Source organism: Triticum dicoccoides, chromosome 6A, assembly GCF_002162155.2.
Source record: "Triticum dicoccoides isolate Atlit2015 ecotype Zavitan chromosome 6A, WEW_v2.0, whole genome shotgun sequence".
NCBI classification, from domain to species: domain Eukaryota; kingdom Viridiplantae; phylum Streptophyta; class Magnoliopsida; order Poales; family Poaceae; genus Triticum; species Triticum dicoccoides.
The window spans coordinates 589,123,315-589,194,856 of NC_041390.1; the positions used below are offsets into that span (position 1 = coordinate 589,123,315).

Sequence of the window (71,542 nt, forward strand, 5' to 3'; positions counted from 1 at the left end):
ATCTCAGCGTTCCATCCTTCTTTTTGGCAAATAAAATTGGTGATCCCCAAGGTGAGGAGCTGGCTCGAATGTATCCTTTTTCCAGTAATTCCTTTATTTGTTTCTTCAACTTGATCAACTCGGATGGTGCCATTCTGTATGGTTTCTTGTATATGGGGGTGGTTCCTGGTGCTAGCTCAATGCGGAATTCTATTTCTCGGTCTGGTGGCATGCCTGGTAGTTCTTCAGGGAATACATCTGGAAATTCACACACTACTGGAACCTCGTTTAGCTCAGAAACGTCCACCTTATTCAATCTCGGTTGCTGGGGTATTTTTCCTTCCTTGGCTGATACTCTTATTGTCTTCCCTTGGTGGTGTGTGAGAATTACGGTCCTGTTGAAACAGTCAATAAAACCCTTATTGGTGGTTAGCCAATCCATCCCTAGGATGACATCCAGTCCTTTATTTTCCAACACAATAAGATTTGCGTGAAACTCCAATCCTTCGAACTCAATGACCACATTCTGACAGTAATTCTGAGTAACTTGCTGAATCCTAGGGGACTTGATGATCATGGATTTCTCCAAGGGAAGCATCGAAAAATTATTTTGCAAAGCAAAACTTTTCGAAATGAAAGAGTGAGAAGCTCCAGAATCAAACAAAACCATTGCAGGTATTGTGTTGACAGGAAACGTACCGAGTACGATATCCGGAGCATTTTGTGCCTCCTCTTTGGTTAGGTGATTCAGATGACCCTTCCTGTGGTTATTGTTGGGATTGAAATTGTTTGCTTGGGCGCGGAATTGTTGCCGCCGTTGTTCGGCTTTGGGGTTGAATTCCTTGGCTTGGGGCACTGTTTGGCATAGTGCCCTTCTTCTCCACAAGCGTAACAAGTAACGCCGGGGCGATAGGTGAATTCCTTGTCCCTTGCATGAAAATTCTTGATTGGGCGTGAGATATTGGATGAGGATTTGTGTGTCCCACCCTTTTGAAAATCTGTCCTGCTTCGGTGATTGCGAGCATGGTTAGTCTGGTCCCTTTTTCGCTTGCGGATGTCTTCCAGACTGCGTCTCTCATTTTCCAGAGTAATGGCTTTGTCCACCAGTGTTTTAAAATCAGGAAAGGTGTGCACGACCAGTTGGCATTTAAGCGCGGGCGCCAGACCGTCAAGGAATTTCTCCATCTTCTTGATTTCAGTCATACGCTCTTCATTGGCGTAGCGGGACAATAGAGTAAATTGACTGTTGTAATCTGACACCGTCATGTTCCTTTGTTTGAGGTCATCAAACTCTCTCTTCTTGATTTTCATAATACTCTTAGGAATGTGTGCACCACGGAAACCTTCCTTGAAATCATCCCAGATTATGTCATTTTCGTTGGGATGCATGTGCAGAAAATTCTCCCACCACGATGCGGCTGCTCCTGTGAGATAGTGCGGAGCATACAATACCTTTTCGGGGTCTGAACATTTTGCAATAATTAATTTTATCTCCATATCTCGAAGCCAGTCCTCGGCTTCAAGAGGTTTGTTAGTGTGAGAAAATGTTTGAGGACGTGTCTTCTGTAGCTCAGATAACTTGGAATGCTGCTGATACTGTCCATGGTGATTTCCCATGTTGATGACTTGGTTCATCATTTCTCGATGTTGTTGCTGACTCTGCTCATAAAGGCGGCACATTTGTGAAAGTGCCGATTCACTGCCCTGTTGGCTTGACTGTCCCTGAGTGAACTCGTTGCTGGGTTGTGCATCATAATTTTCCTCTGGTGGAGTTGGCATGGAGCGAGTCCAAGGACGAGACATTTTTCACTCTGGGGATATATTTGTAAAACCCATAAGAAAAGCGGAAAGAGTCGCAAAAACAAATCCATAAATGCATAAAGCTGGCAAATACAATTAAATAACCAAGCTTACTTAAGAAAAACAAATCGACTTGCGCACGGAGAAGGACTGCTCATTACATATCTTACACGTGGGCGGTAATTATACAATACATCACTCAGTACATGCGTACATAATCCTGACATGTTATTTATGCTAGTGCACTTCTCCAGATCCTACATGATGCGCAAACAGGCTACTTCTCACAACTTATGTACATATCTTACAAAGCGGTACATTACATGGCAGCTAAGCGTACTCAGGCAGAGATGTTGACGACCTCCTTTGCCCTGCCTAGGGCGAGGCGTAGCGAGGTTGGGGACTCGACTTCCTCCTCGCTAATAGGCTCCATACGTGTAGTGTTGCGCAGAGTGGACGGAGCGGTTGCCAGGGGCGGAGCAACACGTACAGGAGTGGGCGCGAAGGGTGGTGCAGCGCGCGCTGGAGTGGGTGCAATGACTTGGTTGAATTCTTCGGTAGAAGGCAGGCGACGAGTAGGCGTATAAGATGCTGAGGACGAGACCAAAGTCAGTGGCGGTGCGATGGGTAGGAGCTCCCTCCTGTTGGCGGTACAGCCATGGACTAAGTCCATGCGGGTAGCTATGAAGTCGTCCACCAGGTTGTCGAAGGCTGCCTCCAGGGCCCGGAGATACTCAATGAGCATCTCAAAAGCCTCGTCTCGTTCTCCTCTGGGGCAGGAGTATGCGTAGTGACAGGTGTAAGGCACATGGCATGGAAGATAGCGGTAGCGACGAGTCTTCATCGCGGGAAGGACATCCCTGAGGCGAGCTATCGCCTCACGGGCTGCCATCTGCATAGCATGCCTCTCCGTAGGCATGGCTCTTCCCACGAACCGGAAGCGGCGTAACTCACCACGCCCTCCCTTGAACTGCACCGTGGCCTGGTGCATAGTCAGACTGGCGTTGACTCGGTGCTGGCAGAGTGTGAAGACTGGGCGCACAGATGGCCCCATCGTGACCTGAACGATGAAGGAAAGAAGCTTGACGAACCCATCGGGCACGTTGGCGAAGGTCTGAGACTCGCAGCTGTTGTCGGCCATCTACAAAAGTAGGCAAAAATTCTGCATGGTCAGATCATAAATTTATACTGACTGACAGAAAATGACTACAATCAAGAAAAATATGAAAAGGCTCAATCATGCTAATAACCAATTAGCGATTGCACCTAGTGGCTTCCTACAGTCAGCCTGGCTCTGGTACCAAGCTTGTCACGACCGGTTTTCCAATAAAAATATTTATTGAGAAACCAATCTTTTGAGTCCAGTATGAGAGAAATCCTCCTTACTGGTAGACAAATTCTTGATACAATAAGCCAGTAGCATAAAATATATTACAGGGTCGAACTACGGTTGCTCAACCAAATTATTACAAGCACGCCAATAAATATACATATTGGCGGACATGACACAGTGGTGTGGAGGCATACTACTGACTCGAGGATAGGGCGGTGGTGGAAAAACACAGCGGGGAGAGAGATACAAGTCTCTAAAACTGTCATCTCATCGAGCGTCGAGGTGAGGCTCGATGAATTTATTTGGTAGCGGAAGCGGATATAAAACAGTGACCAAATCCAGGGTCGCACGAGACTGACTGGGACTCCTCTAGGTGTCGGACTCGCTATCAAACTCTTCATCCATGAGATCACCTTCGTCAGCATCTGGCCAAATCAACAAGCCAGTGAGTACTTTGAAAGTACTCGCAAGACAGTTCGGACGTAAGATATAACAAATGCATGCATGAATGTGTCATGATTAATTCACCAATGCATATTTAAAAATTAGCATAACAAGGTAAGTAAAAGGGAAAACGGCGGTAGTCCGCCTGAAATCCCAACAAAACATAAATAAATACCGATCGGGTGTCTGAAGCGACGCCTCGAAAGGTGAATAAATAAATACAAGGAAATGATGCCACAGTCGGGCATCTTAGCGACACCACATAAAGGGCTTTAAAAGAAATACCACAGTCGGACGTCGGGGCGACATCACAGAAAGGGCTTTAAAAGAAATGCCACAGTCGGACGTCGGGGCGACATCACAGAAAAGGGCTTTAAAAGAAATGCCACAGTCGGACGTCGGGGCGACATCACAGAAAAGGGCTTTAAAAGAAATGCCACAGTCGGGCGTCTTAGCGACACCACATAAAGGGCTTGAAAAGAAAGTAAAATATAACAATGCCACAGTCGGACGTCTGAGCGACATCGCAGAAAGGGCTTTTATTCATAAGTAAATAATACTCATAATAAACATTTAATTCATGAGAATAAATGGGTTAGTCCATCCACAGGAATAATCATTTAACCGGACTTAGCACTCATGCGATTCACCGGAGTCTCTGTCATCAAAACTGACATTTGATCAGGATAAGATAATATCGATCTAAGACATGGAATAGATGATTTGGAGAAATATATGACTCTGCAGAGTTTGTACAAATTTTTTTTCCACAGCCAACGGATTTCCGTAGTCACGAAGGACTAGTTCCGTTTACGGTATTTCGGAAGAAAACACAGCTAACCAGTACACACCCATCCTACCTCTCGATGCTAGGAATCACCCTAGACATCGTCCAAGAAAAACTTTTGAGACGGGGAGATCGCAATCTCGAATGGCATGGGATCAAATTTATATACGCGCGCTCTAAGGGGTGCCACCCTCTCGGTCCCAACCGGAAACACCCATGCCCCCTGACCGGATGACTGGCTTTAATCCAGGGCCATGGAACCATCATCACGGCCTCTCCTTTTGGTGTGTACCAGAAAAGCGGTTTGCAACTTACTAAACCATATTCCTTGCGGAAAACATGTGGTAGTACAGGGAAGGAAATGAGAGGAACTGGACCGATACGGTTTGACACTGAAGTCACATAGTCTGGCATAAGACTGGCATGCTACAACACTGCCATCTTACCCATCCTCATGCCAACACATGGCCATTCATACTCACATCCATCCACTTATGGATCATCGAGCTCACTTACCTCAATATTGCATAAAATAACGTTCATCGATATGCTTCTCAACATGCCATGAAACTAACTAAATGCAAAACATGCCAAGACACTCATCATATCAAAAGTTCAAACATGCTTGCCTGGTTCAGAGTAGTCGGAGCCTAGCTCGGTGAAGTTCGCGGCTCCGTCACCTCCTTCGGTATCTACGGTATAAAGAAAATATATGCGCTATCGTAAATACCAAGGAGTGCACAAAAAGTATTCCAAATATTTTTCAAATAAATCTGATAAAAAACTAGACAAAATTTTAAAGAGAACAGAAAAAGAATCAATCAAAAATACCTTTCTGCTTAAAAAGTTATAAAGGTTTTTGTCCAGGGACTCATCTGTAATGAAACAGAAAGTTCCCAGGGGCTAGCTTATAAAAACAGAAAAAAATTCCAGTGTTGAATACGCCAGCCCAGAGGGAAAAGCGCATTTTGCCCGAAGGCGCTTCCAGAAAACGATTCAATAGAGTGGGCAGAGAGGCTGACGGTGGGGTCCCACTCGTCAGGTTTAAACTTTCAAATGGGGGGGGGGACGAAGCTCGTCGGCGCCCGAGAGCCGCGGTGGTCGCTGGCGGCGATCCACGGCGAGGCAGGGGGATCGGAGGGTACCTCCGTGTTCAGGGCACCCTTCCGCGTCGGTTGGTGGTGGTGGTGGTCGCCGGCGAGTACCACGTCGACGGCGAGCTTTGCTCCGGTGGACGGCGGCTCGGGTGGTCGAGGGACTCGTCGGAGAGGGCTGCAGAGATCAAATTGAGGAGGGGGTTAGGCTTCTGGTAGCTAGAGGGGGTAACGGACGGAGTTTGGGCGCCGGAGATGGCCTCACCGGAGCGAATCGTGGTGGAGGCCGAGGCGGATCGGGGCGGCCGGAGTTGGGAGAGGAGACCTCCTCGAGGTCCTCCTAGTGGCCTGGCGGGGCGTTGGTGAGGTGTGGTGATGATGCGTGCACGAGGGTGAGCTCGGGGGCCCTTTATATAGGCGGCCCGAGGCGGTTGCCGTGAACGGGGGTCTCCGGTGATGATTACGGCGGCACAGGGCTTGGTCGGGGTAATTAGGACGTTGGGCGTCATCGTGGAGGTCCACGGTTCCGTTTTGGTGCTAATCGAGCTGGAGTTTGGTGCTTTGGGGGTGAGTTCGACAAAACGGGGCGGCGCGGGCCCGTCGGCGGCAGGGAGCGCGTCCCGTGCTTGCCGGCCACGGTGGCGGTGCCACGGGCGTGCGCTGGCACGCATGAGGCCACGCGGAAAGCAGAGGGGCGATGGGCGGCGCGGAACGGTGTTGAGCCGCCGTTCTTGTCCCCTGTCGGCTGTAACGGGGTCTCGGCCGCCGCAAGACACGCCGGCGCGGGCGGCCAGGGGCGCCACCGACGTCGGGAAGACGCCAAGCGCGCGTGCGGGATGCTCCAGACAGGAGGAAGAGGCGGCGAGGAACGTGCCAAGGGCACTGTGGGCATGTGACTGAACCTCTTTCGAAGATCGACACTGAACTCTGAATCTTTCTGAATTTTGAACAGCAACAGTGCATGCAAGGTGTTCGACAAAATGAATTTGGCCTCTGGTGATTTTTCCTTGAGCTGATTTTTGGTGGAGTGGCTTCTCATTGCTCCAGTAGGCTGCCTGATTTTTGGTGAAATTTTTGGAGAAGTGTAGATATGAATTTCACCAAATTTGGCAAATCTGGTCCAAACTTGCAGAGACTGAATTTTGAAAAATTTGAAAAGAGAAGGAGTGGATCAAGATGGTTCTGGGTTGTGGGTACAAAGGACTATCCAGGAGAGTTGGTTTGAGGTCAAAACTCAAATGCAAAAGGGTACTTGCTTTGAAAATCACTCAGGCTCCAAATAATTTTTAGAAATGATTTGAGGGGAAAAATAATTAGAATGAAATCCAAAACTTGCTTGGATTAGCTGGGACAGAGAACTTAGGTTGATCACAAGGAGGAGGGGAGGTTTTGGAGGGGCTTTACCACATGGGCAAAATACAAAGTCATGGGTGGTTTTCAAGATATGAAAATCCCAAGTTTTTCATAGAGTTTCTTTTTAAAAGAAAAAGATTAAACTCCCAAGATAAATTTGAGAGGGAACCAACAGAGAAGAAGTTTCAAAAGATCAAACACCAAAGTTTGAAAAAAAAATCCTTGCCAAAGCAAAGGAAGTTTTTAAGAGGAAGGTTTTCTGGAAAAAAAAAATTTAAATGGCCTCTTTTCAAAGACCACAAGGTTTTGCTGAAAACCAAAATAAAAATTTTGGAGTGTCACAGGCGGCTCCACTCTATCCCATCCGATTACTGCGGCCTCCCCCGTCCCGCGCACTTCCCAAAATTTGGATCCCACGAAATCTGCGGGCAGCGGAACAACTTGTCAGACCAAAGGTCTCCTCCGCACCGTCACTCGGAGCCTTTCAAGTAAAGAAACTCACTCGACAAAAACCTAAGAATGGATCAAGGCGACTGGAAAGGAAGTCGCTGCCATCGCTCAGGTTCATTGATCCGAAACAAGAAATGCTCATGGCATGAAAAATGAGTCGGAGAAGTGCTCAATCCCTTTCCCACTCAAACCTCGATCCATTCGGGGGCTAATGATGAAGCTATGTACCTAGGGTAGGGGCATGGACCAGTCCAAACTGACCTACCCAAGGACATCTCCAAAAGAAATCATCTTTCAATCGACTTGGTGGTGTTCCACTCGACAGACTCAAAGATACTCGACCAAGAAGCAACCACTCGACCAAGACCAAGCCACTTGACAGTCGGGAGACCTAAAGGCACTCCGCATGCTAACGGTCGGTTATTAAGTAGCTTTTATGGTCATCATAGCACTTTATTACTAGCGTTACCAGTAACGCCCTGCCTTAATGTACATTGAACCCTTTGTAACGTGGGCTGGCTGGGGTCCTGGCGCACGCTATATAAGCCACCCCCCTCCTCCGATACAAGGGTTCGCACCCCTGTAATTCATACACGCATAATCCAGTCGACCGCCTCCGGGCTCCGAGACGTAGGGCTATTACTTCCTCCGAGAAGGGCATGAACTCGTAAACCTTGCGTGCTTACAACTTCTCCATAGCTAAGATCTTGCCTCTCCATACTTACCCCCCTACACTACTGTCAGACTTAGAACCACGACAGGCTCGGATTCCCAATTCATCCGTTTCTCCGGGGGCTTCTGGAGTTCTATGGCCTCCAGCTGCACAATCTTACGCCTGCCTCCCTGTTGCATATCGCGGGATTCATAGCCCTTTGCGAGTTATTTTTGGGCTGTGAGGCTCATTTCGCTCTGTGGAAGAAGCTGTTCTGCCTTGTGCCCCGTTCCAAGAAGGGATCAATATATCAAGTGGGCGGAGCCGAAGTGTGGCGTATCGCCGGGACCGGATACCTGTCCGGGACCCCGAAGAAGACGTTCGAAGACTGGCCTTCAGAATGGTTTTATATAGAAGATGTCCCCCTTCCGGACCCTATTCGGATCGGCCTTCCTGAGTTTGACAACGCCCCTTTGAAGAAGCGTCGAAGCTGGCGTCCACGGAGCTCCCTGGAGGAAGACGACAGGGACATTCTTTATCTGATGATCCGGATAAGTTCTTTAGCTCGATCCGGATTGACCATGATCGGGGTCATGGATATATGCATTATGCGGGGGGTGTAGCCACTCCAGTACAGAGGCCACCCCATGTGGGATTTCAACGGGGAGGATGACGCCCCCCGCCACGGCCGCAAAGGGCCGGGATCGGCTGCTGATCTAATAAAGATCTTGTCCACTTTGTACAAGGAAGAAGAGGAGGAATTCCTCCGTGTCAACCCGCAGGGCGGATTCTCCATGTACAATCCTCCGAGCTGGGTAAGCGGAGATTTTTTTCTCGCCCATCCGTTTTGTATTCCCGTAGTTTAAGTATTCATTCTAGCGATTTCATCGCAGGAGCTGCGCCAGGCAGTAAAGGAGATAAACAACCCTCCTCCACAGCCCGAGGACCCTGGATGGTCCCTTGACCCGGCCTCCCAGGAGGATCCGGACATATCCGTGGAGCTGATCGATGGGGTATTTTACCAAGGGAGTAATGACAATACCTTGGTGGCCATTACGGCCGATTACCCTGGGCTAGTTCCAGCCTCACAGGTGACTGAGACCGAAGTCCCAGCACTTAAAAAGGGATCTGTCCTTGTGCTCTTTTTTATTGCCGTATAACAGCTGTGTTTTGCAGTGGAGGTCCTCGGGGAAGAAGGCCGAGCCTGTGGCAACTAGCCAACAAGGGGCCGCTAGGCCAGGCAGGCTAAAAAGATCCGCATTCCATATTGAGGCACCGGCGCAGCGGTATGGCGCGCCGTCTTTATTGCAATACATTATTTACAGAGGCATATTAACGCCCATGCCTTCTTTTCAGGAAAAATAGCGCTCGCCGGACTATACCCGAAGAGGCTACCAACCGCGCCTCCACAAGCCAGGCTCCAAGGCCGGACTCAGGGGTGGGAACGAGTACAAGGCGTGCACCGGGTGCTCCTCCGACAGAGGATACAAATAGACTGTCCGCCACCCATTCCATGGTGGAAAGTGCCATGAACCATAGGCGTCGCCGGACTGTTCTTCGTGACGCTTGTTTCTCCCAAGAGGCTTTGGATGCCTTCAACTCGGGAGATGCGCACCTCCGTGCTGCTCAAAATGGTCTAGTAAGAGCCACGGAGCAGTATGTAAAAGACATATGGGTGAGAAAATTTGATGATTATATATATCAGTAGCTCCTGAGACTTGAAACAGTTAGGATAACTGATTTAAGGATCATTTGTTATGTAGGTTCTTACAGAAAAGATACTCAACTGTCCCAGGAGCTGGAAGAGTGCAAAGCCCAACTTCAGGCCGCACTGTCCGCCACAGGGGAGCCCAAAGAGACCCCCGCTGGTAACATATCCATCAAATGATAAGTATCACATTAGAGTGCGGCTTTATATGCAAATCTGACGATAAAATTGCAGATGACGCTGGAGCGAATCCGGATAAGCAGCAGCTCATACGCCAGCTAAAGGCTGGTGAGAGTGTGCTAACGAGGGTGAGGCAGGAGAAGAATGATCTCCAAGATGCCAATACCAAGCTGGGCGTGGAACTAAAAGATGTTCGTGCCCAATTGTCGGATTCTGTTAAGGAGAATCGGCGGCTTCGACGCGGCATATTTAGTAAGTGCTTGAACGAACTTTGAAAAAGAGTTCGGCGAGGAAGCTGGCTGACAGAGTTATGTCTTGTAGGTATGCTAACAAGACGTCCTGCCAAGGAGATGCCTGGTTCAACGGGTGATCTTCTTCCCGAGCTTGCACAGTTGCACGAACGAGTTCGGCAGGTGATGCAAGGCGTCGCCCAGGCCTTGTGGCCATCCGTCTCCACACCCGCAGGCCTTGGAGAGCTTGCAGAAAAGCTGAAGGGAGCACAACGGCGCTTCTGATTATGGAAGGTGTCGGCCTGCCGTCAGGGTGCCAGGGAAGCCTGGGCAATGGTGAAGACACGGTACACGAAGGCTGACCCGAACCACATGGCCAAAGTCAGACCTGTGGGGCCTAATGGCAAGGAGATCCCTGTGAGTTTAGTGTACGGCCAAGTAGAATTGGCCGCAAAGTATTCCCAATAGGACTGTAGACTAGACAGCCTATTGGATGGCATTGAAGAGGAATTCGACCAGTCAAATTGACTATGTAATTTTAAAGTGACATGTCTGATGCCTTCTAGCCGGATTGTGGATTGTTTGTCGTGGCGGACCTTTTCGCTTCAACCTCGGGACCCGACAGTCCGGAGTGTATCCGAATACCCTATTGGTCATGTAAGAACCGGGGCATGCGTGGAGACCAGGCATAGGGGTCATTAGTGCTTTATCAGACAAGTACCCAACTAGTTATGTTATATTACATGGGTAGTAAGAAACATCTTCCAGAGAGAATAGTTCCATTAAGGGTTCCTTTCCCTGGGTAGGCATGCCCTAAAGTGCATGTCCGGCCTGCGACGAGAAGCGCAGAAAAAACATCTGGGGGCAGATATGGATAATAAATAAAAGTCATCTTTTGTTCACCGACCGAATATTCTCTTAAGAACGCTAGCTTTCGGCTCCACCCAGTCTGAGGTACACATCCGGCTGACCCGGCGGTAACAATCGCAGAGGTGCTCCCCTTATGCCCTAGCCGAATTAACGGGAACCTAGGGCATAAATACAAGAGCCAGGCAACCCAGCTTGGCCAAAACTTAAGTCATATCGATGCATATAATGGTGAAAAAAGGTACATGCAGAAGTATAACGCATGTGTTGGGCGTGATGCCCAGGTAAATAATTTAAGCTTCTGTGAAAGAAGCCCCCAGGTGTAGAGAGTGCGGCTAGCACATCTGTAATGTACAAGTGAGGCACAAGGTGACCCTTGAAGGCCTAGAGGAATAAAAGAAAGAAAGGGAAACAAGACAGATGACGCATATGCAGAAAATGGACAAAGGGAGGGGACTAACAAAAAGTCCGGTGCTAGGCATAGAATCTTTGGAGCCTGGCTGCATTCCATGGGTTCGGCTCGAGTCGACTAGTCGATGCATCCCGCAGTCGGTATGCTCGGCCGGTCAGAACTTGGTCGATGATGAAGGGACCTTCCCATTTGGGCTCTAGCTTGTTCTTCTTCTTATCCGGCAGCCGGAGAACTAGTTCGCCAACGTTATAAGTTTTGGCTCGTACTTCTCTGCTTTGGTATCGGCGAGCCTGTTGCTGGTAAAATGCGGAACGGGCTTTGGCTACGTCGCGCTCTTCCTCCAAGGTGTCCAGACTGTCCTGTCAATCGAGCTCGGCCTCTCTTTCTTCGTACATGCGCACTCGAGGTGAGTCATGAATTATGTCACAGGGCAGGACTGCCTCTGCGCCGTACACCATAAAAAATGGTGTGTATCCGGTACTATGATTCGGCGTGGTCCGCAGCCCCCAGAGTACGGAGTCGAGCTCCTCTACCCAGTGCGTGTCAGACTCTGTTAAGGAGCGCACTAGTCTGGGTTTAATGTCGCTCATTATAAGACCATTTGCTCGTTCGACTTGACCATTGGTTTGTGGGTGGTAGACTGAAGCATAATCGAGCTTGATGCCCATTTTGCTGGACCAGAGTTTTACCTCGTCGGCCATGAAGTTCGTGTCGTTATCAGTGATGATGCTGTGGGGGACGCCGTAGCGATGTACAACCCCGGATATGAAATCTATCACCGGTCCGGATTTGGCTGTTTTAACCAGTTTGGCCTCTATCCATTTGGTGAATTTATCTACCATGACCAATAAGTATTTTTTCTTGTGGGTTCCACCTTTAAGGGGTCCAACCATGTCAAGCCCCCAGACCGCGAAGGGCCATGTAATGGGGATTGTTCGGAAGGCGGTGGGTGGCATATGGCTTTGATTTGCAAAGAGCTGGCAACCGGCGCAACGCTGGACTAAGTCCTGTGCGTCTGCCCGGGCTGTTGGCCAATAGAATCCTGTATGGAAGGCCTTGCTCACAAGAGCCCGGGCTGCGGCGTGATGACCGCTGAGTCCGGCATGAATTTCTGCCAAAAAGTTTCATCCTTCCTCTTCGGAGATGCACCGTTGAAGGACTCCGGTAGAGCTTTTTTTGTACAATTCTCCCTCATGGACCCTGTAGGCCTTTGATCGCCGCACTATGCAGCGTGCCTCATTTTGGTCCTCCGGGAGTTCCTGTCTAGTTGAGTAGGCCAGGAATGGTTCTGTCCACGGGGCAATAATGGCCATTATTTCATGGGCTGATTGTGTTATTTCGGTGGCGGAGCCTCCGATTGTGTCAGAGAGTTTGGTATCGGGTATTTTGGCCGGGTTCGGACTGTTTGTTACCGGTGTCCCCTTCCCATGCTACGGATGGCTTGAAAAGCCTTTCCAGAAAAATGTTGGGAGGGACCGCGTCGCGTTTGGCGCCAATGCGGGCGAGGATATCCGCCGCCTGATTGTTTTCCCGAGCCACATGGTGAAATTCGAGCCCCTCAAACCGAGCTAACATTTTTAGGACGGCATTGCGATAAGCGGCCATTTTTGGATCCTTGGCATCAAAGTCTCCATTTATTTGGGATATCACGAGGTTTGAATCCCCGTGCACCTCTAGGCGTTGAATGCCCATGGATACTGCCATCCGGAGACCATGTAGAAGGGCCTCATATTTGGCTGCGTTGTTGGAGTCCGTATACATTATCCGTAGTACATATTGAATGGTGTCTCCTATTGGGGATGTCAAAACGACGCCAGCCCCCAGACCAGCCAACATTTTGGAGTCGTCGAAGTGCATGATCCAGTTTGAATATGTGCCGTACTCTTTAGGGAGTTCGGCTTCCGTCCATTCAGCGACGAAGTCAGCCAAAACTTGCAATTTAATAGCTCGCCGTGGCTTGTAAGTTATGTCGAACGGGAGGAGCTCAATGGCCCATTTGGCAATCCGGCCTGTCGCGTTGCGGTTGTTTATAATATCGTTAAGTGGTACTTCCGAGGCTACCGTTATCGAACACTCTTGAAAGTAGTGTCGCAGCTTCCGGGATGCCATGAATACCGCGTATGCTATCTTTTGATAATGCGGGTACCGTGATTTGCATGGAGTAAGGACAGTGGACACGTAGTAAACCGGCTTTTGAAGGGGAAATTTGTGTCCGTCCACTTCTCGCTCGACGACAAGCACTACGCTTACTACTTGATGAGTTGCCGCAATGTATAATAGCATTGGTTCACCAATGTTTGGCGTGGCCAGGACTGGGTTTGTTGCCAATATGGCCTTTATTTTGTTGAGTCCGGCCGTGGCGGCGTCCGTCCACTCGAAGTGTTTGGTGCGCCGGAGGAGGCGATAAAGGGGTAATGCCTTTTCTCCCAAGCGGTAGATAAAGCGGCTTAGAGCCGCCACGCATCCAGTTAATTTTTGTATTTGTTTGAGGTCTGTTGGGGTAGCCAACTGCGACAACGCTCAAATTTTGGCCGGATTAGCTTCAATACCTCTACTGGAGACAATGAATCCCAGGAGCTTTCCTGCTGGTACGCTGAAAACGCATTTTTCCGGATTGAGCTTGATGTCATATGTTCGGAGGTTGTCGAATGTGAGCTTCAAGTCGTCTACTAGAGTGTCGACATGCTTGGTTTTAACGACCATGTCATCCACGTATGCCTTCACTGTTTTGCCGATCTGGTTTGCCAGGCATGTCTAAATCATGCGCTGATATGTTGCACCGACGTTTTTTAGCCCGAAGGGCATTGTGTTGAAGCAGAATGGGCCGTATGGTGTGATGAATGCCGTTGCGGCTTGGTCTGGCTCTACCATTTTGATTTGATGGTAGCCGGAGTATGCGTCGAGGAAGCACAATGAATCGTGTCCTGCGGTAGCATCGATGATTTGATCGATGCGGGGGAGGGGGAAGGGATCCTTTGGGCAGGCCTTGTTAAGGTCCTTAAAATCGACGCACAAGTGCCAGGATTTGTCCTTCTTTGGTACCATCACCAGGTTTGCTAGCCAGTCCGGATGTTTTATGTCTCTGATGAATCCGGCCTCCAATAGCTTGGCTAGTTCCTCTCCCATGGCTTGTCTTTTAGGTTCGGAGAAACGTCGAAGAGCCTGCTTTACTGGCTTGAATCCTTTTAGGATATTTAGGCTGTGTTTAGCCAGCCTGCGTGGGATTCCTGGCATGTCTGAAGGGTGCCAGGCAAAAATGTCCCAGTTTTCGCGTAGGAACTCTCGCAGTGCGGCATCGACATCAGGGTTTAATTGTGCCCCGATGGAAGCTGTTTTTGTAGGGTCCGTTGGATGGACTTGGAATTTGACTATTTCATCCGCCGGCTTAAAGGAGGTGGACTTGGATCTTTTATCGAGTATCACGTCGTCCCTGTTCACCGTGGAGCGCAGCGTAGTTAGTTCTTCGGCCGCTAGGGCTTCGGATAGTGCCTCAAGGGCCAGTGCAGCTGTCCTATTTTCGGCGCGGGGTGCCATGTACGGATCACTAACAAGAGTGATGATTTCGTTGGGCCCAGGCATTTTGAGCTTCATGTACCCGTAATGGGGTATGACTTGGAAGATTGTAAACGCCTCCCTCCCTAATAGAGCGTGGTATCCCCTGCTGAACGGGGCCACTTGGAATGTAATTTCTTCGGACCTGTAATTATCCGGCGTGCCGAATACCACGTCTAGTGTGATTTTTCCGGCGCAGCGTGCTTCCCGACTGGGGATGATTCCTCTAAAGGTTGTGCTGCTTTGCTTAATGCGGCTCCAGTCTATTTCCATCTTTTGAAGAGTTTCCTCATAGATGAGGTTTAATCCGCCGCCGCCGTCCATGAGTACCTTGGTGAGTCGAAAGCCGTCCACGATTGGACTGAGGACCAGTGCGACTGGTACTCGGGCTGTTCGGAATTTAGGTTCGCCACTGGCATTGAAGGTAATAGCTGTGTCGCTCCAAGGATTTGTTTCTGCTATGTGGCAGATTTCGGACGTGCTGCGGAGTGTTCGCTTCCGTCTATTATTTGACGCAAAGGTCTCGAAGACCGTTAAGACCGTATTGTTGTCCTCGGGGTGGTGCTCTGTGGTTTTTGGGAGGAGTAAATCCTCACCACTTTTGGCCACCTGCCGGAGTATCCAGCATGCTCTAAGGCTGTGCGTTAGTATCGCATCCACTGTACTATGAATTTTGCAGGGTCCGTTGAGCCATCCCTCTAGTACGGTTCCTTGCCCCGTAGAGGGCTTTTGCTTTTTGGTAGTTAACCCAGGTGTATTGTGATAATGCACCCTTTTTATTTCGGACTGGGTTTGTATTCAGGGCCGGATTATCCCAAAATTTTATTTTGGTTTTCCAAGCGCTTTCCATCGCACAGTACTTTCGTACTATGGACACCAAGTCGGCAAAGCGTGTAATTTCGCGACGACTTATGGCGTTGAGGATTCCCTTGTCCGTGTAATTATTGCAGAAGAGTAAAATTGCGTCTTCCTCGCGGCAGTCCTTTATCCTGTTCTTGACCAGGAGGAATCTGGCCCAGTAATGGTGTACTGTTTCTTCGGGCTCTTGCCTAATTTGGGATAGATCGTGTATGTTTGGGTGGGTGGGTGGAATTGAATCCGAATCCTCACCCAATCTGAGGCTCAGTGGCCAAGGAGTTTCCGAACTCGAAATTTTGGATTCTTGGATGTTTTCCGGTGAATTTGGCCCGCTGCCTGATTATGGGTTCAGGCTTTGAGTGACATCCTCCCCTCAACGGGTATCTGGCTTGGAGGGATCGGGAATCCGGACATAGCTAGTCCTTAAGATGGATGAAGGGTTGCCGCATTGTTCTTCCACCACTGCAAAGTGATGGGTGACCTGGGGAGAGTTAATTTCTCTCAGATCGGTTTTAGGCCCAACCTGATCGTAGTTTGTAGCGACTCCTAGGGCGGCTATGCGATCCAAGAGCTCGTTCAGGGAAGAGAGCTCAATTGGATCTAACTGGTCGGCGAGTTCCGAGTTGACATGAAGATTGCTTTTGATGACCCGAGAAGTCATCGTCGGCGCAGCGGCCGAACATGCGATCATAAGAAAGCCACCTAGCCGGAGAGTTTGGCCGATAGCCAGAGCCCCCTCAGCGATAGTGACGTCTTTAAAGACGGGACGAGACATCCTTCCTTGTGGCGACGGCACAGCGGAACTCTCAATGAAAGCAGCAATGTTGGTGTCAAAACCGGCGGATCTCGGGTAGGGGGTCTGAACTGTGCGTCTAGGCCGGATGGTAACAGGAGGCAAGGGACACGAAGTTTTACCCAGGTCCGGGCCCTCTTGATGGAGGTAAAACCCTACATCATGCTTGATTAATATTGAAGATATGGGTGTTACAAGAGTAGATCTACCACGAGATCAGAGAGGCTAAACCCTAGAAGCTAGCCTATGATATGATTGTATGTTGTGATTGTTGTCCTACGGATTAAAACCCCTTGGTTTATATAGACACCGGAGAGGGTTAGGGTTACACAAGGTCGGTTACAAAGGAGGAGATATCCATATACGTATTGCCTAGCTTGCCTTCCACGCCAAGTAGAGTCCCATCCGGACACGAGACGAAGTCTTCAATCATGTATCTTCATAGTCTAACAGTCCGGCCAATGGAGATAGTCCGGCTATCCGGAGACCCCCTAATCCAGGACTCCCTCAGTAGCCCCCGAACCAGGCTTCAATGACGACGAGTCCGGTGCGCAATATTATCTTCGGCATTGCAAGGCGGGTTCCTCTTCAAATTCTGTGTACCTGTCAAAATAATGTCCGGTTCCTTGTGACGGTTTGTACTCCTTGGCTTCTACGCCCAATAATGGCCACTTTCCACGTGTCGAGAGAATGTGAAGAGCCAGGGTGTTTTCAAATTTACCCCTAGCTATGTAAATGAGCCGCCTATTTAAAAAGGCGAGGATTCAGATCCAAATCACATCATCCTCCCTTGTCGAGTCTTCATCAGAGCATGCTCGATAGAGATCCATTCCATCATGGCCAGTCAATGCAGCTCCTCCTCTCGCACCCTAGTTCCAAGCCTGGAGATTGGAGAGATGTTCCATCCCGCACACAGCAAATTGGTGATGCTTCAGTCTAAGGGATTTCTTCCCCCAGCGTACCTGGTCCCGGTTCGAGCCGGGCTTGCCACCTACAATGGCGGAGAGCAAGCGGAGAGCCGTCCCAATCCCTCCAAGGGAGAGCGGGTATGCCTTGTCCCTTACCTGGTAAGAGGGCTCGGATTCCCAATTCATCCGTTTCTCCGGGGGCTTCTGGAGTTCTATGGCCTCCAGCTGCACAATCTTACGCCTGCCTCCCTGCTGCATATCGCGGGATTCGTAGCCCTTTGCGAGTTATTTTTGGGCTGTGAGGCTCATTTCGCTCTGTGAAGAAGCTGTTCTACCTTGTGCCTCGTTCCAAGAAGGGATCAATATATCAAGTGGGCGGAGCCGAAGTGTGGCGTACCGCGGAACCGGATACCTATCCGGGACCCCGAAGAAGACGTCCGAAGACTGGCCTTCAGAATGGTTTTATATAGAAGATGTCCCCCTTCCGGACCCTATTCGGATCGGCCTTCCTGAGTTTGACAACGCCCCTTTGAAGAAGCGCCGGAGCTGGCGTCCATGGAGCTCCCTGGAGGAAGACGACAGGGACATTCTTTATCTGATGAGACGGATAAGTTCTTTAGCTCGATCCGGATTGACCATGATCGGGGTCATGGCTTTATGCGGGGGTGCAGCTGCTCCAGTACAGAGGCCACCCCATGTGGGATTTCAACGGGGAGGATGACGCCACCCGCCACGGCCGCAAAGGGTCGGGATCGGCTGCTGATCTAATAAAGATCTTGTCCACTTTGTACAAGGGAGAAGAGGAGGAATTCCTTCGTGTCAACCCACAGGGCAGATTCTCCATGTACAATCCTCCGAGCTGGGTAAGCGGAGATTTTTTTCTCGCCCATCCATTTCGTATTCCCGTAGTTTAAGTATTCATTCTAGCGCGCCAGACAGTAAAGGAGATAAACAACCCTCCTCCACAGCCCGAGGACCCTGGACGGTCCCTTGACCCGGCCTCCCAGGAGGATCCGGACATATCCGTGGAGCTGATCGACGGGGTATTTTACCAAGGGAGTAATGACAATACCTTGGTGACCATTACGGCCGATTACCCTGGGCTAGTTCCAGCCTCACAGGTGATTGAGACCGAAGTCCCAGCACTTAAAAAGGGATCCGTCCTTGTGCTCTTTTTTATTGCCGTATAACAGCCGTGTTTTGCAGGGGAGGTCCTCGGGGCAGAAGGCCGAGCCTGTGGCAACTAGCCAACAAGGGACCGCTAGGCCAGGCAGGCTAAAAATATCCGCAGTCCGGATTGAGGCACCGGCGCAGCGGTATGGCGCGCCGTCCTTATTGCAAGACATTATTTACAGAGGCATATTAACGCCCATGCCTTCTTTTCAGGAAAAAGAGCGCTCGCCGGACTATACCCGGAGAGGCTACCAACCGCGCCTCCACAAGCCAGGCTCAAGGCCAGACTCAGGGATGGGAACGAGTACAAGGCGTGCACCGGGTGCTCCTCCGACAGAGGATACGGATAGACTGTCCGCCACCCATTCCGAGGTGGAAAGTGCCATGAACCATAGGCATCGCCGGACTGTTCTTCGTGACGCTTGTTTCTTCCAAGAGGCTTTGGATGCCTTTAACTCGAGAGATGCGCACCGCCGTGCCGCTCAAAATGGTCTAGGCAGAGCCACGGAGCAATATGTAAAAGACATACGGGTGAGAAAATTTGATGATTATATATATCAGTAGCCCTTGAGACTTGAAACAGTTAGGATAACTGATTTAAGGATCATTTGTTATGTAGGTTCTTACAGAAAAGAATACTCAACTGTCCCAGGAGCTGGAAGAGTGCAAAGCCCAACTTCAGGCCGCACTGTCCGCCGCAGGGGAGCCCAAAGAAACCCCCGCTGGTAACATATCCATCAAATGATAAGTATCATATTAGAGTGCGGCTTTATATGCAAATCTGACTTGTTGTATACTATCGATCCCGTATGTAGTGTACCATGTATTATTGATGTACACCGGCTACCCTGCTGACCTGAAGATAAATTACCATGTAAAATTTTGGTCACCTATCATATGAGGAGCAAATAAATCTTTTCAGGTGTCATTTAACACTATTAAGGTTTAAAATGGACGAAAGTGTCATAAAGGACATAAAATTTAGAGACTGTGTTAGATAGGGAAGAAAAAGTTATTTGGTGTCAAATAGGGAAACAAATTTTAAAACAGTGTTATATAAGGAATTTTCTCTTTTTTGTTCAGGTAGTGTCTGACTGTCTAGACTGTCCAGCCGGGCATATTACCATGGAAAAAAAAAGAAGATGAGCCATATGAGCAAATGCGAGCTGGGCTGGCTAAGGCTCGGCTGATTTGGTGACCGAGCCGAGCCGAGACTCGAGGCGGCTCGCAACGAGCTCCGTTTTTCTCCCATCCCTCCCTCCTGACCTTTCTCTCCCCCGCATCTCCACTCCAACCGCATCGCACCTCCTCCCCTCTCTCTCTCCACCCAGTCAGTGCGCGGCGACGAGGGGGACCGCGACCGCCGGCGGCCGCGTCGACGAGGGGGACAGCCACTTCCGCCAGCGCCGGCGACCGCGCGCGGCGACGAGGGGAGCACGGCAGGCAGCGACCGGAACGCGACCGCGTCAACGAGAGATCTCGGCGACCCCGCGGAGGGCCGTGCCACCGTTGGGCTCCACTTCTCTTCGTTCCCGTCGACGTTTCGCTGACCGGCTTCCGCCCCACCGAAAGCCGAAGGTACGGGCCCGCATCTGCTCGATCTGCGTAGGCGCTGGTAGATCAGGTTGATTCGTGGCGATTGCACAATGCTAGGCGTGTTAATTCTGGACGTTGGCACTACGTCTGTGATTGACTTAGGTGGATCCGTCATAGTTTTGGTGTCAAGTACGACCTGTTCGTGGTTACTAGTTTTTTGGGGTTGCGCAGTGCGCACTCGATGTAGATGGTTCATTCATAGTTATCCTCCTTTCGTACTAGCTGTGCATGGTCGCTAGTTTCCCTGGGCTGCACAATTTATGTGAAGTGCTTGTGGAGTTGTGGTTCATGGTTACTGCCCCATGGCCCCTGATATATCCAAGTAAACCAAATTTCCCTTTATTTTCGGTAGTCAAGGCTGGCATTGAAAATGAGTGCTATTGCTTTGCTTGTCCCAGGAACTATCAGTGTTTGACATACGTTCATCATTTTCAATTGTTCTTGTATATGTTAATCATATGCTGATCATACTCTGTTCTCTATGTAAACATAGTCTGATCTACGTATAGACTGTACCTGATTTCACATAATAACTCGACTTCGTGCTCTAGCATTTGAACATAAATTAGGCAATGATTATACAGATTGCGGATCATTTTTTAATGCTTTTCGTATAACATGAAATGTTTATCTTATATAATTTTGAGGGAGAAGGTTCTTTTTTAGCAAAGGGTAATTTGGTGGCTGAGGCCTAAGAGCTGGATGTGCCTAACCTTTTGAACTTACTGCTTGTGTTCTGAAGGTGTTTGATATAGATCATCCAAAATTGAGCGCCCAGGATCTGGGAGTGACCTGCCCCAAGGTAGGGAGTTCGCTCCTTTTCTAGTAACGAAGAGGGCAAACTCTTATTCCATCATGATGGAAAGTGAAATGGAAAAAGGAAGACCGTATCAGGAGAAACCAAGAACTTTTTCCACTGTACGAAGTAAATCATCTATTCCGCTGGTATGGCCTATTGCTAAGCATTCTCCACCTTTTACACACCGAGCTTAGCAGTTACTAGGAGTATCAGTTTAGCTCACTTTCATCTTTCCATGTGTCTTTCTCCCACTTCGATTTTGCTGTGCGTAGTATATGCAATTGCATGGGAGGTGATAGCTCTTTTCTCCTTAATCTCTGTCAGTTTGAATGGTCCATATGTTTAATTTATCAAAATATCCACAGTATCATGTTTTGTATTCACCATTTTATTTTCTTACAACGTTACAAGTTGAAGTACACACCAACCCAAAATTCAACATGCCACACAATGCTGCATCATGACTACTCTTTCCTCTGTTTAACTTTATATTTATTACCATGTACTCCCTCCGTCCCAAAATTCTTGTCTTAGATTTGTCTAAATATGGATGTATCAAGTCAAGTTTTAGTATTAGATACATCCGTATCTAGACAAATTTAAGACAAGAATTTTGGGACGGAGGGAGTAGAATTTTCCCTCTCTTAAATGATGTAATTGCAGTAAACAAATGAGGTCTGCACTGTTTATTGCTGCTTGTAACTCAACAAAAAAGGTTATGTTGCTAAAAAAAGTCAAAAGTTCAATGTCTACACCACTGCTGCTTGTTTATTAGTCTCGAAGCTGTTGCAGGTTTTGAAATGATTCAACCCAGGTAGCTGTTTTCATCTAGATGTTATGTGCATTTTTAAATATAAATTTGGAAGTTCAATAAGTAAAACAAGTGTTTAAACATTTCCACTGATCGGTTGGTTGGATATACTTTGCCCTGTTACGAGCAATTTATTTGTGCCTCATTTAGTTGCTATTCTGACTGCTGCAGGTCTTCCGTGTGTTGATGAAGATAAATCCTCGTGCCCTGATAGTTCTTCTTCTGCTGGTTGTCTGTGGTGTGTTCTACTTAGGAGCCAGTACATCACCAATTATAGTCTTCGTGTTCTGTATATGCACTCTCAGTTTATTCTTCTCTCTCTACCTCACAAAGTGGGTTCTTGCCAAGGATGAAGGACCTCCAGAAATGTCCGAGGTATTGAAAATGCTTGTGTTCAGCTCGTGGAGGATATAGCAGCGCCATCATTTTCTTAATGTTCACTTCAAATTATTGGTTTGTTTGGCATGTTTCAATGTCTGCAAAGTGCTGTATAACACATTTTCTATCATCTCTTGCTTGACAGTTAACCATACCATCCTATGAGACTACTGGCCCATTTATTCTGCAATTTACATTTAAGGTTTAATGGTTTTGTTTTAGTCCATGTGTTGATATTTGATATGCTAGATCATGGATATGATTAGGACACACAGTGTAAAATGCTATTTGTATGTGTTGATTGGGGTTGCAGAATGCTATTTAGCTGCGGCATGTATCATTTTATGGTAGCTACACAGTTCAATGCAAATTGAGAACATATCCCATATCATAGCATTTTACCAAATTAACATATCACACAATCTAGCATGATCCTGTTTCAGGAGGTTATTATGGGTTTGGAAGTAAGTCATACACTCATACAAAATATCAGCTTGTTGTGCATTGGCTTTATGTTTTATTTTATTTAATGACATTCTTAAATGCACAAAGCAACACATGTACACTCTACACTGTTATGTTGTGACTACTCATGTTGCTAATAAGTAAGTGTAAGTTCTTCTCTGTAAATATTTTATTTGTACCTGTAAAATGGTCATGGACTGTCATGGTGTAGCTTACATCAACGTTGCCCCTTTTGGAAATCCTGATTTTCAGTATTTTATTTATTTATGCATCTACTTCCGTGAGTTCTGTATGTAAGGTTATCAAGGTTTTGATCTGTCATGTTGCATGTACTGCTCAGATATCTGATGCCATAAGGGATGGTGCTGAAGGATTTTTTAGGACACAGTATGGGGCTATTTCTAAAATGGCTTGCATCCTGGCACTTGTTATCCTGTTCATTTATCTCTTCCGCACTACCACCCCGCAGCAGGAGGCATCAGGCCTAGGAAGGTGATTTTGTACTGTTATTATGAAATCTTAGCTGTACCCATCTTTTGTTGTCTCATAAATTTCATCGCTACACAGGACAACATCTGCATATATTACAGTTATTGCCTTTCTCCTTGGAGCTGTGTGTTCTGGACTAGCTGGATATGTTGGGATGTGGGTCTCCGTACGTGCAAATGTTAGAGTTTCAAGTGCTGCTCGACGGTCTGCAAGGGAAGCATTGCAGGTTTTGTTTCACATCCTTGATACATTATCTTTCATGTTTTAATGTGTTTCCCCTGTATGGTGTAGTTTGAAATCATGACTGATTTCTCGAAACAGATTGCTGTCCGTGCAGGTGGTTTCTCGGCCATCGTTGTTGTTGGCATGGCTGTATTTGGTGTGGCATTACTCTATGCAACATTTTATGTTTGGCTTGGAGTAGATTCACCTGATTCGATGAAGGTTACAGACTGTAAGTTATTTCAAACATGATATATTCAATACCTGGGACAATAGAACTCTACTCGAATTGCCTGTTGAGCTATATGGTCTACTGTACATGGTCAAAATTGTTAAATTGGTTCATACATATTTTTTTCTTGTTAAACTGATGACCAATGATGAGTTCATAAAAGACAATTCTGTAGGAGTAATGTTGAGTAAGGAAAAGTACTTTGCTTCAAAGATTGTTAATGTGGTTTTTACATCATTTTTATTTGGCCTTTCACAACACCAAGATGCGACTTTGAACATTAAGCTAGTCCTTATATTATTAAGTAAAAGTAACTAATACTAGAAACATTTTTAACAGTAAATCTAGTTATTTAATCATCTCATGGCCAATTTATATACTCCCTCAGTTCCTAAATATTTGTCTTTCTAGAGATTTCAACAAGTGACTACATACGGAGCAAAATGAGTGAATCTACACTCTAAAATATGTCTATATACATCCGTATGTGGTAGTCCATTTGAAATCTCTAAAAAGACAAATATTAGGAACGGAGGGAGTAGTTTTGAACTTATGGTCAAACTTTTAAAAGAAAAGATGGGAACAATTATTTATTGGGAAGTACCACAATGTGATCAACACTGAAAGTTTGAGTGGATAAAATGACTCATTATATAAGATGTTCATGTTCTATAAAAAAAGTAACTTTAAGTCCTAAATTGACACTGGTAACTGATCCACTGCTGATATGCTTGTAGTTGCAAACTTGTATATGTGTTTTCAATTCAAAAGAACATAATTGCTGTTGCTGATTTCATGTGATTTTGTGTAGTGCCTCTTCTCCTTGTGGGGTACGGTTTTGGTGCGTCGTTTGTTGCCCTCTTTGCTCAGTTGGGTGGTGGCATATACACCAAAGCAGCTGATGTTGGAGCTGATCTTGTTGGAAAGGTTGAACAGGGAATACCAGAAGATGATCCTCGTAATCCTGCTGTCATTGCTGACTTGGTAATGGTGTTTCTTCAATAAAAAAATGTGGAATATTTTTTCTTCATGCTCTTAATTAAAACTTGTCTCATATTTTTCATGGAATATACCTAGACATAAGGGATGATATTCAATAATGATGAGCTCCATAAGTTTTATCAGAGATAAGCTGACCTTAACAGCTTGCATTCATTCTGAAACCTAAACAAATTATTGTTTCTGCAAGGGGTGGACTGGTCTTGTGGTCCAATGCGTTGTACAGTAGAATTCTGAAGTTCAGTAGATGCATTTCCTATGATCAAATATTTGTGCCTGTGCTGGAATGCAAGATTTGCTTGTTTCTAAAACTAATTATCAGATTGTTATTAGCCTATGTTTCTTTTATTGCTACTGTATATGCTAATAATAAGAAAACTTCACAGGTTGGTGACAATGTTGGAGATTGTGCTGCCCGTGGTGCCGATCTTTTTGAAAGCATAGCAGCAGAAATTATCAGTGCAATGATACTTGGTGCAACAATGGCACAACGCTGCAAAATTGAAGGCAAGGCTCTTTTGCTTGCCATGCTAGATCTCTGATTGGGATGTCGAGTGACATTTTTTTTTCCCTATGAATGTACTTTGGTCCATAAGAGCACTGTCCACAGGTAGTTGCTAATATGGATAATATAATAAATTAGCTTTAATCTAGGGACTATGTTGAGAAATAGTGTTGGCTGACTCTCGGTGCTTGGGATGTGCCTGGCTTTGAATAAAATTGATAACCACCTTTTTCTTTTGCGGGTCAACAATCCTTGTAATTGTGCTGGATTATAATCAACATTATTTACTGTTGCAGATCCCTCTGGCTTTATTCTGTTTCCTCTTGTTGTCCATTCTTTTGACCTAGTGGTGTCATCAGTTGGAATTCTCTCAATTAGGGGAACACGTGACTCTGGATTAATATCCCCTATTGAAGATCCCATGGCAATTATGCAGAAAGGCTATTCTATTACTATACTGCTTGCTGTTCTTACCTTTGGAGGGGTAAGTTTAGTTATTCATACTTCTCTTGTTTGACTATTGTAATATTTCTCTATGGACATATTTTATTACAAAAAATGATCCCAGGGGAAAAACATCAAACACGATCTGAACAAAGGAAAACATTTAGGGTGTCCCCAGTCCGGTAATCATGACCAATCCATTATTGGATGTAAATCAACCATATTCAAAAGGATAAATATTTGTGAACTATAAACCAGTTGAGCATTCAATATGTTTGTTTTGTCATGTGGGTAATAACTCTAGTTTACATTCCTTTTCCCTTGGAGTTGTTTTTCAACTACTTACATGTGTTATATTTGCAGTCTACTCGTTGGCTCCTGTACACTGAACAAGCACCTACTGCATGGTTCAATTTTGCCTTGTGTGGTTTGGTGGGCATCATCACAGCATATGCTTTTGTTTGGATTTCCAAGTATTATACAGATTATAAACATGAGCCCGTCCGCCTTTTAGCTCTTTCAAGTTCAACAGGACATGGAACTAATATTATTGCTGGAGTAAGTTTGGGAATGGAAGCAACAGCCTTACCAGTTCTAGTGATATCTGTAGCCATTATATCAGCATTTTGGTTGGGACGTACCTGTGGCTTGGTAGATGAGCTTGGCAATCCAACTGGTGGTCTTTTTGGGACAGCTGTAGCTACAATGGGAATGCTTAGTACTGCAGCATATGTTCTCACCATGGACATGTTTGGTCCTATAGCTGACAATGCCGGTGGTATTGTGGAGATGAGCCAGCAGGTACACTCGCAAATTTCTTCATGTATATAATATTCAAACATACATTTTACCTGTGCTAAGACGGTTTATGTTTTTGGTGTACATTTTCGAAGCATCTAAAATTGTAATGGCTATAAATAAATGTTAACATTTAATTAGTTATGTTTATACATGAGTTTGGACTATTTTTTTCTTTAATCATTGTAACACCGATCGAATAATTTCTGCAGCCTGAAAGTGTTAGGGAGATCACAGACATTCTAGATGCTGTGGGTAACACTACGAAAGCTACCACAAAGGGATTTGCTATAGGGTCAGCAGCACTGGCTTCCTTTCTCCTGTTCAGCGCATATATGGATGAAGTAGCTGCTTTTGCACAGTTGCCATTCAAAGAGGTATGTACTATTATCACCTCTATACATGTAATGTTGAGATTAGGTGCTTATGACACATGACTGGTTGTACACAATGGATTGCAGGTTGACATAGCAATTCCAGAGGTTTTTGTTGGTGGTTTACTAGGTTCGATGCTTATATTCCTGTTTAGTGGATGGGCTTGTTCAGCTGTTGGCAGAACTGCACAAGAAGTTGTTACTGAGGTCAGGAGGCAATTCATTGAGAGGCCTGGAATTATGGTGAGTACCTGTTTATGATTAAGTACTTGAGTTCTTATGCCTGGAAAAACTAATGCTAACTTACAAGATGATATAAACACAGGATTACAAAGAGAAGCCTGATTATGGTCGTTGTGTTGCAATTGTGGCCTCTGCATCCTTGAGGGAAATGATAAAGCCAGGGGCTTTAGCAATTTTGTCTCCCATGGCTGTTGGTGAGTTTTATGGGTCTGGGAGTAGTGGTGCTATGGTTCTGATATTTCATGCGTTTTGAAACTCAATTTATGATATTTGGTGTTGTTTTAAAATTTCATTTACATGATCTGTAGGCATCATCTTTCGGATTTTGGGCCATGCTACGGGGCAGCCTCTCCTTGGAGCTAAAGTCGTCGCCTCTATGCTCATGTTTGCGACCGTTACTGGTATCCTCATGGCACTCTTCCTGAACACTTCCGGCGGTGCCTGGGATAATGCTAAGAAGTACATCGAGACTGGTGCACTTGGTGGTAAAGGCAGTGAGGCTCACAAGGCTGCAATTACTGGCGATACGTAAGTTCCTCGTTTCTCAGTAATGTGCTGCTGCTTTTGGTTTCTTGAACTGAGTTTCTACTGTTGATCAACACATGCTAAACTGAATAACAATGTTCTTTTCCTATAATAAGTACGTATACACGTAATGTGACCTGGCATTGTTTTTGACTCATTCTTAACGATCATGCAACCCGAAGTAACATTTACGAGTATGTTATGCCGCAGGGTTGGAGATCCGTTCAAAGACACGGCGGGGCCTTCGATCCATGTTCTCATCAAGATGCTCGCCACGATCACACTGGTCATGGCCCCCATCTTCTTGTAATCATTGGTTGAGCTCGCCGTTAACCCTGCGGAGAAATATCTATGGTTCTTGTAGATGAGGCATTAACATGAATGGGATGTAATGATTCGCTTTTAGTTTATTTTGCCACATTGAGAGGAGAGGTTCAGTGCTGCCCATTTTGATGGTGCCCGTATTTTACAGTTGCTATTTGGACAAGTGATGCAAACGTTGGAGAATATATATGCTGTGACAGAGATTAGAATGGACATCAAAATTCATATGCTTTGTATGCAGAGATCTCTTAATTGTTTATCCTCCAAATTTACTGTCTTTCCAAATACGTTCTCCCAAAATAGCACGACCAGAGCACTAGATGCAATCGGATGAAGCAGTAACACTATCCAGATGCTGGATAATCATCTGTTAATTTTACAAACCAGCATTTTGGGTCGCAAAATTTGCCACACAAATCTTTGAGCTGTACAATGTGCGACTCAATCATGCTCTCGGTTTGAAATCTCAGTTTGAATCTACAGACGCCCCTCACCTGGCACTTGCAGTCATGAATGAAATCAAAAAGAAAGAAAAGAAGAATTTTTGTTCGAATCCGTTTCCGTCTTTTTTCGAGAGAGAGAAGAGAAATCCGTTTCCGTCTTGGGAACACGGGTTCTGGATATACTATCCGACCCGGGTTGCCTTCTTTCTTGGAGCGGGAACACGGGTTCTGGATATACGTATCCGGCCCGGGCTGCCTTCTTCTTGGAGCAGAAGTTGATTACTACTAGTAGTAGCCAAGCCAACAGAGGGCAGGCCCAGCGCACCCGAACCCGCAGTCTCGCCTCTCGCACACGCAGCCGAGCCAGACACCACCAGCGCAGCGCAGCGCCTCCCCTCCCTCTCGGCCTCGCGCCCGCCGCCCGCCGCCCGCCGGAGAGGACGCCATGGCGCCGGAGCCGGAGGACGACATCATGGCCGAGAAGAACCCGCGCCCTCTCGACGAGGACGACATCGCCCTCCTCAAGACCTACGTGAGTGCCGCCGCGACCCCGTCGGATCTCCCCCCTTCCCCTCGAATCTGCGTTTCCGTTTGGCGGCGATCTGGCCCCGGGCTGGGCGCGGCGCACGGGTTCGCGCCCGCGACCTGCCTAGTCTAGGGTTTCGGTCTGGGGAATCTGTCGTCGCCTTCTGTGAATTTGTCTGGGGAAGGCCCCTTCTGTGGATTTGTGATCTGGTCTCGGGCTGGGCGCGGCCGGGTTTGCGCTCGCGGTCAGCTTAGGGTTTTGGTTCCTGCTCTCTGGGGAACCTGGTCGTCGCCTTCTGGTGGATTCGTTTGGGCAGGCCCCGTGGCCTGTGCCCTGTTGGTGTTTCGCAGTTCTATGTGGGGTGGCTGTTGATTCCTCTAGGGCTTTGATGCGGGCGACGGGATGCTGTTTATTTTGTATTGTTTGCTCCTTCTCCGCGGCGGAATTGGGGTGTTTCTGCGAGATGTGGAGTGCTCTCTCTTTAGGGTTTCTGCTCAAGTTTGCTGATTCTGGCTGCTGCTGACACCTGACAGGGGCTTGGGCCATACTCCACGAGCATCAAGACGGCCGAGAAGGAGATCAAGGAACTGGCCAAGAGGATCAATGACCTATGTGGTGAGTAAGGACTTGGTAATCTGTTTGTTGGTTTGGCTCTAGAATTTGTTCCTGGGCTAGATAGAGATCAGTTGTCTGCACTTCGTTTTGTTGTTTCACACTTTCACCAGGCAGCTTTCATTCATATGATAAATATTGAGGCATGTACCTACTGAAGGTAGTGTTTGTAGTTAGTAATTATGGTAAGTTGTTCAGAATTTAAGGTGTATGACTGCAGTGTTTGTTTTGACAGACTCAACTAGTAAAGCATTTGTTTGATGATATGTGCATCTGACTCTTGCTCTTGCTTGCAATGTTCTTCCTGTTTGGTTTGTGTTTTAGAAATTTTGTTTTAGCGGATTCATGAACATTCAGAATGTGCGATTAACTTTTGAACTTCCATACAACTGTGCAGTTTATCTGGTTATTAAAATGTTAGGAGGGTAACATTTTTAGTTAGCTTGCCTGACCCATTATGCCCTTATATATTAAATCTCAGGGATAAAGGAGTCTGATACTGGGCTGGCTCCACCTAGCCAGTGGGATCTGGTGTCAGATAAGCAAATGATGCAAGAGGAGCAGCCATTACAAGTATGCTACTTGGCCTAATGTTTTCGTACTTCTTCCCAATTTTATAGTTGTGGTTTAGCATGCATAATTGTTTGGGTCTAAGTTACCTTCCTCATGCTGCAGGTAGCAAGGTGCACCAAGATTATAAACCCTAATACCGACGATGCCAAGTACATGATTAATGTAAAACAAATTGCAAAGGTATACCATGCTTATCCTATCTTATTATTTCAACCATATACACATTGATTCCCACCAGCCTCCTTATGCTTTATCTTTTGATCTTGCAGTTTGTGGTTGGATTGGGGGATAAAGTTTCGCCAACTGATATCGAGGAAGGGATGAGAGTCGGGTAGGTTACTACCTGTCTTTTGGTCTTACTGTATCATACATCTTTCATTCAGATCAACCTGAGTAATTCGCACCTGGTGATTTATGTATTTGATTTAAACCATGTTATAAGGCTGCAGCATATACTATACATGTAGGATGTGTTATATGCCATCATGTAAGCAGAGAAAAACTTTGTAAACTGAGGAGTGGAGCAGTGTTTGCTACTGTGACTATATCAGATGTTAATTTATCATACGTTTGTTCCCCTAGTGTATGAGTATCATTGATTGAAAGGCAATGATTATTAACTAAGAACATGCTGAATCTCTGAGGCAGTATCTTGTCATCATCTCCTTGGCCTAGGTATAAGTTCCTTCTGGTTGTTCATAGAATGCAGAAGGTGGGAGCACGGAACTTACTTCCCTACTTGATTTTTGGATCTTGCTAAACTAATACTGATTTTATGAATGCATTTTTTTGGATAAATCATCATTGATGCTACCCAGAATTGTTATCCTTTTCTGTGCTTGCACACAATCATTCTCACTGTGGAATTGTGATCTGATGCAGTGTCGATCGGAACAAGTATCAGATACAGATTCCATTGCCACCAAAGATTGATCCCAGCGTCACCATGATGACTGTTGAGGAAAAACCAGATGTCACGTATAATGATGTTGGCGGGTGCAAGGAGCAGATTGAAAAAATGCGTGAGGTATGTCAAAAAATTCCCTGTGATTCAGAACTTGTGCTTAATAAGTGAACCTGTGCATGCTAGTACATTCTAGTATTGGACCTGCTTTATTTACTGTTTTCTTAACAACTATTCACAGGTAGTCGAGCTCCCCATGCTTCACCCGGAAAAGTTTGTGAAGCTTGGTATCGACCCTCCGAAAGGTGTCCTTTGCTACGGTCCTCCTGGCACTGGCAAGACTCTTCTTGCTAGAGCTGTTGCTAATCGCACGGATGCTTGTTTCATCCGTGTAATTGGTAGTGAATTAGTTCAGAAGTATGTTGGTGAGGGCGCTCGGATGGTTAGGGAGTTATTTCAGGTATATCCAGCTCTGCAGATAACCTACAGGCTACAGGGTTTCATCTGGTTTATTCGTCTTGAATGTTCTGTCGTAGAAACAATCGTTTTGATTGAAAATATTATTGCTTGTCAGATGGCTCGGTCGAAGAAAGCATGCATCATATTCTTCGATGAAGTTGATGCAATTGGTGGTGCTCGTTTTGATGATGGAGCTGGGGGCGATAACGAAGTACAGCGTACTATGCTTGAAATCGTCAATCAGCTTGATGGTTTTGATGCTAGGGGGAATATCAAGGTTCTCATGGCCACCAACAGGTACTTGCCTTTCCTTTCATGCGCATTCTCATGTGGTCCAATATGGCATGATGCTCGCCTTACATTCTCAATATCCTACTTGTATGCTATTAATAGACGGGACTTGTGAATTAATTGCAGCTAAAATATCATGGCCACATGAATAGAGTCAAGAGGGTAACCATCTTTTCTTGTTTTTCAGGCCTGATACACTTGATCCTGCACTTCTGCGTCCTGGTCGTTTGGACAGAAAGGTGGAATTTGGGTTACCTGACTTGGAAGGCCGTACCCAGATATTCAAAATACATACGCGCACCATGAACTGTGAGCGTGATATACGCTTCGAGCTACTGGCGCGACTCTGCCCCAACGCCACTGGTGAGTACATGGGCTTTGCACTCTGAACAGTTTCTGTTTGATTTGATTCGACTGTTTCAGGCACCTTGGATCCAGCCTCTGAACAATTTGATCCGACTGTCTGATTTGTTGTTTCAGGCGCCGACATTAGGAGTGTCTGCACAGAAGCTGGCATGTACGCCATCCGCGCCCGCAGGAAGACTGTGACTGAAAAGGATTTCCTCGACTCGGTCAACAAGGTCATCAAGGGGTACCAGAAATTCAGCGCAACCCCAAAATACATGGTGTACAATTGAGCAAGCAGGCTTCCATTTGTTTCTGTGCATGTTCGCATCCATGCCGTAGCAGTAGTGCTTTGGTTTTCACATCCTTTCTGTGTGCCCGTGATGGTTGTAAGCAGCACGGTGGTGTTTCGGTTCATGTATGTCACTGTAATCTGGTAAACCCAGTGAAATCACTCTAGCTTTTCGTAAAGCTTCGTTGAAACACAGTTTTCAGCTTGTCCGCTAATCAGAATTAATTGCATACATTTTATTTGGAGATAAGTCTCTCTTGTTAGAACTTTGTATGTACACGCTGAACATATGGGTAATGCCCGTTGAGAACAAAACTAGTTCTGTACTAGTAGAACATACCCTCAGTCTGTGTAACTTCTTGGTTATCTTTCGTATGCTCAGTTTAATTGTTCATACAAGCTTCTCCAAAATCAATGATGATATATAGGTACAGGTAGCAACTCTTTTTTTAAATGTAAAAAACTGAACCAAAAATAACGGCGAAACAACTAGGGGTCGAACTTGTAGAACTTGGAGGGCTTGAGCCCGGCGGTGAAGTTGAAGTATCCGAGGGCGTGCGCCCAGCGCGGGTTGTCCTTGAGGCGGTGCACGGCGATGGTGTCGGGCACGAACTCGTGGGAGCACTGGTCCACGGGCACCGGCAGCGGGTAGTCGTACATGGCCGGCTTGGCGTTGAACCTGTTGCGCCCCTTCCCGCCCACCCTCAGCCACTCCCCGGTCATCCTGTCCTCCGGCCCGACCGTGCGCCCCCGGGTGACCTCGCCGGCGCCGGCCACCCACTGCACCAGGTCCCACGACAGCGCGTACCCCATCCCGGACATGTACCCCCTCCCGGGGTCCATGCTGTTGCACGGGATGGTGGCGCCGTAGTACATGTCCTCCCGCGGCATCGCCCCCAGCGACGTCACCAGCGCCGGCACCCGGATCAGGATGTCGTCGTCCGCCTTCATCACGTAGTCGTAGGGCGCGTCGGCGTAGAGCTCCGCCACGGCGGAGAAGAAGGTGTGCGTCTTGCCGCCGTTGAGGTTCTCCTCGCACCCGTCCAGCACGATCACGTCCCCGTGCGCCAGGATCTCCAGCGGGATCAGCACGCGCTGGTCGTCCTTGTAGAGCCGGCAGAAGACGAACCGCACGTCCACCTGCGCGGCGAGGGCGGGGTCGGCGGCGAGCTGCAGCCCGTACACCATGCGCAGCAGGTGGCGCCGCTCGTACACGTCGGCGCGCGTCAGGATGCCGATGAGGAGCCGGAAGTCCGGCTTCTTCCGGGCGTACGCGATGGCGGACGTGGACGACAGGTTGCCGGCGGCGGTGTAGGTGCCCGGCGGCGGGACGCAGGAGCTCATCAGCGACTGCAGCTCGAACTCCTTGGGGTACACGAAGAGGTAGATGAAGGCGAGGAGCAGGAGCGGGAGCAGGACGAGCGCCTTGCTGGACGTGGACAGACTCGGGAAGCCCACGGCGTGCTGCTGCTGCTTCCTCGCCGCCGTGGCGGCCGGGTGGTGCTCTCCTCCCCCTCCCCCTCCTCCTCCTCCGTGCTTCGCGGCGGCGGCGGCGGCCATGGACTTGAGGAAGTTGCTCGGCGCCGGCATTGATTATTGGTCGAAGAAGAAGAAGATGCTAAATGTATAGCAAGCTTGATAGCTTGGATGCAAATGAAGCTAGCTAGCTTCTCGTGTGATAGGAGTACGTGGGGGAGCTTGGGATGCACGGGACCGTATCACGCTTTGCGTAAAGGTTTGCCGAGCCCGGCATGCGAGGACGCCGGATATTTGGGGAAGCGCGGCATGGGGAGTCAACGCGCCTACTTCTTTTTTTGACGGTGTGATTTCTTTTTGTTTTCGAGAGAAACTTCTCATCTATTCATAATTACAGTACAAAGAACATCAGAGATAACAAAAAATAATAGCCCCTCCGTTTTTTTAGTCCGCATATAAGGTTTGATCAAAGTCAAGATTTATAGAGTTTGACCAACTTTATATTAAAAATATAAACATTCACAATATGAAATCAGTATTATCAGATGCACCATGAAACGTATTTTCATACTATATAGTTTTAGTATTGTAGATGTTCATATTTTTTTAATATAAATTTGGTCAAACTTTGTGTAGTTTGACTTTGACCAAATCTTATATGCGAAGTAAAAAACGAGGGAGTATCTAATAAGTTAATGAAAAATTATTTTAGCGTTTTACAAATGGAGCTAAGTTGTTAACCTGTGTGATAAAGCAGTGATCAAGTTGTCAATTAGCGACCAGTTGTCATGGTATGTCAAAGTATTTATCGAAGATCACAACCGCCCACTAGCTAAGAGTTGTGGTAAAAAAAAAACATCTGTTATCGAAATATAGACATACACCAAAGAGAATAATCAAACATCTTACAGAGCATAATACTACCTTGAGTAGGGTTAACGGTAATTTAGGAAGTCTTGTCTCCAAATCTATCCGATTGCATTTAACACACAAGCTCAAGCTTCGTATACAAAAGCTTTGTCTCAAAGATCCAAAACCCTAAAAATTTGCAACGACGATATGAAAATGATGTTTCCACATATGACGACTTGTATTAGACTAGGGGTAATTGGAATGCGGAGAATAGCCGCAAAACCTAGCCATGAACAACAGTAAGCTTATCTTGCACCTGATGGGGAGGACGACAACACCAACGAGCTCCGCACTAGCGGTGAAGAAGCAAACAAAGTGGAAGAAGAAAGGTCTGGCGCGTCCCATTTTCTAAATGTTCAGAATTTTCAGAAAGTGTCCGCTTTAAAAAATATTTATCAAACCTATATGCTACAGTAGCTCGCTCCTTCCAGACTCCCTGTGCTTTGTTCGAAAAAAAAAGGACAGGTCTACGCAGCGGCCGGCTGCTCCCTGGCTGTTCGGAGCGGCCGGCCTAATTTTTTTTATCCTCTAATCTAATTTGGTTCCCTAATTAGTACTTCTATATAACAAAATTTTATTTCATATTAGAAAAAGAACCACATAAACAGAAAAAAGAAAAGTGAATTATAAAACCATCTATGTGAACGCACTAATTCAAATTTCTAAATTTATGAAAAGCCATAATTTTTAAACCGCACGTAGAAATTAAGATCCATTTTCACTATTCGAACTCTCGCGGCGTGCTCTTCGAAACTAGATCTAATATGAGTATGTTTCGACGAAATATTTTTTGTGCAATTTTGACCCCGTTTTGTGCAACTGACTAGCCGTCGATGTGCAACTACCTGAGGGGATTGTGCAACTTTTCTCGTACACCGTGCATGTGCAGTTTTCCTCTATGATACCTCCACCCCCAAACCGCCTCCTTCTAGTGAGATGTGCAACTTCATTTGTTGCCTATGCCATACAGTTTTCACTAGTGGCACCACCCCAACTACTCTCTAACAGTGAAATATGCAATTTGGTCAGCTACCGCGGTACCCTGGCCAACTCCATGCCTGGTAGTCGCCGCGCGTGCACCCCCCACAACCGCGTTTGAGTGTTTTCACTGTTCGCTGCATCAGCCAACTATCTATCAGTGGATGTGCAACTTAGGATACTGCCACGGCCAACTGTCTAACAGTAATGTGCAACTTTTTCTTGTATCCCATGGATGTGTAGTTTTCGTGTTGGCACCTAGAGCAAACCACCCCTGCTAGTGAGACGTACAACTTTAGCGTCTTGTCTATATGCAAATTTTCACTATCCTCATGAATGTGGAGTTTTCATCATCAAACTATCCTGCCTGTGAGATGTGCAACTTCGTATGTTGGCCCGGCCAACTGCCTGACGGACTTGTGCAACTCCGTGTATTGCCTCCGCCAACTGAAACTGCATATCCACAACAAGGGAGGGGAAGGAGTTGCACATCAACTAATAAGCTGTTGGCGTGAACAACAGACTAAGTTGCACATAGCACTGGTAGGAGGGTGGGGCAGGGTGTGCAAAAGCATGAAAAACTACACATCCACGAGTAAGGATGAGAGTTGCACATCGACTACTAGGTTGTTGGCGGGGGCAGTAGACTAGTTGTACATTACGTTCTCATGGTTGGTAGGTTGCAATCTCATAGAAAATTGGATCATGCAGCTATAAAAACTAAGTTTATAAAAAAGTTGCACCATTCAGTACTAAAGTTGCATAATGCAGTACTAAAATTGCACGATATAGCACCAAAGTTGGCATCAATTTTTTTTCGTCAAAACATACTCATGGGGGATCTAGTTTCAAAGATTTCGCCGTGAGGAATCCAGCGGTGAAGACGGATCTGAATTTGGATTCACAGTTTGAAAGATATGACTTTTCAAAAATTTGAAAACCTAAAATAAGTGCACATGCACACCCATCAGACAAGGAATCTCCTGCTCACGTGAATGTCATTACTATCCGCCACGTCATGCATAAAGACAAAATTTTAGACCACAACACTGCATGCATGCATGTGTGAGAGTCCGGCCGCTTAGTTTCGCTAATTAATGCGTATGCACTTTTTAGAATTCAGGGAAAAAAAGACTCCCTTGTGCCATGGGCAGGCCCACCAAGATGCCCCATGTGCGGCAACCAGGATGCAAAGAGCGTCGAATAGGAGGCCCCACTAGCTCGCCACGGGCAGAACAAATTCGGCCGCGGTCTTGCGAGACACAAACACACGTCTCGCCTCAAGAACGCCCAAATGGGTCGGCTCACCGCGGGAGGTTATTATTATTATTATTATTATTATTATTACTACTACTACTGCTACTACTTATATTTCTCCTGAAATTTTTGGAACGTCCATCGTGATTTAAAAAAATGTTAATACCCTTGGACAAATGTAGGTGTCATTTTAAAAATGTTCAGACATTTTGAAAAAATCTTCGCGATTTTCTAAAAGTAAAATTAGTACAATTTAAAAAAACATTCTCGTAATTCAAAAAATCCATGTGACGTTTTTAAACTGCTCATGCGTTTCGAACAAATGTTTGTGAATTTTCTACAAAATACTTATACAAAGTAAAAATAATGTCCATGTAATTTAAAATAAAGATTTCTACCATTTAGAAAAATGAATCGCACCTGACATTTTAAAAATGTTCACGTGGTTAAAACATATGTTCATGACATTAAATAAATATTTATACAATGTAAAAATGTTTTGTTAGTTAAAAAATTTGTGCCATTAAAAATGTTGAACATGTGTTTAAATATACTCCATCTCACAGTAGAGTAGACGAGAAATGGCTCCCGCATTTGCCCGAAAGGAAAAAGAGAAATAGTAGCTCCCGCACTGTGGGGTATGGCTTGGGTAGAATTCATTTCTCCACACGACACATCACTCCTCCATCAAGCGCAGCACATGATCTACTTCCGGGCAGCTCCCGATGACATCCATCAGGAATTGCTGCGCCACATCATCGACGCCTCCCGGCGCTCCCTGCATCGCCACGTCGTGTTTCTCCTCCGCACCGCCCCCCTGCAGGCAGCTGTAGTACAGCTTCATGAGCTCGTTGATGGGGCTCTGGCTCTCCTCGGCGAGGACTCCAGCCTCGAGCCCGGGCACCACCGCAGCCAGGTCCCGGCTCCCGCCTCTTGGCCTGCGGCGGCACTTCCCGCCCGAGCTGCCGCTCGGGACGCCCTCGCACTTGCGCTTGTCATGCGGGCCACGCGCCACGTCTTCCGGGCCGTCCTCCAGCCCCTCGCCGTCGTCGTAGTCGTCGTCGAGGGGCGTGATCCGAAGCGAGCTCTTGAGCCGGCCGCTGAGCGCCTCCTCCTGCCGGAGCACCTTGGACCAGGTGTCGGACTCCTTGGCGCTCATCCTCTGCTGCAGCCGCTTGGACTGCCACACGAGCCTGCGCATCTGGTCGAAGCGCGGGCTCATGTGCTTGATCACCGCGCTCAGCAGGGACACCTTCCACGCCTTCTTCAGGTCGTGCGGCTTCCGGTACGGCGGCGCCCCCTGGTGGGCCTGCGTCTCGCCCTGCGTGCCCCACCACGGCTCCTTCCCCGTCGGCCACCACGGCGGCGCCAGGCCCCGCTCCAGGGGAAAGTTGCGCTGCGGCGGCTCGCAGTGCTGGAGGAGCGCCGAGAGCACCGAGCCCAGCGTGTTGTCCTGGATGCCCTGGAGGCGGTGGAGGTAGGAGGCAAGCCCCAGCGGGCTGCTGCTACCGGCGGCGGCGGAGGTGCCGGTGATGAGGGCCTTCGGCCCCCTGCGGTCGAAGACGACCTTGTCCTTCCACCAGCCGCGGAGGCTGTCGGAGGAGCCGGACGTGGGCTCGCCGGCCTCGTCGATCACGCCGTACACGAACCCGCGCGCGTTGCAGGACTGCATCATCTTCATCATGTGCCAGAGCACGCCGTCCTGCGCGCGCAGCATCGCCTTCCGCCGGCACCGCGCCTCGGGACCGTCCTCCTCCTGGTCCTCCAGCTGCCGCCGGGCCGGCGCACCGCTCCTGGCGCCGGCACGGCCCTCGAGCTTCATGAGGCGCATCTGGTCCTTCCACATGCGCTTCTTGAGGTTGGAGATCTCGACCGATTCAGAGGAGCCCGGCGGCTCTGCCTCGAAGTCGATTATCTCCTCTTGCTGCTCCACGTCCACCTCCAGCGCCTTGAGGCCACCGCCATGCGCGTCCACGCGCTCCATGGGCGACCCGGGAAATGGACTCCTCCATCGACTGTGGGTGCCCTGATCCATTGATACTGCACAGGTAACAAGTCTGTTTTAGTTCGGAGCTCGGCGACGAGCGGTCTATCATCCATGGCGAGGGAGGGAGTGAGTTGCACCGGCGGTTTATTTATGCGCGCTGTCAAGTGCAGAGTTTCAGAGGCCAGCAAGGACGCCGTGCGTGGGCGCGTGGCTGCTCAGGCAAGCCATGCACGTTCCCGACAAACCAACTCACTGACTCAGGCACGCACTTCTTTCTGCTAAAACAACAAGAGCATACACGTATACGACTACACATGCTCGGGCTTCATAGTCGAACTGGAAAAAATAAATCGAAATAAAGGATGACCCTGACCTATGTACACAATCATTTTATTATATTATTGGACACTACTCGTCAAAATAAATCCATGAATCAACTCAAAGGTCAAAGCAATGTTTTAAATAGCGGGTTATGAAAAATAGCGACGGGTCTATAATTAACTATGACGAAGCTATAACAGGCTATTTATAAAGGCCCATTTAGCGACACCCTGCTGAAAAAGCTATAAACTATGGGTCAAAGTCACCTTCCTAGCAACTATTGTCGTAACAACTACATACTTGATCATGTGTCCTGACCTCATATCAACACACATCAAATATTTGGATGGCTTCACTAGCCAGCCGAGAGCACCGATCGGTCTAACTAGACCCATTGCGCACACCGCATGCGCATGGAGCGATCAATACATTCACCTCGCCATGTCATACTGTCATCGACTACACTGCGACGCCAGGCAACGGCATCATCCTACGAACACCCATCCACACGCGCCCGCCGCGACCCATCTCCAGGCAGAAGAGCCTCACCATGTCGGCCATGGAGTGTCGACCACCGCCGCCACCAGGAAGCCCTAGCCGTTGGCCAAGGGTCGCCGGCCGCTGCCCTGCCTGCTGCCCACAGACGCACCACAACAGGTGTCCCTACCCCCTTCGGGGGATTCCGGCTACGATCCACCCACCCTAGCGCCTTGCGCACTGGGCTTGTCGCCACCGCGGACCTCGCCGGCGGCAGGGCGGCAGGAGAATGGACGAGGGGGATGCTGACGGCGCTAGGTTTTGGGGCCCCTAGCGTCGCCCAAGGGAGGCGACGGCCCCTAGCGTCGCCCAAGGGAGGCGACGCAAGGGGGTATGGCTTTGTTTGTTTTTTTCCTGCGGCGAACTGAAAAAATGAGTATGCTTTTGTCAAAACCTGCGGTACAGCATGGACGCACACGCAAAACTTAGGCATAGCTAGGCATGGTCTGTACATAGCGTGCGTACGTGTAACATGCGGCTACGACTTACGTGGTGGAAGTATACGGCGTATACGGCGTGCCCGTGACTCGGCCGGCGGTCAAGTTTGCTCTGTTTCCTCGCCACATTGCTAATGCTACCTCTTTCGGATTCCTTTTCACTGGAAGCACACGCTCGCCTTGCTGCGCCGTTTTTCCTCTTACCCTTTCTTCACTGGATGTTAATTGACCCTTTGGTTTTTGATTCTCTATTCGAAGGTTCATCAATGATGGTGTTCACTGGCGGAGGGCTCCAGTGGGCAGGGTATGGCGCCCGCCATACCTTGTTTTTTGGCCAAAAATTTTTTATGTCTACGTATCTATCACTTTTGTAGTGCCTAGACATCGGCTGAAGCATCGACCGCGGCCAGATGGGGCTCTGCATCGAGCGCCCACTAATGTATACCTAGAAAAACAGAAAGAAATGAACGCCCGCACACACCGACGCCGCGACGCGAACGCGACCAACTCCACCCACCCAGACGCGACCAAACCTAGCGCGACGGCGGCGGCTGGCCAGGTCGCGAGGTCCAGGCGGGCGCGACGACGGGGCAGTCGACGACGTCAGCGGGCTGGGGGCTTGGAGGGCTGCTGCACAGTGGCGCTTGCAGCGGCGGCTCCAGCGACGCGGGGGCTTCACCGGCGGCTTCAGCAGGCGACGGCCACAGTCGGGGTCGGGGATTTTTCTGGTAATCCCTAGGGGCTAGGTCTGAACTCTGAACTTTGTTGGGGCATTGGCGTTTTTTCTTCTGTCAGTTATCCATGATCTGAAGTTTCTGAACCAGAACTCCAGAACTTCAGATTTGTTTATATTCATTCATGCTAGTGTATTATCATTGCCTGGGTCTTCTAGACGCCATTGAAAGCATCATTATCGGTATATTTTAGGTTGTTTTCCTATTGAAATATGCCTACATTTTCAGTGTATTTCATTTTGAGTTGTAATGTGTATTGACTCTTTCGATTTGCATCAAAAAAAAATTTCCTTAAAACTTCGTCACACCTTAATTTTTTTCCATCCTCCGCCTCTGATGGTGTTCATCTTTCACTCGGCCTTTTGTGTTTTTGGCTTCAAGGATTTTGGCATGAGAACACACTTTACTTTTGCAGTCCAGTAACAAGGTATAGAAATGTCCAGCAAAGACACATGATCCTCAAAACTCGATAGGACATTAATCCGTATTTTCACAACAATTGTTCTTAACAATCATGAATATAAGCATCACTGCCAAAAAACAGTACTATAAATCTTGTGGTTGGCGTCACGGGCATCCGAGCTTCATGGACAAACCATAGTACTGGTAGGACATAAGAGCATCTACAGTCGCTAAGCAAATCCAGCCCGCGGACACTGACCGGACACCGCTTAAATAATGTAATCCATATTCGGACACCTTAATTATCATATCTCAAATCCATACAAACCCATGCAACTACGTCGATGCACACACATCGTCCGGCTACTCCATAACTACTAGTTAAGTACCGGTCGAAGGCGCAATACGGATTGAGCCGGATCTGCTCGTCGCCGGAGTTGTCCTCCTTCTCCTCCTTCGGTGGCAGTCCGGCCATGGCACGGACCGCCCGATTCTGCTCTCGAGCGAGGGCGCGCGTGTTCCTCCGCTGCCGTTTCTTCACAATGCAGGCACAAATCGCTTCCTCCTCTGCGACCGCCTCCGCCGCCGCCATTTCTGTCACGATACGGGCCTCAGCGGCCCTTATCCTCTCCTTGCCACGGCAGGCCGCCCGTTCCCGGTGGGACTCATAGTATGCCCGCCCGGTGATGGGGAAGGAGAGGGGTTCCGGCTGCCGGGACTGCGAGGATCCAGCCCCAGAGGACCCGAGCGCCCGTTGCGCCAACGCTATGGAGTCGCGGCGGACAGATCCGTCCGTCGGCCGGGCGCTGTCCTCCCCGGAGCGGCGGAGTGCAATGCGGACCGCCATTGCCTCCTTCAACCCGCACGGAATGACACCCCACTTGACGGATTCGGATTGGTCGGAGTCAGATCCGCTGTCTGCCATGCCGGAGAAGGCCGGAAACCGCCGGAGGTGAGCTCGGGTGGCGGAGAGGAGTGGAGTGAAGTGGCTAGTTTGGTCCGGCGAGCGGATGGGGAGAAATATATGTGGGGTCGGGTGGGCCAGCATGGATCGAGTCCGATGCGTGCCCGGGCGCCCTCATATCCGCCCCATATTTGGGTTGGATATGAGGGGTGCCGGTCAGCCCGGACATTTGTGGCCCGTTTGAGGCGGCCGCCTGGGTCGAAAAATCGTGACCGGTCACTGACTGGGCGGTCCGTCCGGGCATTTGAGGAGGGTTTGGGACGCCCGGCTGTAGATGCTCTAAGAAGTCAAAATTGTGCACATTAGACCGAGTTTTTGAAAAATATAGTAAATATCTATATTTCAAATTTGTATCATTAGATCCATCACGAAAATTATTTATATACTTTATTTTATTTTTGGTATTGCAGGCGTTGATATTTTGTTCTATGGTCTTGGTCAAGCATACATATGTTTGACTTTTATGAAAATCGATGCACCCTGTATTCTGGAATCATTAAGAGGAAAAACCTTATACACAGAGGTATAGTAGTAGCGCTGGTCAAAACTAAGCGCTACTGCTACTCAGTAGTAGTGCTTGTCACAAAAGCGTGCTACAACTATAGTTGTAGCGCGCTACTACTATAGTCCCCACACTGTTGCCGGTAGGCTAGAAATAGTAGTAGCGAGCCTGAGGGAAACACGCTATTGCTAAGTGCCTTGTAGCAGCGCGTTTGTGTTGTAGAGCGCTACTGCTAAGAAAAAGAAAATAAGTAGAAAAGTAAATATAAATGAAAGAAATAGAAAAAAGAGAAATGAAAAAAAGAAAAAGAAAAGAAAAAAATAGTGAAGAAAGGCATAGCAGTAGCGCTTGTTCTCACAAAGCGCTATAGCTACATTAGCAGTAGCGCGTTTTATGTTACCGTGCTATAGCTAACTTCCTTAGATAAAAGGAAAAGAAAAAGGGAAATAAATAGCTATTTCCTGTAGCAATAGCGCGTTTTGGCTAAAAGCGCTATAGCTAACTTAGCTGTGGCGCGTTTTTCCTACCAGCGCTACTGCTAGTTTGACTTAACCACGCGCGGGCTCAAAATTTTGCTAAGTCCTTTCCCCCCTCTCCCCCTATTACCCCAACTCCCCCAACTCCCCTGTCGCCGCCGTCCATCGCGCACGCCCTCGACCTCACCGCCGCCGCCCGAGGCCGCCCTCAACCTCACTGCCGCCGACCGAGGCCGCCCTCGACCTCACCGTCGCCGTCCGAGCCCGCACAGGACCGCCGCCACCCGTGCCCACCCTCGCCGCCGACCGTAAGGCTCTCACTCTCCTCTCCCCTGCCCCCTATCTCTCTCTCTCTGGTAAGGCAATTCATATGTTGCTGCTTGATGATGTTCATATATATGAACCCTAGATTTGTTTAGGGCAGTAGGCACTTTTTTAGCATTTAGGAAAAAAGATGAGCAATTTTTTTAGGAAATTAGCTAGGGCAAAATTTGATGAAAATGCCTAAACAGTAATTCCATTTAGCTTTAAATTAACAGAGGGTATATAAATTATAGTAGCATTTAGCTTTAAATTAATACATGCTATAAACAAAAAAAACAGTAGCATTTAGCTATAAAAATTATTTGGACTATGGACCTGAATCTGGTCCAAATTTCATTCAAATGAAATTTGAATTATTTGGACTATGGACCTGGATATTTTTGAAGAAATTGGGTGTAGGTACTAAGGGTCTTGCTGTGGAAAATTTGGTGAGGTCAGAAGGGTTAGAGAAAATGGAGTTCCTTTGCAATTTCTAATAAGGCCAAGTATTGTTGGAATATTTGCTCTAAAACAATTTGGATGAAAAGAAAATAATGTGTGTGTGTGAGAGAGAGAGAGAGAGGAATAGCTAGAATAGAATTTGGGTTCTGTCCTAGGTAGAGAAGTGTTTAGTGAGGTCATTTTGCAAAGGTTTTTTATCTTTGAAAAGACCATTATTTTTCAAGGAAAAGAATTTAGGCTAGTTTTATTTTAAATATGATCCCTTCCTAGACTTTTAGCTTTAAACAAAAAACAAAAGCATTTAGCTAAAAATAAAAAACAGTAGCTATGGCATTTAGCTATAAACAAAAAACAGAATTGATGTTATATGATATATGTCATTGATGTTCATTTGCATATTCCATTATTGTTGAATATATCTTTTCATTGAAGTGATTCGATTGTGCCCAATTGGCCTTTTGTTGTTTCCAGGGAAAATTTCGGCATGACCTTTGCTAAAAAGTGGCCTATGTTTTGATTCATTTACGTTCTGGCAAATTTCAGGTGCTCGATTTGTCCAATTTTTAGCAAAGGTCATGCCGAAATTTTTCGTGAATTTCGGCATGACTTGTGCTACAAACTAGGACATATCGAGTGCCCGGGATTTGCCGCACCAGGAAGGAATCAACGTTCCTGCAAAACATAGGCCTTTTTATGTCATTATTCACTTTATTAGGTCTAAAATTAATTGACTAGATTTAATCGTAAGAAACATGGCTAGCAACGATGAAGGACAGGGTTATGGTCATTGCGATGACGTCTACCTGGCGGCAGACGAATATTTAAACCTTGCCGATGATCAACGATTGTTGTTGCTGGGCCCACCTGTCACATCGAAGACTAAGACCGACATCGAGACCGTCGCTGAGACTGAGACCGGCGCCGAGACTGGCACCGAGACTGGCGGAGCCGGTATAGAACCGAAACCAAAGAGACAACGGCGCCCAAACCAGCTCATCACTACTAGAGTGGTGGTCACGGAGGTAGACGACGGCAATTTTGAGCCAAAAGATGTCTCACATCGAGACCGTTGCCTTTCGGATGTCTCACGTCGCAGACATGTCTTTGCAGGCCGACGAAACCCCGTGCACCATAATGTACAGTATTAGCGGCTAGAAGGTGGACGTGGGGAAGGCGACGATAATGAATCCGAAGGAACAATTGTTCCACAGCCGGTACACAGTGATCTAAGGAGACTTTATGATGATGTGATGCGGAGAGAGAAAAGCCTAATCGCCTCAAAAAATCCAGGATACCCACTCTATGTGGTTAACTTGCCGCGGCAAAGGTCGTACGTCGACACATTCCCCGCGGAGAAGTTCTTCCTTCGATTCGATTACATCTTCGACGTATTTCACTTGAAGAAGCTGGATTTTATCTTTGTCCGTCTTTATGCCTTGTACATGAACTACATCATCGGGATTGAGCAGATACCTTATATCTGTGTCGCTGACCCTACTTCATGCACGAGGGCTTCTTGGCAGTCTGCGCAAAGCACCGTGAATACGCGAGGGACTACATCGTCAATTTCATGGTCGCCAATAAGGACAAGCAGACGATTCTCGTGCCTTATCATCCCCTGTAAGTCATCCGCACGGATATCCTTTCTTTGATTTCAATCATTCATTTGCACAGTGGAGGCTAATTAATTTGAGGTGTAATTATTTTGCGCAACCACGGGCGCGCCGTCCTCATCATCCTTTACCCCCGATTCTCCCATGCTCTTTACTTGGACTCGTCGAAGAACATGCACAAAAAGGATTACACCCACATCAAGTCTGTTCTCGACAGTGCTATCTTTTTCTACGACGTACGGGGTGGAGAGATCTAGACCAAGAAGAAAAGGAACGACAGGACCACCTTCGGCCATAAGACCGACTTCTGCTGCATCCAGCAACCGAGTGATACTCTTAGTGATGGATTCTATGTCCTACACCACATGCGGAGTACAGACGGGATCAACAGAACCTTCGCATGTCACCTACATTCGGCGATGCCCATATTCTGCAATGGGCAAAGAACGTAGGAGATATCCCGGATCATCGACTTCGAGCTGAGTTCCATCACATCCAGCGTGAACTTGCCCAAATCATCATGAAGGAGGTCCTCAAAAAAACAGGGATGTTCTACGAGGAAGGGCAAATGTCGCGGGAAGACGTCCGAACACGCGTAGCCGCTCAGCGTCTCGACCTGAAGCCTTTCACTAAGCTCAGGGACTATCTAAGTGATCACGTGATCCATCTCAACTAAACCATGTCCGATCATCACGTGAGATGGAGTAGTTTTCAATGGTGAACATCACTATGTTGATCATATCTACTATATGATTCACGCTCGACCATTCGGTCTTAGTGTTCCGAGGCCATATCTGCATATGCTAGGCCCGTCAAGTTTAACCCGAGTATTCTGTGTGTGCAAAACTGTCTTACACCCGTTGTATTTGAACGTAGAGCTTATCACACCCGATCATCACGTGGTGTCTCGGCACGACGAACTTTCGCAACGGTGCATACTCAGGGAGAACACTTTTACCTTGAAATTTAGTGAGAGATCATCTTATAATGCTACCGCCAATCAAAGCAAAATAAGATGCATAAAGGATAAACATCACATGCAATCAATATAAGTGATATGATATGGCCATCATCATCTTGTGCTTGTGATCTCCATCTCTGAAGCACCGTCATGATCACCATCGTCACCGGCGCGACACCTTGATCTTCATCGTAGCGTCGTTGTCGTCTCGCCAACTATTGCTTCTACGACTATCGCTACCGCTTAGTGATAAAGTAAAGCAATTACAGGGCGATTACATTACATACAATAAAGCGACAACCATATGGCTCCTGCCAGTTGCCGATAACTCGGTTACAAAACATGATCATCTCATACAATAAAATATAGCATCATGCCTTGACCATATCACATCACAACATGCCCTGCAAAAACAAGTTAGACGTCCTCTACTTTGTTGTTGCAAGTTTTACATGGCTGCTCCGGCTAAGCAAGAACCGTTCTTACCTACACATCAAAACCACAATGATAGTTCGTCAAGTTAGTGTTGTTTTAACCTTCTCAAGGACCAGGCGTAGTCACACTCGGTTCAACTAAAGTTGAAGAAACTGACACCCGCGAGCCACCTGTGTGCAAAGCACGTCAGTAGAACCAGTCTCGTGTAAGCGTACGCGTAATGTCGGTCCGGGCCGCTTCATCGAACAATACCGCCGAACCAAAGTATGACATGCTGGTGAGCAGTATGACTTGTATCGCCCACAACCCACTTGTGTTCTACTCGTGCATATAACATCTACGCATAAACCTGGCTCGGATGCCACTGTTGGGGAACATAGTAATTTCAAAAAAAATCATACGCACACGCAAGATCATGGTGATGCATAGCAACGAGAGGGGAGAGTGTTGTCCATGTACCCTCGTAGACCGAAAGCGGAAGTGTTAGCACAACGCGGTTGATGTAGTCGTACGTCTTCACGATCCGACCGATCCAAGTACCGAACGTACGACACCTCCGAGTTCAGCACATGTTCAGCTCGATGACGTCCCGCGAACTCCGATCCAACAGAGCTTCACGGGAGAGTTCCGTCAGCACGACAGCGTGATGACGATGATGATGTTGCTACCGACGTAGGGCTTTGCCTAAGCACTGCTATGATATGATCGAGGTGGATTATGGTGGAGGGGGGCACCGCACACGGCTGGGAGAGATCAACAGATCAAGTTGTGTGTCTAGAGGTGCCCCCTGCCCCCGTATATAAAGGAGCAAGGGGGAAGAGGCGGCCGGCCAAGGAGGGCGCGCCAAGGGGGGAGTCCTACTCCCACCGGGAGTAGGACTCCTCCTTTCCTAGTACGAGTAGGAGAAGGGGGAAGGAGGAGAGAGAGGGCAAGGAAAGGGGGGCGTGATACGTCCATTTTCCATCATGCTTTTATATCGATATTTACTGCATTATGGGCTGTTATTTCACATTATGTCACAATACTTATGGCTATTATCTCTTATTTTACAAGGTTTACATAAGGAGGGAGAATGCCGGCAGCTGGAATTCTGGGCTGGAAAAGGAGCAAATATTAGAGGCCTATTCTGCACAACTCCAAAAGTCCTGACACTCCACGGAACACCTTATAATAAATAATAAAAAATCCTCGCCAAAGATGAAGACCAGGGGGCCACACCCTGCTCACGAGGGTGGGGGGCGCCCCCCTAGGGCGCGGCCCCCCTACCTCGTGGGCCCCTTGGTGGCTCTCCGATGACCATCTTCTGCTATATGAAGTCTTTCGTCGAGAAAAAAAAAAGAAGCAACCTTTCGGGACGAAACTCCGCCGCCACGAGGCGGAACCTTGGCAGATCCAATCTAGAGCTCTGGCACGGCTGTTCTGCCGGGTAAACTTCCCTCCCGGACGGGGAAATCATCGCCATCGTCATCACCAACGCTCCTCTCATCGGGAGAGGGCAATCTCCATCAACATCTTCATCAGCACCATCTCATCTCAAAACCCTAGTTCATCTCTTGTATCCAATTCTTGTCTCCAAGTCCAGGATTGGTGCTAGTAGGTTGCTAGTAGTGTTAATTACTCCTTGTAGTTGATGCTAGTTGGTTTAATTGGTGGAAGATCATATGTTCAGATCCTATATGCATATTAATACCCCTCTGATCATGAACATGTTTATGCTTTGTGAGTAGTTACTTTCGTTCCTGAGGACATGGGAGAAGTCTTGCTATTAGTAGTCATGTGAATTTGGTATTCGTTCGATATTTTGATGAGATATATGTTGTCTAGCCTCTAGTGGTGTTATGTGAACGTCGACTACATAACACTTCACCATTATTTGGGCCTAGAGGAAGGCATTGGGAAGTAATAAGTAGATGATGGGTTGCTAGAGTGACAAAAGCTTAAACCCTAGTTTATGTGTTGCTTCGTAAGGGGCTGATTTGGATCCATATGTTTCATGTTATGGTTAGGTTTACCTTAATACTTTTGTTGTAGTTGCGGATGCTTGCAATAGAGGTTAATCATAAGTGGGATGCTTGTTCAAGTAAGAACAACACCCAAGCACCGGTCCACCCACATATCAAATTATCAAAGTACCGAACGTGAATCATATGAACGTGATGAAAACTAGCTTGACAATATTCCCATGTGTCCTCGGGAGCGCTTTTCCTTATATAAGAGTTTGTCCAGGCTTGTCCTTTGCTACAAAAAGGATTGGGCCACCTTTCTGCAATTTATTTACTTTTGTTACTTGTTGCTCGTTACAACTTATCCTATCACAAAACTATCTGTTACCACTTATTTCAGTACTTGCAGAGAATACCTTGATGGAAACCGCTTATCATTTCCTTCTACTCCTCGTTGGGTTCGACACTCTTACTTATCGAAAGGACTAGGATAGATCCCCTATACTTGTGGGTCATCAAGACTCTTTTCTGTCGTCGTTGCCGGGGAGTGAAGCACCTTTGGTAGGTGAAATTTGGTAAGGAAAAATTTATATAGTGTGCTGAAATTTACTGTCACTTGTTACTATGGAAAGTAATCCTCTGAGGGGCTTGTTTGGGGTATCTTCACCCCGACAAGTAGAGCAAAGAGTTGCTCCTCAACCTACTGAACCTACTGAAAATAAAAATGCTTGCTTTGAAGTTCCTTCGGGTATAATGGAAAAACTGCTATCTAATCCTTTTTTAGGAGATGGAACAAAACATCCTGATAAACATCTAATATATGTGGATGAAGTTTGTGGATTATTTAAGCTTGCAGGTGTACCTGGAGATGTTGTTAAGAAGAAGGTCTTTCCTTTATCTTTTAAGGGAGATGCATTGACATGGTATAGACTATGTGATGATATGAGGTCTTGGAATTACAAACGATTGAAATTGGAATTTCATCAGAAGTTTTATCCTATGCATCTTGTTCATCGTGATCGCAATTATATATATATATATATATATATATATATATATATATATATATATATATATATATATATAATTTTTGGCCTCACGAAGGAGAAAGCATTGCTCAAGCTTGGGGGAGGCTTAAGTCAATGTTATATTCATGCCCCAATCACGAGCTCTCAAGAGAAATGATTATTCAAAAATATTTATGCTCGGCTTTTTGGTAACAATCGCACCATGCTTGATACTTCTTGTGCTGGCTCTTTTATGATGAAGACTATTGAATTCAGATAGGATTTATTGGAAAGAATTAAACACAACTTTGAAGATTGGGACCTCGACAATGGTAAGGAGTCAGGTATGACACCTAGTTTTGATTGTGTTAAATATTTTATGGATACCGATATTTTCCGTAAGTTTAGCACTAAATATGGACTCGACTCTGAGATAGTAGCTACTTTTTGCGAATCTTTTGCTACTTATGTTGATCTCCCCAAGGAGAAGTGGTTTAAATATCATCCTCCCATAGAAGTAAAAGTAGCCGCACCTATTAAAGTTGAAGAAAAGACTATCACTTATAATGATCCTATTGTTCCTACTTCTTATGTTGAGAAACGACCTTTCCCTATTAGAATAAAGGATCATGCTAAAGCTTCAACTGTGGTTCGTAAAAGCAATATTATAACTCATATACCTCCTGAACAAGTTAAAGTTGAACCTAATGTTGCTATTGTTAAAGATCTCTTGTCTGATAATATTGATGGGCATGTTATTTACTTTTGTAATGAAACTGCTAGAATTGCTAAACCCCAAGATACAGATAAACCTAGACCTGTGGTAGGCATGCTTGTTATTTCTGTTAAAATAGGAGATCATTGTTATCATGGCTTATGTGATATGGGTGCTAGTGCTAGTGCAATACCTATTGACTTATACAAAGAAATTATGCATGACATTGCACCTATTGAGTTAGAAGAAATTGATGTCACTATTAAACTTGCTAATAGAGATACTATTTCACCAGTGGGAATTGTTAGAGATGTTGAAGTCTTGTGTGGGAAAACTAAATATCCAGCTGATTTTCTTATTCTTGGTTCCCCACAAGATAGCTTTTGTCCCATTATATTTGGTAGACCGTTCTTAAATAATGTTAATGCTACCATAGATTGCACAAGGAATGTTGTTACTATTGGCTTGGATGATATGACTCATGAATTTAATTTCTCTAAATTTAGTAAACAACACCGTGAAGAAGAATTGCCTAGTAAGGATGAAATTATTGGTCTTGCTTCTATTGTCGTACCTCCTAGTGATCCTTTAGAACAATATTTGGTAGATCATGGGAATGATATGTTTATGAATGAAAGAAGGGAAATAGATGAAGTATTCTTTAAACAGGAACCTATTCTTAAACACAATTTGCATGTTGAAATCCTAGGGGATCCCCCTCCACCTAAGGGTGATCCCGTGTTTGAGCTTAAACCGTTGCCTGATAATCTTAAATATGCTTATCTTGATGAAAAGAAGATATATCCTGTTATTATTAGTGCTAACCTTTCAGAGCATGAAGAAGAAAGATTATTGAAAACTCTGAAGAAGCACCGTGCTGCTATTGGATATACTCTTGATGATCTTAAGGGCATTAGTCCCACTCTATGTCAACATAAAATAAATTTGGAAGCAGATGCCAAACCAGTTCGTGATCCTCAACGACGTCTGAATCCTAAAATGAAAGAAGTGGTAAGAAAAGAAATACTAAATCTTCTGGAGGCAGGTATAATTTATCCCGTTGCTGATAGTCAGTGGGTAAGTCCTGTTCATTGTATCCCTAAGAAGGGAGGTATTACTGTTGTTCCTAATGATAAAGATGAATTGATTCCACAAAGAATTATTACAGGTTATAGGATGGTAATTGATTTCCGCAAATTAAATAAGGCTACTAAGAAAGATCATTACCCCTTACCTTTTATCGATCAAATGCTAGAAAGATTATGCAAACATACACATTACTTCTTTCTAGATGGTTATTCTGGTTTCTCTCAAATACTTGTGTCGGCTAAAGATCAATCTAAGACTACTTTTACATGCCCTTTTGATACTTTTGCTTATAGACGTATGCCTTTTGGTTTATGTAATGCACCTGCTACCTTTCAAAGATGCATGATGGCTATATTCTCTGACTTTTGTGAAAAGATTTGTGAGGTTTTCATGGACGACTTTTCCGTCTATGATCTTCTTTTGATGATTGCTTGAGCAATCTTGATCGAGTTTTGCAGAGATGTGAAGAAAATAATCTTGTCTTGAATTGGGAAAAGCGCCACTTTATGGTTAATGAAGGTATTGTCTTGGGGCATAAAGTTTCTGAAAGAGGTATTGAAGTTGATAAAGCCAAGGTTGATGCTATTGAAAAGATGCCATGTCCCAAGGACATCAAAGGTATAAGAAGTTTCCTTGGTCACGCCGGATTTTATAGGAGGTTCATTAAGGACTTCTCAAAAATTTCTCGGCCTCTGACTAATTTATTACAAAAAGATATACCATTTGTCTTTGATGATGATTGTGTAGAAGCATTTGAAATACTTAAGAAAGCATTAGTCTCTGCACCTGTTGTTCAGCCACCTGATTGGAATTTACCCTTTGAAATTATGTGTGATGCTAGCGATTATGTTGTAAGTGCTGTTCTAGGGCAAAGAGTTGATAAGAAATTAAATGTTATCCGTTATGCTAGTAAGACTCTAGACAATGCTCAAAGAAATTATGCTACTACTGAAAAAGAACTTTTAGCAGTTGTGTTTGCTTGTGATAAGTTCAGATCTTATATTGTTGATTCTAAAGTAACTATCCACACTGATCATGCTGCTATTAAATATCTTATGGAGAAGAAAGATGCTAAACCTAGACTTATTAGATGGGTTCTCTTGCTACAAGAATTTGATTTACATATTGTTGATAGAAGAGGAGTTGAGAACCCGTTGCAGACAACTTATCTAGGTTAGAGAATGTTCTTGATGACCCACTACCTATTGATGATAGCTTTCCTGATGAACAACTAAATGTCATAAGTACTTCTCTTAGCACTCCTTGGTATGCTGATTATGCTAATTACATTGTTGCTAAATTTATACCACCTAGCTTCACATACCAACAAAAGAATTGAGACATTACTTTTGGGATGACCCACATCTTTATAAAGAAGGAGTATATGGTGTTATTAGACGTTGTGTACCTGAGCATGAACAGGAACAGATCCTACGCAAGTGCCACTCCGAAACTTATGGAGGACACCACGTGGGAGATAGAACTGCACATAAGGTATTGCAATCCGGTTTTTATTGGCCTACTCTCTTCAAGGATGCCCGTAAGTTTGTCCTATCTTGTGATGAATGTCAAAGAATTGGTAATATTAGTAGACGTCAAGAAATGCCTATGAATTATTCACTTGTTATTGAACCATTTGATGTTTGGGGCTTTGATTATATGGGACCTTTTCCTGCCTCTAATGGATATACACATATTTTAGTTGTTGTTTATTACGTTACTAAGTGGGTAGAAGCTATTCCAACTAGTAGTGCTGATCATAACACTTCTATTAAAATGCTTAAAGAAGTTATTTTTCCGAGGTTTGGAGTCCCTAGATATTTAATGACTAATGGTGGTTCACATTTTATTCATGGTGCTTTCCGTAAAATGCTTGCTAAATATGGCGTCAATCATAGAATTGCATCTCCGTATCACCTACAGTCTAGTGGTCAAGTAGAATTGAGTAATAGAGAACTCAAATTAATTTTGCAAAAGACTGTCAATAGGTCTAGAAAGAATTGGTCCAAGAAACATGATGGTGCATTATGGGCCTATAGAACTGCATATAAAAACCCTATGGGTATGTCTCCTTATAAAATGGTATATGGAAAAGCATGTCACTTACCTCTCGAACTAGAACATAAGGCATATTGAGCTATTAAAGAGCTCAACTATGATTTCAAACTTGCCGGTGAAAAGAGGTTATTTGATATTAGCTCACTTGATGAATGGAGAACCCAAGCTTATGAAAATGCCAAGTTGTTTAAAGAAAAGGTTAAAAGATGGCATGACAAAAGGATACAAAAGCGTGAGTTTAATGTACTCCCTCTGTTCCTAAATATTTATCTTTTTAGAGGTTTCAAATGGTGACTACATACGAAGCAAAATAAGTGAATCTACACTCTAAAATATGTCTATATACATCCGTATGTGGTGACCATTTGAAATCTCTAGAAAGAAAAATATTTAGGAACGGAGGGAGTAGGTGATTATGTATTGCTATACAACTCTCGTTTAAGATTTTTTGCAGGAAAACTTCTCTCTAAATGGGAAGGCCCCTATGTTATTGAGGAGGTCTATCGTTCCGGTGCCATAAAAATCAACAACTTCGAAGGCACAAATCCGAAGGTGGTAAACGGTCAAAGAATCAAACATTATATCTCAGGTAATCCCATAAATGTTGAAACCAATATTATTGAAACCATAACCCCGAAGGAATACATAAGGGACACTTTCCAGAACGTTTCAGACTCCGAAAAGGAATAGGTATGTGGTACGGTAAGTAAACCGACTCCAAAACAGTTTTAAGGCAATATTTCTCCGTTTTGGAATATTTAGAAAAATAGAAAATTAAGTAGAAGTCCGGGAAGGACACGAGGGCCCCACGAGGGTGGAGGGCGCGCCCTACCCCCCTGGGCGCGCCTCCCTACCTCGTGAGCACCTCGTGTGCCTTCCAGACTCCGTTTTCTTGCACGATACGTATTTTGGTCAGTAAAAATTCACTATATATTCTCCCGAAGGTTTTGACTCCCATATCACGCAAATATCCTCTGTTTTTGTTTTGAGCTGTTGCTGCTGTAGATTAGATCAACATGTCTTCCCAGGATTTGGAAGGAGAAAGCTGTGTGGATGATTACTTAGCTAATCCTAAGATCTATGGAGATGTGGAGCACGATGGTTGGACCACGGAGGAAGAAGAGGACTAGAACCCAATGGTAAGGAGGAGACGAGCTCAGATGAAGATGAAGCCCCATTACCTCAACCTGGGGATATGCACGTGGAGTTCAAAAAGTCAAGTCTCCCTCATAGGGTAAAGAAACCAAAATTCGAGTTTATCCCTTTTCGTCTCTTGCGGGAAAATAAGCAAGACCTATGCAAAAAGATATTAACCCTGGAGTGGGAGATTGATGATTTGTGGGATCAAAATGACGTCCTCAAGCGTAAATTAAGGGAGAAGTCTATGCCATCAACTAAGTCAACAACACCTCCACCTTCTTCACCAACCAAGGAGACATAATAACATGGGTATGGGCACTCCCCTTGGCAACTGCCAAGCTTGGGGGAGGTGCCCCGGTATCGTATCACAATCACAACTCCTATCTTTACCATTTTCCTTAGTTCGATCATATTAGTAGTATTTTGATTTAGTAGAATAAAGTTTATGGCATGATCTAGTTTTGAGTTTTACCTTATGATCTCTCTATGTAATCGAGTCCATGAGCTATATAATAAAGATTAGTGTTGAGTCAAGAGCTTGATTTTCTTGCTATGATCTTGGGTGAATAAAAGAAAAGAGAAAAAGAATAAGAAGAAACAAAAGTTCATATTGATCTTATTGATAGTAATGACTTCACATAGAAAGAGTGTGATGATTAAAAGTTGTTGGGAGTTAGCAGACATAGCTTTGGTCATCGTTGCAATTAATAGGAAGTAATAAGGAAAGAGAGGTTTCACATATAAATACACTATTATTGACATCTTTTATGATTGGGAACACTCATTAAAATATGACATGCTAAATAGTTGATGTTGGACAAGGAAGACAACGTAATGAGTTATATTTTCTTATATCTGAGATAAGTTGTCATGGATCATCCAACATGTTGAGCTTGCCTTTCCCCCTCTTGCTAGCCAAATTCTCAACACCAAGTAGAGATCCTACTTGTGCTTCCAAATACCCTTAAACCAGTTTTGCCATGAGAGTCCACCATATCTACCTATGGACTGAGTAAGATCCTTCAAGTAAGTTGTCATCGGTGCAAAGCAATAAAAATTGCTCTAAATATGTATGATTAGTGTGGGAGAAATAAGCTTTATACGATCTTGTGATGTGGAAGTAATAAAAGCGACGAACTGTATAATAAAGGTTCATATCACAAGGGGCAATATAAAGTGACGTTTTTTCGCATTAAGATTTTGTGCATCCAACCATAAAAGCGCATGGCAACCTCTGCTTCCCTCTGCGAAGGGCCTATCTTTTATTATTATCTTCTGCCTTATGCAAGAGTCATGGTGATCTTCACCTTTCCTTTTTACATTTTATCCTTGGGCAAGCATAGTGTGTTGGAAAGATCCTGATTGATATATCTAATTGAATGTAGGGGGGCATGAGTTATTATTGTTGACATTACCCTCGAGGTAAAAGGTTGTGGGGCGAAACTATGAGCCCCTATCTTTCTCTGTGTCCGATTAAAACTCCGTAACCATAAGTATTGCGTGAGTGTTAGCAATTAGGAAGGACTAGATGATAGTTGAGTATGTGGACTTGCTTTTTAGCTCTGACATAGACTCTTTCTGATGTTATGACAAATTGCAATTGCTTCAATGACTGAGGTTATAGTTTGTTGGTTCTCAATAAGGTTTCTGATTCATACTTTTGCATTGTGAATAGATCAACACTTGAACATAAATAATCATATGACAATATCTATATATGTTGCTGTTATGAGAATAATCATGATGCCTTCATGTTCGTATTTTATTTTTATCGATGCCTCTACCTCTAAACATGGGGACATATTTATTGTTATCGGCCTTCGCTTGAGGACAAGCGAGGTCTAAGCTTGGGGGAGTTGATACGTCCATTTTGCATCATGCTTTTATATCAATATTTACTGCATTATGGGCTGTTATTTCACATTATGTCACAATACTTATGGCTATTCTCTCTTATTTTACAAGGTTTACATAAGGAGGGAGAATGCCGGCGGCTGGAATTCTGGGCTGGAAAAGGAGCAAATATTAGAGGCCTATTCTGCACAACTCCAAAAGTCCTGAAACTCCACAGAACACCTTATAATAAATAATGAAAAATCCTCGCCAAAGATGAAGACCAGGGGGCCCACACCCTGCTCACGAGGGTGGGGGCGCCACCCCCCCCTAAGGCACGCCCCCTACCTCGTGGACCCCCTGGTGGCTCTCTGATGACCATCTTCTGCTATATGAAGTCTTTCTCGAGAAAAAAAGAAGAAGCAACCTTTCGGGACGAAACTCCGCCGCCACGAGGCGGAACCTTAGCGGATCCAATCTAGAGCTCCGGCAGAGCTGTTCTGCCGGGGAAACTTCCCTCCCGGAGGGGGAAATCATCGCCATCGTCATCACCAACGCTCCTCTCATCGGGAGAGGGCAATGTCCAATAACATCTTCATCAGCACCATCTCATCTCAAAACCCTAGTTCATCTCTTGTATCCAATTCTTGTCTCCAAGTCCGGGATTGGTGCTAGTAGGTTGCTAGTAGTGTTAATTACTCCTTGTAGTTGATGCTAGCTGGTTTAATTGGTGGAAGATCATATGTTCAAATCATATATGCATATTAATACCCCTCTGATCATGAACATGTTTATGCTTTGTGAGTAGTTACTTTCGTTCCCGGGGACATGGGAGAAGTCTTGCTATTAGTACTCATGTGAATTTGGTATTCGTTCGATATTTTGATGAGATGTATGTTTTCTAGCCTCCAGTGGTGTTATGTGAACGTCGACTACATAACACTTCACCATTATTTGGGCCTAGAGGAAGGCATTGGGAAGTAATAAGTAGATGATGGGTTGCTAGAGTGACAGAAGCTTAAACCCTAGTTTATGTGTTGCTTCGTAAGGGGCTGATTTGGATCCATATGTTTCATGCTATGGTTAGGTGATACGTCTCCAACGTATCTATAATTTTTTATTGCTCCATGTTATATTATCTACTGTTTTGGGCAATATTGGGCTTTATTATCCACTTTTATATTACTTTCGGGACTAACCTATTAACCGGAGGCCCAGCCCAGATTTGCTGTTTTTTTTGCCTATTTCAGTGTTTCGAAGAAAAGGAATATCAAACGGAGTCGAAACAGAACGAAATCAACTAGAGAAGTTATTTTTGGAAGGAAACCTACCGGATAGACTTGGACCCTACGTCAGAAGATGAAGGAGGAGCTCACGAGGGTAGGGGCGCGCCCACCCCCCTGGGGCGCGCCCCCTGCCTCGTGGCCCCCCCTTCGGTCCACCGACGTACCTCCTGCACCCATATATACCTATGTAACCTAAAACTTCCAAAACGGACAGTAGATCGGGAGTTCCGCCGCCGCAAGCCTTTGTAGCCACCAAAAACCAATCGGGACCCTGTTTCGGCACCCTGCCGGAGGGGGCAATCCCTCTCCGGTGGCCATCTTCATCATCTCGGTGCTCTCCATGACGAGGAGGGAGTAGTTCTCCCTCGGGGCTGAGGGTATGTACCAGTAGCTATGTGTTTGATCTCTCTCTCGTGTTCTTGATTTGGCACGATCTTGATGTATCGCGAGCTTTGCTATTATAGTTGGATCTTATGTTTCTCCTCCCCCTCTTCTCTCTTGAAATGAATTGAGTTTCCCCTTTGGAGTTATCTTATTGGATTGAGTCTTTAAAGATTTGAGAACACTTGATGCATGTCTTGCCTTGTGTATATGTGGTGACAATGGGATGCCACGTGATTCACTTGATGTATGTTTTCGTGATCAACTTGCGGGTTCCGCCCATGAACCTATGCATAGGGGTTGGCACACGTTTTCGTCGTGATTCTCCGGTAGAAACTTTGGGGCACTCTTTGAGGTCCTTTGTGTTGGTTGAATAGATGAATCTGAGATTGTGTGACGCATATCGTATAATCATACCCACGGATACTTGAGGTGACATTGGAGTATCTAGGTGACATTAGGGTTTTGATTGATTTGTGTCTTAAGGTGTTATTCTAGTACGAACTCTAGGGTTGTTTGTGACACTTATAGGAATAGCCCAACGGATTGATTGGAAAGAATAACTTTGAGGTGGTTTCGTACCCTACCATAATCTCTTCGTTCGTTCTCCGCTATTAGTGACTTTGGAGTGACTCTTTGTTGCATGTTGAGGGATAATTATGTGATCCAATTATGTTATTATTGTTGAGGGAACTTACACTAGCGAAAGTATGAACCCTAGGCCTTATTTCCTATCATTGCAATACCGTTTACGCTCACTTTTATCACTTGCTACCTTGCTGTTTTTATTATTTCAGATTACAAATACCTTTATCTACTATCCATATACCACTTGTATCACCATCTCTTCGCCGAACTAGTGCACCTATACAATTTACTATTGTATTGGGTGTCTTGGGGACACAAGAGACTCTTTGTTATTTGGTTGCAGGGTTGCTTGAGAGAGACCATCTTCATCCTACGCCTCCTACGGATTGATAAACCTTAGGTCATCCACTTGAGGGAAATTTGCTACTGTCCTACAAACCTATGCACTTGGAGGCCCAACAACGTCTACAAGAAGAAGGTTCTGTAGTAGACATCAAGCTCTTTTCTGGCGCCGTTGCCGGGGAGGTGAGTGCTTGAAGGTATATCTTTAGATTTTGTAATCGAGTCTTTTAGTTTCTTGTTTTATCACTAGTTTAGTTTATAAAAGAAAACTATAAAAAATGGAATTGAGTTTGTCTCATACGCTTCACCTTTTTAATATCTTTCATGAGTATGATGGAAAGGATAATTGTGCCCAAGTGCTAGAAGAAGAAATCTATAGAATGTTTGGCACTAAATATTTGAATGATGAGCATGATTTCTGTAACGCCCTCGATGCGGCTATATCTCCCACGTGTCGAAGCACGACTTAGAGGCATAACCGCATTGAAAGCAATGTCGCAAGTGAGGTAATCTTCACACAACCCATGTAATACATAAGGGAAAGAGATACATAGTTGGCTTACAATCGCCACTTCACACAATTACATGAATAAAGCATTACATCATCCAGATACAATCAAGGTCTGACTACGGAACCAAAATAAAAGAAGAACCCCAGATGTGACAAAGGTCCCCGATCGACCCCAACTGGGCTCCACTACTGATCAACTAGAACAAAACAACACAAAGGGCAAGATCTTCATCGAGCTCCTCCTTAAGCTTGGTTGCGTCACCTGCTCGGTAACATAGGCACCTGCAAACTGGTTTTTGAAGTATCTGTGAGCCACGGGGACTCAGCAATCTCGCACCCGCGAGATCAAGACTATTTAAGCTTATAGGAAGGATGGAGTAATGAGGTGGAGCTGCAGCAAGCGACTAGCATATATGGTGGCTACAATCGCAAAAGAGAGCGAGAAGAGAAGCAAGGCACGGTCGTGAAGCTAGTAGCGATCAAGAAGTGATCCTAGAGCAACCTACGTCAAACATAACTCCAACACCGTGTTCACTTCCCGGACTCCGCCGGAAAGAGACCATCACGGTTACACACACGGTTGATGTATTTTAATTAAGGTCAACTTCGGGTTTTCTACAACCGGACGTTAACAAATTCCCATATGCCCATAACCGCGGGCACGGCTTTCAAAAGATAATACCCTGCAGGGGTGTCCCAACTTAGCCCATGACAAGCTCTCACGGTCAACGAAGGAATAGACCTCCACCCGAGACATTCCGATCAGACTCGGTATCCCGGTACAACAAGACATTTCGATAGGGTAAAACTAAACCAGCAACACCGCCCGAATGTGCCGACAAATCCCGATAGGAGCTGCACATATCTCTTTCTCAGGGCACACTCAGATTGTCCTAGGTACGGGTAGGCCAGGCCAAAGTTGCCCCTGGTGGCCACCGGTAGCTGACAGGTGGACCAACACTCAGAGGAGCACTGGCCCGGGGAGGGTAAAATAATGATGACCCTTGAGTCTGCAGAACCCAAGGGAAAGAAAAGGCTAGGTGGCAAATGGTAAAACCAATGTTGGGCATTGCTGGAAGAGCTTTACTTAAGACGAACTGTCAAGGGGTTCCCATAATAGCCCAACCGCGTAAGGAACGCAAAATCCGGGAACATAACACCGATATGACGGAAACTAGGGCGGCAAGAGTGGAACAAAACACCAGGCATAAGACCGAGCCTTCCACCCTTTACCAAGTATATAGATGCGTTAATTAAATAAGATATATTGTGATATCCCAACAAGTAAACATGTTCCAACAAGGAACAACATCTCCATGTTCCAACAAGGAACAAACTTCAATCTTCACCTGCAACTAACAACGCTATAAGAGGGGCTGAGCAAAGCGGTAACATAGCCAATCAACGGTTTGCTAGGACATGGTGGGTTAGAGGTTTGACATGGCAATTTGGGAGGCTGACAAGCAAATGATAGGCATCATAGCATTGGCATGGCAAAAGAGCGAGCAAACTAGCATAGCAAAGATAGTAGTGATTTCGAGGGTATGATCATCTTGCCTGAAATCCCGCAAGGAAGAAGAACGAATCCAAGAAGAAGACAAACGGTCGTAGACGAACGAATCCTCACAACTCCGGAACAAAACCGAAGCTAACGAGAGAAGCAACCCGGAAAGAAACAAACAACATAGTAAACACACAAGCATAAACAAGTCATGATGCACAAACAAGTATGATGCATGTCCGGCTTAATGAGGCATGGCATGGCAAAGTGCAACAAACAATACTACAAGTTAAGTGGAGCTCAATATGCAACGAGGTGCATGTTGATGGAACACCACATCAATTATTTAGTTATCTCTCGTTTAAGCTACCCAACAATATTAACTGTTGTTAAACATGGCAAGAGGTGAAGCATAATATAAACTATACCATCTAAACAATTTAAATGGGGCCGGATATAAAAACAACAAATCCGGTAAATCCCCATATGCATTTAGCAATTTAATGCAACAACAAGTTTAAACATTTTAAATGTTGTTATCATGATGCGGATGACATATACAAGTTTTATGCAATTTTATGAAAATGTTGACATGAGCATGTTATGAAGCATTTGGTCACCATGGCGGAACAAAAAGGGTGCCACGGCGGCGAAACAAAAATGGTGCCACGGCAACATATCCGAAAATGATGCCATGGCAACATATCGGTTCCGGTAGCTCACAGAGATACCGGTGCAAAAGGAGGCGTGACGTGAGCGAGTCATGCAAGATGGTGGGGTGATCCCGACTTCCGGGTTTCCACGGGACGGTGGCACGGCAAAAGAGGGGCATCGCAAGGACGATTCGATCACAGAGCAAACGATGCATCTCATTCAACACATGCATTAGGTCACGGGCGTCGTCTCGGCGTTATACCTTCGAAGCGTGCGTTTTCGGGGCGGATCGAGTTCGTAGTGGAAGTAGTCGTTCACGGAGCGGTCGTCGTCGGAAGTAGTTGTACATGTTGGTGGTAGTAGTTGTACACGGCATCGATAGTGGAACTTGGTGCATCCAAGCTCTTCGGCGTAGTGGTACACATTCCGTAGACGAACATGGGTGTCGTGGTACTTGGTGTTACTGTGGCCTCCAGGTACTTGCCGAAAACCACATCGGAGGTAGTCGTACAAATTTGAAGACGAACTTGGCAAAAATCCCGAAGATGGCCTTGGTGTTCCTGGTGAGACGACATGGTTCGGGGCGGTCTCGGTCTTGGTCCTGAACTTCAGGAGATCACCGGTCGAAGTGGGCGAGTAGAGACACGTCCTCCACCCCACTCAAACGAAGTAGAGGCGGGGCAGGGGGCTTGCAGCGGAGGCTGGCGCTCGGGAGCCAAAGACGGCGGCCGGGACTGGCGGCAGAGGCAGGAGGCCAACAGCGGCGCCGCGATCTCTGATGATGCAGCACGATGGAGAGGAGCGGGGACGGCTGGGGACGAGGCCGCAGGCAGCCAGCAGCGGCTCCGCTGGCCGACGGACGGGGCTCCAGGAGAGGTGGAGAAGGGCGGCGAGGGGCTCGGCGACGGGGACGCCTGATGTAGGAGGAGGAAGGGCGAGGCCTTGGGCGGAGGCGGAGGCGCGAGGAAGGAGAGGCCGGCGCGGTTGGAGAGCTCGGCAGCGGGGCCAGCAGCGGCAGCCGCGGGGGGACCGAGGTCGGCGGAGGGGAAGAGGTGCTCGGGCCTGCAGCACGGGGAGCAACAGTGAGGCGGCCATGGCTGGCACCGGGCACGAGGAAGGAGGAGGACCAGAGGAAGGTGAGGAAGGAGACCGGATGATGCGGGCGAGCGGAGACGGGGCGGCGTCGGGCGCACAGGCGAGGAGAAGGGCGAGGCTGCGCGTGGGGATCTCCCAGGCGATGCGGGCGAGCGGAGGGGATCGAGGACTGGGGCTGCGAGAGGATCGGGCGCAGGGCTCTCCCTGTCGATGCGTGCATGTGCGTGCGAGAAGGAGGAGGAGGGATCGAGCGAAGGCAGCGGCCAGAGGGAGAGATGGGGATCGGGCTAGGGTTAACAGTGGGTTAGGTGGGCTGGACTGCGGATGGGCCTAAGAGGCCGGCTAGGTTACAGGCTGCTGGACTTCTTCTCCCTCTCTTATATTTTCTGAAAATAGAAAATAAATCAAGGAAGAAAAGGAGAAGAAAGGAAGGTCCAAAAATGTTCGGATTTTTGGTGGAGCTCCGGAAAATGATGAAATAAATAGGGGCAAGGTTGGAGAACAAGAATTGAGATAACAACGGCATGGGATATTTTTCAAGTGTGTTATGGTGATTTCCGAAACAATGGAATATTTTATAATATAGCTCCCTAAATATCAGGAGGGTATGTTATAAAGAGAAGTCACCATGTGAGTTCCCTCGGTTTAAATAGATCAAAAGATCTATGCAATTTATTTAGTTGAGTTTTAAAAAAAATAAATGGCATGATGACATGATGCGATGCAAAGATAAAAGAGCAAGCACAAAAGAAACACACGGCGAAACTCGGAATAGCTGGAAGGCATCCGAAGCTCCGGTCTTGGGGCGTCACAACACTCCACCACTACGAGAGGATCTCGTCCCGAGATCTAGGATGGCACCGGAGAGAAACGGAAGAGGAAGAGAAGAGGTAAAACTAAGTTGCTTCTTCGACCAATGAGTGAAACCAAAGAACCTTGAGAGGTTGAGCAATTTAAAAGAAAGAGCACAACTGAGAAGAATGAGATTGCTAACAATCCGTTAGAAAAAAAAAGGAACAAGGAACATTACGAGAACTTGAAGGTTGCAAAGACATGAATCAAGAGTTTAATGGACAAGGTAGAATACGAAACCACTCCGGTTAAAACAAGATGAGAGGGGAAGAATTCGGGCAGTACTCCGGTTGAACATGGAAGGAATAGAACATGAACTTGAGAAGATGGGATGTTACTTGATGAAATCAACAACACACTGCCTCCGGAACTATTGAAAGAATGGCACAATGGGTAAGAAGGATTTCAGACAGCTCTCCAGTTGAGAAAGGAGGGAAAACTTGATAAGATTAGAGAACTCGAATGAAAACACGACACTCCGGTTAAATGGATAAGCAAGAAAAGAACACGATCCTCACGAATCGAGATGGTGAGTGAAAAGAGCAACGTCACAATGTCTCCGGAAGAAAGAATAGAAGATAGGTCATTGGAATAACAGAATGGAGGGGGAAATGGCAACTTCTGCCACAATTGAGCTTGGAAAGCACCCTTCCAAGAAGGTTACAACGGGGTTGTTGGGAAAAACCCAACAACGAAACGAATAAGCTTGTAGTGGGCTTATGGAAAACATCTCAAAATTATGAGGTGACAACCGGCCACTAACGGAAACGATTGCTAGCTTTAGATCGACGAAGAGATGAACACTTCTTCCACCAAGATGATAAAGAGATAACTTGGATCATTGGCAAGCACCACAAATAGCAACATTCCAATGGAAGGCTTTTAGGTGAAATATGACACAAGATAACTCCAACAACGAGGTTGATGGATTTAAAAATAACTCATTCTTAACAACATGTGAATCATGGAACATGAACTCAAATTATCAAGAATGACATAATACCACCTCCAAAATATGGTAGAAAGAATTGCACTCAGGATTACCATATGAAGAAAGCTTGAGCTCCTTAGGAAAGAATCTCGATGAAAACTTTGAGAAGGGAATTAAATCCTTGATGAACCATCATGTAGAACCTCCATGAAGAACTCCGGTAAACAAAAGGAATGAAAAGAAAGAGAAATTGAAAACACAAGGTGAATCCTTGCAATGATTTAGATGGATCTCTGTGATAATTAGAGCTTGGAACTCCGGGAAAAAGAGAAGATGAAACAAATGAAACCGAGAATTTTAAGGGCCTCCGGAATAAAGAATTAATCACTTGGATGAACAAGAATAAGAATTATGTTATGCTTATCCTTCACCAATTAAATTGATGACAATCAACGGATTTGGCATACTACTTATTCTCGTAGAAAGGATTAAAAGAGATATATCAAAACTTGAGAAGGTCTTCAACGAACCACCGGTAGGATTGGAACAACAAATGAATTGATATGATGAACAAGGAAGAGAGATCTTGAAAGAACCATGGTAAGAATTAAAAATGAACAAAGAAAAGATAAGGAAGACACCGGGAAGAATTTGCAAAATGAATGAAGATGCTTGAGAGAATTTAGACCCATAAGAACGAAGAGATCACAAGCTGATTAAGGATCACTTGAACGGAGCACCAGTATGATTTAGAGTATGCGAGCTGAAAGCTGGACTGAATCAATCTTAGACGATGGGCTCCGGATAATCTGACAGAAAATACTCTGAATTACTCCGGATGAGTGAAAAGAATTTTGACAATCGAAAACAACTATGAGAGGATGGCATAACGCTAGAACCACGAATCTTGAAGAGAAAGGAGCAAGATTGAGAGAAAAAATCTTCTTCGGTCTTCAAATGCTGGGAATGACGATGAGAAACACCACCAAATTGTTGAGATCCCCGGGATTAAAATTGGAAAGGTTGAACCAACGATGAAAGAATTTGAAAGATCAAGGAGAAAGGCATTTGACTGATGATAACTCATTCTTACGTCAAACTTGGAAAAGAATTTGAGAGTAACGCCGGGAAAATAAGAAGAGTCAGGTAAGATCCTGGAAAAAGACCTGTGGGTTAGGGCCCACTCAAAAGAAACACCGTTGAACAATTTGAAGAGAGATAATGCACCGGTTGAAATAAAAGACTTGAATGAGAGAACATCCTCGAAAGATCTTGAACGAATGCATAGTGGAAACACGAATCTTCGAGATATCTTGAGCATTCCGGAACAATTGAATAGCAAGAAATGAATGAATATGAGGAGCATCGTCAAGAGAAGGTATTTGAAATGAGAAAAGGGGATATAATCGACAAATCTTGACTTGAAACCACCGGAGAAGAAAGAAAGAAGAATGACGAACTTGAAGCTCCGTTAGAAACTTCATGAGAATCACCGGATAAGAACATTGAAGGAAAAGAATGGAGAGACTTCACATCAATAATATGGATACTTGATCAATAATTCTGAATCCTTCAAGAAAACAAGGGTGGGAAGTGGGAAAACACCGTTGAGAATGAAATGAACACCGTTGAGAAGAAATGATAATTGATCTTGCTGATGTTGAAATGATCGGATCCACTTGAAGAGAGACACACTGGTTGAAAAGGATTGGCAAGACAATCTCGATTATCCAGAATGATTAGTATTCAAATCGGAGTATGAGAACACCATTTGGGGAAGGTATGGAATCAACACTTGACATTGAAGCAACTTGAATACCACAGCTCAAAACAAAACAAAGGATTGGCTTGCAAAATAAGCCGGAACAAACATATGATAGAGATTTCGTCCGAAGTTTTCGTGGTGGGGCCTACACGGGCTCGATCGTACATCACCATCATGTACAAGGCAGTGCACATGACATACGAAGCGTCCCCGAGTCGGCATAGCCAAGGACTCTTTAAGACACAACGAGACCACTGTAAAACCAACCGTGAATAGGCGGACCACTAGACGTCGAACCCCAATTTCATATCATACATCTGTCAGAAAGATATCCTAAGAGCTACTTGAATTCCCACCTATGAAACTCCCGAAATTTTCCGGTTATGCAATCAGGTGTTGGGGATACAAGGGAAGCATAATATCTCACCCAAACTAGCAAATCCTACATCCAGTTGTATCCATCCTTCAACACATAACCAAGAAAACTTCGGAAAACATCTACCTCAACCTTCAAAAAGCATCCGTTATACAAGTTATGGCGATACTCCCGAACTCCCGCCCCAGTACTGGGTGGCGTCGAGGTTATCTCACCAACGAACTGCATAAAAGAGATTTCCGATGTCGCGCACATATCTCAAGTATACCAGAATTGCAACGATAAAATTGTGACGACAACACCTCGGAGCTCAACTCCCCGGGACACTGCCACAACCCCTAAAGACAGGAGGCACCAAGAACAATGTTCTCGTCACAAAACCATCGGAACAAATCCAAAATACTCGCGTGATCCTAAAAAAAATTTGTGAAATTTGAGAAGAGAAGAGTCAAAACTCTACGTCAGGATGCCTTACCAGAGCGATGAGGAGACTGGGAAGTAAAAAGAATTCCTAACTCTCCGATATATAATTCCTAAATGACTCAAAACATTTTTCTAGACACAACTCGGCTGCTAAAAACGATCAAGCAATGGGGCTCCTAAGGTCGGGGAAGGCTCTGATTACCAACTTGTAACGCCCTCGATGCGGCTATATCTCCCACGTGTCGAAGCACGACTTAGAGGCATAACCACATTGAAAGCAATGTCGCAAGTGAGGTAATCTTCACACAACCCATGTAATACATAAGGGAAAGAGATACATAGTTGGCTTACAATCGCCACTTCACACAATTACATGAATAAAGCATTACATCATCCAGATACAATCAAGGTCCGACTACGGAACCAAAATAAAAGAAGAACCCCAGATGCGACAAAGGTCCCCGATCGACCCCAACTGGGCTCCACTACTGATCAACTAGAACGAAACAACACAAAGGGCAAGATCTTCATCGAGCTCCTCCTTAAGCTTGGTTGCGTCACCTGCTCAGTAACATAGGCACCTGCAAACTGGTTTTTGAAGTATCTGTGAGCCACGGGGACTCAGCAATCTCGCACCCGCGAGATCAAGACTATTTAAGCTTATAGGAAGGATGGAGTAATGAGGTGGAGCTGCAGCAAGCGACTAGCATATATGGTGGCTACAATCGCAAAAGAGAGCGAGAAGAGAAGCAAGGCACGGTCGTGAAGCTAGTAGCGATCAAGAAGTGATCCTAGAGCAACCTACGTCAAACATAACTCCAACACCGTGTTCACTTCCCGGACTCCGCCGGAAAGAGACCATCACGGTTACACACACGGTTGATGTATTTTAATTAAGGTCAACTTCGGGTTTTCTACAACCGGACGTTAACAAATTCCCATCTGCCCATAACCGCGGGCACGGCTTTCAAAAGATAATACCCTGCAGGGGTGTCCCAACTTAGCCCATGACAAGCTCTCACGGTCAACGAAGGAATAGACCTCCACCCGAGACATTCCGATCAGACTCGGTATCCCGATACAACAAGACATTTCGACAGGGTAAAACTAAACCAGCAACACCGCCCGAATGTGCCGACAAATCCCGATAGGAGCTGCACATATCTCTTTCTCAGGGCACACTCAGATTGTCCTAGGTACGGGTAGGCCAGGCCAGAGTTGCCCCTGGTGGCCACCGGTAGCTGACAGGTGGACCAACACTCAGAGGAGCACTGGCCCGGGGAGGGTAAAATAATGATGACCCTTGAGTCTGCAGAACCCAAGGGAAAGAAAAGGCTAGGTGGCAAATGGTAAAACCAATGTTGGGCATTGCTGGAAGAGCTTTACTTAAGACGAACTGTCAAGGGGTTCCCATAATAGCCCAACCGCGTAAGGAACGCAAAATCCGGGAACATAACACCGATATGACGGAAACTAGGGCGGCAAGAGTGGAACAAAACACCAGGCATAAGACCGAGCCTTCCACCCTTTACCAAGTATATAGATGCGTTAATTAAATAAGATATATTGTGATATCCCAACAAGTAAACATGTTCCAACAAGGAACAACATCTCCATGTTCCAACAAGGAACAAACTTCAATCTTCACCTGCAACTAACAACGCTATAAGAGGGGCTGAGCAAAGCGGTAACATAGCCAATCAATGGTTTGCTAGGACATGGTGGGTTATAGGTTTGACATGGCAATTTGGGAGGCTGACAAGCAAATGATAGGCATCGTAGCATTGGCATGGCAAAAGAGCGAGCAAACTAGCATAGCAAAGATAGTAGTGATTTCGAGGGTATGATCATCTTGCCTGAAATCCCGCAAGGAAGAAGAACGAATCCAAGAAGAAGACAAACGGTCGTAGACGAACGAATCCTCACAACTCCGGAACAAAACCGAAGCTAACGAGAGAAGCAACCCGGAAAGAAACAAACAACATAGTAAACACACAAGCATAAACAAGTCATGATGCACAAACAAGTATGATGCATGTCCGGCTTAATGAGGCATGGCATGGCAAAGTGCAACAAACAATACTACAAGTTAAGTGGAGCTCAATATGCAACGAGGTGCATGTTGACGGAACACCACATCAATTATTTAGTTATCTCTCGTTTAAGCTACCCAACAATATTAACTGTTGTTAAACATGGCAAGAGGTGAAGCATAATATAAACTATACCATCTAAACAATTTAAATGGGGCCGGATATAAAAACAACAAATCCGGTAAATCCCCATATGCATTTAGCAATTTAATGCAACAACAAGTTTAAACATTTTAAATGTTGTTATCATGATGCGGATGACATATACAAGTTTTATGCAATTTTATGAAAATGTTGACATGAGCATGTTATGAAGCATTTGGTCACCATGGCGGAACAAAAAGGGTGCCACGGCAGCGAAACAAAAATGGTGCCACGGCAACATATCCGAAAATGATGCCATGGCAACATATCGGTTCCGGTAGCTCACAGAGATACCGGTGCAAAAGGAGGCGTGACGTGAGCGAGTCATGCAAGATGGTGGGGTGATCCCGACTTCCGGGTTTCCACGGGACGGTGGCACGGCAAAAGAGGGGCATCGCAAGGACGATTCGATCACAGAGCAAACGATGCATCTCATTCAACACATGCATTAGGTCACGGGCGTCGTCTCGGCGTTATACCTTCGAAGCGTGCGTTTTCGGGGCGGATCGAGTTCGTAGTGGAAGTAGTCGTTCACGGAGCGGTCGTCGTCGGAAGTAGTTGTACATGTCGGTGGTAGTAGTTGTACACGGCATCGGTAGTGGAACTTGGTGCATCCAAGCTCTTCGGCGTAGTGGTACACATTCCATAGACGAACATGGGTGTCGTGGTACTTGGTGTTACTGTGGCCTCTAGGTACTTGCCAAAAACCACATCGGAGGTAGTCGTACAAATTTGAAGACGAACTTGGCGAAAATCCCGAAGATGGCCTTGGCGTTCCTGGTGAGACGACATGGTTCGGGGCGGTCTCGGTCTTGGTCCTGAACTTCAGGAGATCACCGGTCGAAGTGGGCGAGCAGAGACGCGTCCTCCACCCCACTCAAACGAAGTAGAGGCGGGGCAGGGGGCTTGCAGCGGAGGCTGGCGCTCGGGAGCCAAAGACGGCGGCCGGGACTGGCGGCAGAGGCAGGAGGCCAACAGCGGCGCCGCGATCTCCGATGATGCAGCACGATGGAGAGGAGCGGGGATGGCTGGGGACGAGGCCGCAGGCAGCCAGCAGCGGCTCCGCTGGCCGACGGACGGGGCTCCAGGAGAGGTGGAGAAGGGCGGCGAGGGGCTCAGCGACGGGGACGCCTGATGCAGGAGGAGGAATGGCGAGGCCTTGGGCAGAGGCGGAGGTGCGAGGAAGGAGAGGCCGGCGCGGTTGGAGAGCTCGGCAGCGGGGCCAGCAGCGGCAGCCGCGGGGGGGCCGAGGCCGGCGGAGGGGAAGAGGTGCTCGGGCCTGCAGCACGGGGAGCAACAGCGAGGCGGCCATGGCTGGCACCGGGCACGAGGAAGGAGGAGGACCAGAGGAAGGTGAGGAAGGAGACCGGATGATGCGGGCGAGCGGAGACGAGGCGGCGTCGGGCGCACAGGCGAGGAGAAGGGCGAGGCTGCGCGTGGGGATCTCCCAGGCGATGCGGGCGAGCGGAGGGGATCGAGGACTGGGGCTGCGAGAGGATCGGGCGCAGGGCTCTCCCTGTCGATGCGTGCGTGTGCGTGCGAGAAGGAGGAGGAGGGATCGAGCGAAGGCGGCGGCCAGAGGGAGAGATGGGGATCGGGCTAGGGTTAACAGTGGGTTAGGTGGGCTGGACTGCGGATGGGCCTAAGAGGCCGGCTAGGTTACAGGCTGCTGGGCTTCTTCTCCCTCTCTTATATTTTCTGAAAATAGAAAATAAATCAAGGAAGAAAAGGAGAAGAAAGGAAGGTCCAAAAATGTTCGGATTTTTGGTGGAGCTCCGGAAAATGATGAAATAAATAGGGGCAAGGTTGGAGAACAAGAATTGAGATAACAACGGC

The 71,542-nt window shown here is 46.2% G+C and overlaps 4 protein-coding genes across 4 annotated transcripts; 2 read left to right on the plus strand and 2 right to left on the minus strand.

The window, feature by feature from the left end:
- The first annotated feature begins 19,852 nt into the window (after positions 1 to 19,852).
- Positions 19,853 to 28,031, plus strand: LOC119318192 (pyrophosphate-energized membrane proton pump 3). Its single transcript, XM_037592707.1, has 15 exons — positions 19,853 to 20,151; positions 20,912 to 21,114; positions 21,951 to 22,154; positions 22,963 to 23,114; positions 23,190 to 23,337; positions 23,433 to 23,565; positions 24,377 to 24,549; positions 24,951 to 25,071; positions 25,366 to 25,553; positions 25,877 to 26,314; positions 26,524 to 26,688; positions 26,773 to 26,928; positions 27,011 to 27,122; positions 27,237 to 27,456; positions 27,664 to 28,031. The coding sequence occupies exons 2-15, from the start codon at positions 21,025 to 21,027 to the stop codon at positions 27,761 to 27,763; spliced, it is 2,400 nt and encodes a 799-aa protein (XP_037448604.1). The 5' UTR covers positions 19,853 to 20,151; positions 20,912 to 21,024; the 3' UTR covers positions 27,764 to 28,031.
- Positions 28,032 to 28,533: 502 nt separating this feature from the next.
- LOC119318194 (26S proteasome regulatory subunit 7A-like) lies at positions 28,534 to 32,472 on the plus strand. The gene is made up of 10 exons (XM_037592708.1): positions 28,534 to 28,752; positions 29,280 to 29,361; positions 29,840 to 29,931; positions 30,034 to 30,111; positions 30,201 to 30,262; positions 30,814 to 30,958; positions 31,077 to 31,295; positions 31,410 to 31,591; positions 31,773 to 31,948; positions 32,066 to 32,472. The coding sequence occupies exons 1-10, from the start codon at positions 28,666 to 28,668 to the stop codon at positions 32,221 to 32,223; spliced, it is 1,281 nt and encodes a 426-aa protein (XP_037448605.1). The 5' UTR covers positions 28,534 to 28,665; the 3' UTR covers positions 32,224 to 32,472.
- A 137-nt stretch (positions 32,473 to 32,609) lies between these two features.
- On the minus strand, positions 32,610 to 33,880 carry LOC119318195 (beta-1,3-galactosyltransferase pvg3-like). Its single transcript, XM_037592709.1, has one exon. It carries the CDS (start codon positions 33,810 to 33,812, stop codon positions 32,712 to 32,714), a length of 1,101 nt encoding a protein of 366 aa, XP_037448606.1. The 5' UTR covers positions 33,813 to 33,880; the 3' UTR covers positions 32,610 to 32,711.
- A 3,641-nt stretch (positions 33,881 to 37,521) lies between these two features.
- LOC119316043 (ETHYLENE INSENSITIVE 3-like 5 protein) lies at positions 37,522 to 38,829 on the minus strand. Its single transcript, XM_037590439.1, has one exon. The coding sequence runs from the start codon at positions 38,827 to 38,829 to the stop codon at positions 37,522 to 37,524; it is 1,308 nt and encodes a 435-aa protein (XP_037446336.1).
- Positions 38,830 to 71,542: the final 32,713 nt, after the last annotated feature.

Coding starts and splice junctions, on each gene's coding strand:
- LOC119316043 (XM_037590439.1), bottom strand. CDS start 38,829: ATGGAGCGCGTGGACGCGCATGGCGGTGGCCTCAAGGCGCTGGAGGTG.
- LOC119318192 (XM_037592707.1), top strand. CDS start 21,025: ATGATGGAAAGTGAAATGGAAAAAGGAAGACCGTATCAGGAGAAACCA. Junction 23,115..23,189: donor GAGGCATCAGGCCTAGGAAG/GTGATTTTGTAC, acceptor ATCGCTACACAG/GACAACATCTGCATATATTA. Junction 24,550..24,950: donor CTGCTGTCATTGCTGACTTG/GTAATGGTGTTT, acceptor AAAACTTCACAG/GTTGGTGACAATGTTGGAGA.
- LOC119318195 (XM_037592709.1), bottom strand. CDS start 33,812: ATGCCGGCGCCGAGCAACTTCCTCAAGTCCATGGCCGCCGCCGCCGCC.
- LOC119318194 (XM_037592708.1), top strand. CDS start 28,666: ATGGCGCCGGAGCCGGAGGACGACATCATGGCCGAGAAGAACCCGCGC. Junction 29,932..30,033: donor AAGAGGAGCAGCCATTACAA/GTATGCTACTTG, acceptor CTCATGCTGCAG/GTAGCAAGGTGCACCAAGAT. Junction 31,949..32,065: donor ACTCTGCCCCAACGCCACTG/GTGAGTACATGG, acceptor TTGTTGTTTCAG/GCGCCGACATTAGGAGTGTC.